General features: G+C 35.3%; 5 protein-coding genes across 6 annotated transcripts in view; 2 read left to right on the forward strand and 3 right to left on the reverse strand.

Annotated features, from left to right (window-relative positions):
• Positions 1-6,423: 6,423 nt before the first annotated feature.
• Positions 6,424-18,303, reverse strand: LOC144433798 (CCR4-NOT transcription complex subunit 9). Of its 2 annotated transcripts, XM_078122162.1 has the most exons (10): positions 18,054-18,303; positions 17,503-17,658; positions 13,009-13,142; positions 12,381-12,501; positions 11,757-11,844; positions 10,751-10,857; positions 10,044-10,139; positions 9,444-9,542; positions 8,535-8,626; positions 6,424-7,991 (listed from the first exon to the last, which is right to left on the reverse strand). In XM_078122162.1, the coding sequence occupies exons 2-10, from the start codon at positions 17,524-17,526 to the stop codon at positions 7,823-7,825; spliced, it is 930 nt and encodes a 309-aa protein (XP_077978288.1). In that variant the 5' UTR covers positions 17,527-17,658; positions 18,054-18,303; the 3' UTR covers positions 6,424-7,822. The 2 variants fall into 2 exon arrangements, with proteins under 2 accessions (XP_077978288.1, XP_077978289.1); XM_078122163.1 differs by lacking the exon at positions 18,054-18,303 and having other exon boundaries at positions 17,503-17,707.
• Positions 17,835-41,613, forward strand: LOC144433796 (autophagy-related protein 9A-like). The gene is made up of 23 exons (XM_078122156.1): positions 17,835-17,970; positions 19,226-19,420; positions 20,965-21,073; positions 23,453-23,605; positions 25,528-25,663; positions 26,862-26,964; positions 27,825-27,924; positions 28,361-28,410; positions 28,968-29,052; positions 29,858-29,998; positions 30,667-30,729; positions 31,012-31,086; positions 31,558-31,667; positions 32,298-32,338; positions 32,541-32,675; positions 33,260-33,439; positions 33,894-33,977; positions 34,541-34,607; positions 35,295-35,389; positions 35,705-35,913; positions 37,225-37,366; positions 37,870-38,159; positions 39,125-41,613. The coding sequence occupies exons 2-23, from the start codon at positions 19,306-19,308 to the stop codon at positions 39,141-39,143; spliced, it is 2,502 nt and encodes an 833-aa protein (XP_077978282.1). The 5' UTR covers positions 17,835-17,970; positions 19,226-19,305; the 3' UTR covers positions 39,144-41,613.
• Positions 41,614-43,754: 2,141 nt separating this feature from the next.
• LOC144434442 (uncharacterized) lies at positions 43,755-47,508 on the reverse strand. The gene is made up of 2 exons (XM_078122890.1): positions 47,207-47,508; positions 43,755-45,898 (listed from the first exon to the last, which is right to left on the reverse strand). Exons 1-2 carry the CDS (start codon positions 47,506-47,508, stop codon positions 44,101-44,103), a joined length of 2,100 nt encoding a protein of 699 aa, XP_077979016.1. The 3' UTR covers positions 43,755-44,100.
• Positions 47,509-57,866: 10,358 nt separating this feature from the next.
• Positions 57,867-59,534, forward strand: LOC144434443 (medium-chain acyl-CoA ligase ACSF2, mitochondrial-like). Its single transcript, XM_078122891.1, has one exon. It carries the CDS (start codon positions 57,867-57,869, stop codon positions 59,532-59,534), a length of 1,668 nt encoding a protein of 555 aa, XP_077979017.1.
• Positions 59,535-69,068: 9,534 nt separating this feature from the next.
• Positions 69,069-72,089, reverse strand: part of LOC144433624 (proteasome activator complex subunit 3-like) — a 6,603-nt gene continuing 3,582 nt past the window's right edge. The window contains exons 6-8 of the mRNA XM_078121961.1: positions 71,885-72,066; positions 71,386-71,595; positions 69,069-70,855 (exon numbers count right to left, since the gene is read on the reverse strand). Of these exons, the coding sequence (XP_077978087.1) occupies positions 70,775-70,855; positions 71,386-71,595; positions 71,885-72,066 (473 nt within the window). The 3' untranslated portion in view covers positions 69,069-70,774. The remainder of the gene's footprint in view (positions 70,856-71,385; positions 71,596-71,884; positions 72,067-72,089) is intronic.

Raw genomic sequence — 72,089 nt, forward strand, 5'->3', positions numbered from 1 at the left:
CCACATTTGCACTTGTATATCTGTGGGTTCTGTCATAGAACCTAATGTCATGTTTATGCTAGACTGTCGACAGTCATTTGTGCCTTCTTTGCTACATTTCATGTAAAACAAAGCCGTCGCCTCGCTCCTTAGCACTGAATTCTAATAAGTACTGATAGGAACTGCGAGTGCCAAAGGCTCGTGCCTCTGACACTCACTGTTCAATCAGTACGCAGTTATAGTATTGCTCCGGATCGGAGTGAGGTGACAACTTTAGTTTTAGATAAAATATAGCAAAAAAGGCATGAACGACTGTCGACAGTCTATGTTTATGCTAACGCAATTCATTGTGAATGACTGAATGTATGTAATAGTGTATGTGTGAATGTTTGTGTCATGTATGTATCACCAAGTATGTATGTGTGCATGCATGAATGTGCGTTTATATTTATGTTCCATAAATATTAAAACGTCATACTTACTTGTATTATTTCCACAGAGTGAAGCAAGAGAAACAGATCCAAGTGTGCCTGCTATGTTTCCAGACATCAGAACAGCTTTGTTACTTCACCAGTCTCCAAACCAAAGTAGCAAGTCAAGTGAGCACAAAGACAAAGACACTCTGACACATCCTCATTCCCCATCTAAATTACACTCAAAACACTTAGAACAACCTCTTGTAAGACACAACTCGGAAATAGATATGTCAGCACCATCCAAAGATGATGAAATCATACCTCATTATAAAGGATGGCAGAAACAAAGTGTTGGCCAACCTCCACCAGACTGGGAGAAAAAACATGCAAAGAGTCAAATTAAGAATAACATACCACCGAGTCGACGTGCTGACCCTGTACATGAAGCACTATTAGCAGGACATAAAAACTCACTTCAGAATACATCAAATGCAATGAGCCAGACACTGTCTAAGATGTCAGGTTCCACTCCTCAAACATATTTACACAGCAGATCAGCCAGCATGCCAGATTCTGCAGTAGAGGCAGTCGCCGCAGCAAGCACTCACACTCCAACAGACCCTCTGTATAGGAAGTTCATGCCAAATCATTTCCGTGAGAGACGAGTTTCTCCATCTGAAGGGGACATTTCAAATGCCAAAATAGATGGATTTGGTTCATTTGAAGATGAACTTGATATTGAAGCTGAGGCAAAGAAAAGAGACAAGTTGAAGAGGAAATCTGATTCTAGTCTCTACAGTCAGGATGATTACGAACTTAGAAATCTTGTCAGGTAAATTATGTTTGCATATTCTTGTGTAACTTTGAAGGGCTAAAGTTTCTTTTTCAGATGGCAATGAAAATGTACCTTAAGAACAGACAAGATCTGACATGTTTGTCAGAACTTGTCCAAAGGTAGTGATCATGACATAATACATATTTGTTAACAAAATAATACACTTCACCCAAATATGTGCATTGGATGACCAATCAACTACTGAACTTAAACTGTTGGGAGGAACTGTGCAGGAACCTTCCAAATTGTAAATATATTTCATGGTTGACTTGATTAACTCTTCAAATAATGAGTATTCCTCATGTTTTTTTGTCTTTGTATTTTGCAGGGGCAGTCTGCATGAGTATCCATTGTATAGTTCAGCCGATAGTCTACATGACATTCTGGCAAGACATACTAAACAAAGAGACTCTTCCAAATTTTAATTGAGCCATGTTAAACACAGAGACACTTCCAAGTTTTATAATCGTTCTGTATTAAACAGAGAGACACTTCAAGTTTGATAATAGTTCTGTGTTAAACAGAGACACTTCCAAGTTTTATAATAGTTCTGTTTTAAAGAGAGAGACACTTCCAAGTTTTATAATCGTTCTGTGTTTACAGAGAGACTCTTCCAACTTATATAATCATTCTTTGTGAAACAGTTATACTTCCAATATTCAAGATTCACTTGTTCCATATTACATAGAGAGACGAGTCTAAGTTTTGAATTCCATGTTAAACAGAGAGATTCAGTTATTCAATATTACCACAGTAAGACACGTCAAAGTTCTTATTTGTTTTGTGTCAAATAGTGAGACACTTTCAAGCAGTTATGAATGTTCAACAAAGACCCGTCCAAATTTTTGTTATCCAATGTTGCAGACTTCAAGTTCGTCATTCATTATTTCATAGTGTTAATATTTCCATATGTGGAATAGAGTTAATCTACATACATGATATTTACAATATTGTTACAAGTTAGCTTTGCTTATTACTCAGTCATCAAAGTAATGATAGAAATGTACAATTTACATTCAGATACTGTCTCTACACATTTGATACAGTACAACATGCTATAAATGCAATTACAATCACAAAAGGCCAAGATACACAAGGACTCTGGTGAGTAATTCATAAATCACATGTCTAGGCTAGCAACTACAACTGAGTATGTATATGGGGGCAGTTTGAGAAACAACTTGTGATGAATTGCAGAAAATCCAACATGTCAGAATGCACCTGGTGATGTCACAAGGTGCTGCGATTATGTGTGTACACAGAGCAATACGGCGTATTCCGGTTATCGAACTTCCGGTTGTTTCGCAGGAAAGTATCGCGAGAGGGCGCACCATATCTGACAAAGTGAGGGCCAGAATTTTCGTCATGGCATCTAATAGTATGGCGATGTATGAAGCTGTCAACAAAATGGGCGTAAAAGAACTCCGTGCATTCATAAAAGAGTGGAAAATTACTACTTCTAAATCTACTAGATATCGCCAGAAATGCAGTCAACCTTGGTCTTGAAACACTAGAAAATGATAATTTTCTGAGAGAACGGAAGAGGAGACGAATAGTGGATGTCGGGCATCAAAAGATAGAACTAATCGACAGCGGAAACATTGAAAGTTGGACGGAGGACCTTCGAAATATACCCGATGTAGACATGATAAACATATTTCTTTACCTTACTGGTGTCTGTTGCTTGACAAAAGAACGATTAGAAAATTACAAATCTGACAACAGCTTCCAATCTGATTAAAATCCGATGTAGATGTTGGCTGATCGTTCATTGCTATTTTACCTTCGTTATTTTGCCTGAATTGACCTTCTTCGCACATGTTTACATTTTTTAGCTTGCCTGATCGCCTCCTCTACGATCAGGCTAAAAAATGTAAACATGTACCAAGAAAAATAATATCAGGCAAAATAACGAAGGTAAAATAGCAATGAACGATTAGCCGACATCTACATCGGATTTTAATCAGATTGAACAGCTTCCAGCTACAGTCATTGCAATATTGAGAGTTCGGTCGACAATTACCAAGCCACATGTTTATATTGTAACTGATGTCGCCGCATACTTAGGCCTTTCTTGTTTATTAGAACAGTGGTGTAGCACCACGGGTGAAATCATAAAACTTTGTCCGGAAAAAAACATTTCATGTACTGGTTATAAGTTGGCATAAACATATTTGTATTGATATACTCATCTTTACTATCACACTTTGGTTAGCTTGCTATTCTTCATTCAGGACCATCAGTGTATAAAAAACCCCATTGAAGTCGGCAACGAATCATAAATATTGTTATTGTGATTGATGTACCACACCGCCCACCCCTTCAATGAATCGGCCTTCCATGTAACGTTTACGTGGTTCACTCATCATACCATGTCTAGTTTATACCGATCTGATTAAAATCCGATGTAGATGTCGGCTGATCGTTCATTGCTATTTTACCTTCGTTATTTTGCCTGAATTGACCTTCGTGGTACATGTTTACGTTTTTGTCCTGATCGGTAGAGGAGGCGATCAAACATGTACCACGAAGGTCAATTCAGGCACAATAACGAAAGTAAAATAGCAATGAACGATTAGCCGACATCTACATCGGATTTTAATCAGATTGGTTTTATACAAGCTGCAATAACTGTAGCGTATATTGTGATTTTGAGGGTTCTTTCCTCTGTTTTTGTACCTTTTTCCGTTCCGATGTTTGACTGGAAGCAATCGCTACACTTTCTCCAACGGTAACGCAAATGGACGAGGTCACACTGAAAACGTGAGTGAGATGTCAGTGTACTACCCGTTTCAAAATGTTGCTACTTTTGGGTTTTCCTCACGGTCGAATTGCAGAGCCAAACTTACGCGAAATATTAGGAGAACAAGAGGTTAATTTGCTATTTCGTTATTTGATGGGCGATAATGCAATATTATAGCGTAAAGTTACGGGGAATGACAGAAAATCTTTAGTCAGTGGTTACGATGCCTATAGACTCTATGCTTTGCAACAATGCTCTACAATTCTGGCCCTCACTTCCGGTTCTAAAACAGCGCCCCTAGTGGTCAAACAATCATATCTTTTATCTTTTCGGGGCTTCTTCGATAACCGGAATACGGCGTATTAGTTGTATGCGATGAATTGCTAAGTGAGTTACTCACCAAATTGCCTCATGTATCTTGACCTTTTAATAGATGCAGAAAAGTGTTATCATAGATGATAGACAGTCTAGAATGTAACAAGGTATGATAAAGCCAAAGAATGATGTGAGAGGGCGCCCTCAGTGTACAGTTAGGGTCATCAATATAGTATATGTGACTGCCATTGTTTGTTTATCTTCTGTTTATCCATTTTCTCCAAAAAACAAATGGGTGGTGATTTCTTTTGTATTTATGTTGTATATTTTGTAATTTTACAAAAATCATAAATTGTCACACACAAAAAGAAATCAAAATTTACCACCAAAGAAAGAAAATACATTTTTGAGTTACATTGATAAGTAGTAAATAAATGTATGGCATTTCTCGCAGTATCTGTTACAAATATAAATTAAATCAAATTAAACCTTTGGTTCTGTTCAGTTTATACTTGGAATAATAGCAAATACAGGTTGATGTTTTAGTTTAGCATGTTTATAGTATTGTCACTGTTTCTTTTTCTGTGTCTGCATTCTTTTTTTTTCATCCTGATGATAATTCTGCTTTCCAGTTGTTTGTTTATTTTCAAGATAGTTGCTTTAACAGCATACCAAACATACTACCTGATAGTAAAGATATGATTTTAATGATGTATAACTTACAAGGTACTCAGAGAACAACCAAAGAATAATTTAAAATTGAGTTGAGAGGATAGCCTATAAACATAAACATTACACGTCGTTCTTGCAAACCAGAGCTGATATATCTTCTGTGACAAAATATTATTACACTGCAAAACATTGATGGGTCTTGGATGGTGCCACAACAGAGGCTGTGGTTTATGACAGTGATTACAAGTAAGAAACTGACAATCGTTGTCAATACTAGGTCTTAAAGCAAGGCTGTATGGATGAGAATGGTATTGTTAATCAGTCATAACATTTAATTTTTACTCCTGAAACATTTGTGACAGACAAATACTACCAAGTCGTATGAACTCAATTTACTAAATTTCTTTATAGGGTCACTTGGTTTTTTGTCTTCCACATATTTTTAATGACTTACATAGACACACTGATAGCACAAAAACAGGTAATACCATGCTTTCAACACATCATCAACATCAACAACATAATATCAGATGAGACAAGTTCAAAATGGGAAACATGATATTTCAATATTAGTGTCTGTAGATGTGAATCATCACATCATTCAGTTGTTGTGGAAGATGGAAAAAGTGTGTGGTGTCATTGACTTTCTGAACCAGTTACTTTTGTTGTAATCCTAGTGAATTATAAATTCCACTGCCACTCTCCTCACAACCACAATTAGTGTGCAACCATCATGTATGTGTGTCACTCAAAACCAGAAAATGGTGCCATTCTCACCCATACATACCTCTACATGTAGAGGGAGAAGACAGGTGACAAAGGGTAATTCCTGCTACTTTCTTGTTTGGGTATGATATTGTATTTTTTTTATGTATTAATAATGAGATGTATTAATCCTTAAGATTTACTATAATTCAGCAATTGCATGACAAATGTCCGAGACATTTAACTTATATGTACATGTATTGCCTATACTAAATTGTTTGATATGTACCTGAATGTAAATATCCAAAGATATTAATTGATGTTAAATCTTTCAATTTGAAATTAATTGAAATGTTGATGTTTTCATGACATTATCATTGTTGTAATAAAATATGAAGTATTCATAACTGATGCTGTGCATTTTATTTGTCTGTGATTGTGCAAACTGACTGAAAAACTACATTTGGGTGACATGTTGTAAAAAAGACAAAAGTTAACGATAACATTGACGTTGGTGGCGCACTTCGATAGCAAGCATATAGTGTGCGCCAAGAACTGTTAGTGTTGAATGCTTCTGATATACTTGTATTTTCTAGACATAATAATGATAATAACGTTCTTAGTGATGAATATTAAATGATATACAGATACACTTGAGTGTTGAAGGGTACTGATTTTAAATTGTTTTCTAAACATACTGCAGACAATAATGCTGGTAAAAAAAATATTGCTTTTATTGTTCAAAAAGCAAAAAGTCAACAAAATGCTCAGTGACCTGATTCAAGTTCTTTGTGTTTACATTACTTCTTTTGAATTGAATGATATGCCATCAATATGAATTCAAAGAAAAACTTTGAAAATACTTTGGGCAGTGTAGTGGCAATAAAAAAGTGATTTTGACAACTTACATTTCAATTCTCTGTTTACATTTTATGTACATGAAATGTACATCCTGTATCTGAAAAAGGTACACATCTTCATTATTGAAAAGTTCAATACATATAAAAGAAATGTATGGTATAACAAGCAGTCACATGAAAACTACTACATAGTGTAACTTGAGTTTAAACTATACTTTTGACAAGTAAAGTTGCTGCAGTGGGTCGGAGTGTGACAAACGTGATCAAAATACAGGTTTACATTATGTCACATAATGAATGTTCATGCCAGTTAGAAATTACCATGTACAAATGTGAAACACTTGTTCAGTTATTTGGATGAAAATGAAGGGTATGGAAATGTAGATGAAAGTGAAGTGAAGTCATGCAATATTCTCAAAAAAATCTGAAAATTACTTTTCATCAAATTCTGAAACTTGGTTCACTTTCTTATGATTTGAACAAATGTATTGCACTTAAATATCTAACTATCTTGTCTACAGGAAAAAAGTTTTTTAACTTCAGCCTTTTATACAATCATGGCCTTGTATCTAAAATATACTGACATAGTGTGCACTGTATTTCTGTCATCACCTTATTTCTGAGTAAGTAAATCAAATCTTTGAATCTGCAGTTTTATCACACACACACAATATCATTCAAGACTTTACAAGGTTTAAAATTACTCTCAAAATATAACCCCATGTATGTTCTTTTTTTGTTCAATATTTCTTGAACCTCTTCCCAAACATATTGGAAAGACACACAATGTTAAGTACATACATTTGTAATACTCCCCAACCATAGTCGCCAGTGCTTTCGCCAAGAAACGAGAGGGTGAACTGAGTTGAAAATAAGAAATCAAGGCCATGCCATGTGTAGCGAAGAGTCACATACCCTTTTAAACTGTCTAGAATATACAAATTTAAAACCAAAGTATAGAAAGAGGGCAGAGTGACAATGTTTTCACTAGTTGGGTATACAGACAACAAAAAATACTACTGTTTGGTACAGCAAGTTAGATTACCTTGAGTTTGAGACACGTCATATTGGCACATTCACATTACACTCCAGGCAAACTGTATCAATGTTTTTGACGTAACAACTCTCCAATCATCTCTTTTATGAAAATAGAGTATTTCAGTGAAGATTTACACTCGGTGTAGATGCAATAAGCTTCATTTTGTCCGAGTTCCATAAATTAAATTCTTGATTCTTTCACTTGCACTGAATCCCAGCTCTTCACCTGCTGATTGTCATCCCCTGGGTTCTGTCATTGTCACTGAGTCGGGAGGGGGATACCCCCAGGGGTTGTGGTAGCAGTGTCTGTAAGGTTTTTAATCAGCTGGGCTAGCCAACGTTTAGTGGAGTTATCATCTTTCAACACAGCTGCAAATGTTGTGTCCTTGAGCTGATCAGGAAGACATTGGCGCAGTGCTTCTCTTGCTCTACAATGGAAAAATTCAAATGAAGAACTTTATCATTGAGAAGTGAATCAAGGCAAATATGGAAATAAATTCTACAACAATTTTATTTATTTGTTTATTTATTTATCTATTTATTTATTCTACAAAAATGTTTTCTATTTGATTATGGATAGGAAATAAATAATTATCTGTTTGGTGAAATTAGAACTTAGTCTTACATTGTCTTCCATAACAATGCCAAGCCTTCAATTACTTTCATCCTCCTCCATACTGTACACAGTGCAATGTCTCTTTACAAAACAATTTCTCCCATACCTTTGACAATGAAATGCACTTTGCATAATCTGTTTGGGTAATACCTTACCAGCTGAAGTGTAAGGTCATTTATCAGCTGAGGTGTTAACAAAATTATGGTCGAAGTTCCTTTTAAATCACAAAGTTATTCCTTGTTTCCTGTTCACTTGTAACCTTACACATTGTCACAAGACAACATACATGACAACTTGGACAATCAATACCAGGAGTAGACATAACTTTACCAATGTTAATAGTTGACAATCTTACCTGGGATTATCTGAGAGTCTCAAATAACACCTGACTACATGCTTCAGTAGTCTGGCTGAAGGTTCTTTGGCTAACTGTAATACCATTTTACCCTGTAATGGTGGTAAGAAATAAGGAAAGTTACAATATACTGTATTTATTTCTGGTTGTAAAACCAGCAAATTGACAGTTTAACAAAGCCTGTCAACATGCACGGGTGAAACATTTCTTATAAGTAAATAGAACCCTTGGTCATGATACAAGAACTAATTATCGATATTTCCTTTCACTTTCAAGCCAGAAAGATAGATGGGCACATGGAGATGTAGTATTTCTACAGTCATTGGTACTTACCAGAATCATGGCTACACTATGTCTAATGTAGTATGTGTATGTGTCAACAGAGCTATCACCATTGGTACTTACCAAAATCATGGCTACACTATGTCTAATGTAGTATGTGTATGTGTCAACAGAGCTATCACCATTGGTACTTACCAAAATCATGGCTACACTATGTCTAATGTAGTATGTGTATGTGTCAACAGAGCTATCACCATTAGTACTTACCAGAATCATGGCTACACTATGTCTAATGTAGTATGTGTATGTGTCAACAGAGCTATCACCATTAGTACTTACCAGAATCATGGCTACACTATGTCTAATGTAGTATGTGTATGTGTCAACAGAGCTATCACCATTGGTACTTACCAAAATCATGGCTACACTATGTCTAATGTAGTATGTGTATGTGTCAACAGAACTATCACCATTGGTACTTACCAGAATCATGGCTACACTATGTCTAATGTAGTATGTGTATGTGTCAACAGAACTATCACCATTGGTACTTACCAAAATCATGGCTACACTATGTCTAATGTAGTATGTGTATGTGTCAACAGAACTATCACCATTGGTACTTACCAGAATCATGGCTACATGTGAAAATCTTTCATATGTTTGACATATGTAAGACAAACCAGTCTCATCAAGCAATATCTTTTGTAAAATAAAAGTTGCAACCTGGAGAGGAACATGAAAAAAAGAGAAAATTCTGTTAGCACAAGATCATTTCAATACTTCTGTACTAAAATTTGTGAACTATCTCATAAACTTGACATGTAAACAAGCAACCATTAGATGGCTGTTCAATGTACATCAGTTCAACCTCACAGGGAGTTATTGGCAACTACAATTACAATGATACATTTTGTATTTGTGTCTTTAGCACAAATTTGGAATACATGTGCTGGGTTAGCTGATAATCATAAACACTAACAAGTTGACAGTGTCAAGGAATTTTAATGGCAATGTTACATGTAACACAGCACTAGGCTTTGATCAAACAAGTCTGATATTCTAAGACTCACTTTCGCTTGATCCACTCATGAAAAATCAGCTGAAAAACACCATAAACACTTATGCAAAAACCTCCGAGTACCCACAATGGCACTCATGCAGCATGGGGTTTTGTTATTGTTATCTGAATCTGCAATGTTCAATGACATTACTGGTTGTACTTACAGTTTTAGAGAGTTCACTACCACTCTCCATAATTCTTAAACAAAGTGGAATGATTTCAGTGGTGAGTAAGAAAGTAATAACATCCTGTTCATCTGTCTGTAGGGTGTGGAAAAATCAAACATCATGCAACGTCAACATCTATTCAAACAATGAAAGCAAAACTGAAGGTTTTGTCCACACCAGTCGACTTTTTCTACAGTCCAATGTTCTGGTATGGTCACATGATTCCAGTGATGAATCATGTGACAAAGAATGGAATCTTACAAGTGTAAATTAATATCAATATCATGCAATATAGCAAACACCACACTTTAAACCATAAATTTTCATTGGTGAATGATTTGACACATGTATGGGGTATGTTGCTTTCTTGCTATTTGTTGAAAACATTGTATCAATAATTCTATCAATACTGTACATGTCAGTCTGAGAAGCTAAAGTAAGCATTCAATAGCAAAGTACCCATATAGAATTAATATAGAATTACAGATTGTATTAAATTATGAATATTGTGCTACTTGTTGGTACAAATGTAGCATGGCATCACACAGATATCACTAATACTATAGCAGTACACAATGCTCAACTCAAATTCTCGCTTTACAGTTCTACACTTACAAAACTTACATTAACAAGTGCTCCAATTACACCTAAAGTGGTTAGCCTTAGATACTCAAACTTTACAGTTCTACACTTACAAAACTTACCTTGACAAGTGCTCCAATTACACCTAAACTAGTTAGCCTTAGATACTCAAATGGTCTGGTTTTACTGACGGTATGAAGGAATGGATATAGGAACAGTGGGATGTGGGCTGAAAATTGACAAAATTTGTATATTAATCTTTGTAAATTATGATATAGATATAGTAATATGTATGATAGGCCATATTCCAACTACTGGGCAAATAAAAGAATGTACAGTTTGTTAAATGGGAAGCGTTGTTCAAAAATTGAATACTAACTCAGTCAATGTTCACACTGATATCTTTCAAAAGAAGAAAAGAATGTTTTGCTGAAATACTTTATTACAGACCTTGTCAGATGAACAAAGTATACCATCAGTGTATGTCCTACAGTGTACATAAAATGTACAAATGTATGTCACCTTGTCTTCTTATTATCGGTAAACAAGTAATACTGATACTTTGTTTATTACACACCACTAGTCTTGTGACTTAGAAAATAAATAGTATAGTTCCGATTTCAGAAAATGTTGTTGGAAAATGGTCCCGTGGGTATTTTGGGGTAAAAGCTGTCAAAGTATGAGTTGTACCAGTACAAGTTTATTAACGGAGAACATGGCCACCACTCAGCAAATACAGTCATTTTATAAACTTTGGGTACTTGAGTCATTTCATGATTTCACATCACATAAATTTCAAAAGATTGCCAAGAAATATCAAATTGAAACTCATGTTTGCATTCATTATGCATATCTGCTAACTCCAATGTGACAGTACTACACTACTGCTAGGACAATGAAAACAGTTTCAATTTGGCGTTCCTTGGCGATCAGTAGCATGAAATTTATGTGATGTTACATCATGAAATAACTCTCCAGAACCCAAAGTTTATGAAAATGCTTCCATTTCCTGGAGTGGCTTTCCCCTTCAAGTATGTCTTTGTCAGAGTAACCTTTTTAACAGTTTCTCCTGTAAGTATTGGTACTTTCCCCATTCAATGAAACCCCTACTGAATGTACAAGTTTTACCTTGAAGGAAGGCAGATCTGGTTTCTGGATGTGATGCAACACACTGAAGTAAAGCTAAAGCATTGCAGACCCTGTTTGATTGGTGTGCCTGCAAGGGAAAAAACAAACTTGCAATGCATTACAGATACCCTGGGACAAACTGTTCTATTAAACAAAGCTAAAAGTTGAAAACATCAATGATATTTTTGAGTCATTACTGCTAGAAATGCATGGGCTTGTTGCTATGACCATGCAGAGACCAGCAATTAGTAGACAATATCTACCTGAGTTCCCAAAGTATTTTACTAGGGTTTCCAACACAACCAAAATTATGGTACAGGAAATTTGAAATCTATGCAAGTTTTACTAATTTACCCCTCTCTGGTATCAGGTTCTGAAATCCAGCAATTTCGATACCAATACATGTACATGTATATATCTTGGGTCAGAATCTATTCATTTTCCATCCTTTTATATCACTTGGGATACATATTTGTTTTTTTAATGAATGAGCATACTACAATCATACACAATTGTGAAGAACACTACTGAATGTTACTTTCTATCCTACAGCTTCTTGTTAAATACTCAAACACCAAAATAACAAACAGCATATGAAATATTTAATCTTTTTGGAATACTTACTGTTAGATGTGGTGGGTTGATATAAGGGTAAATATTGACTATCTCTTGAAGTAATGCAGCTACTGTACCAAATGAATGCCATAACATAGGTGCCAAGTCTGGAACCACTTCTCTCTTTTTACTACAAAAATTGAAATGGTAGATTATGAAAATAAAGCATGTCATGATGACATTTGAAGAATATCACTACTCAGATTGGAAACCATTACCATGAGCTACTTGTGCACAAGTTTGATCATGTAGATCCCTGTACCATGGGTGTCAGATCGTCATTGTACAAAATGTCGTCTAATGTAATTTTATGTGTTTCCATTGATCTTGTATTGTAACTAGTTTTTGCCCATTGTCTTTGATGTCTATGTATGTTTGTTTTGGTGTCCACATTTATAGGTGTTTGTCACCTGTGTGGACTGCCTGACTAATGTCAAAGTTAAATAAATAAATAAATTAATTAATTAATAAAGACTATTCTATCTGTGAGTCTACACAAAAAGTATGGCAACATGATCATACATGGCAGTGTTTCATACATGCCCCATCTGTTCATGACAATATCACAACAAACACAACCAAAAAAACATTGTGTAATATAAATTGTATAATAATATCAAGTTAGTAAATATATTACCTGAGTTCCAGTAATGCATTTTCTCTAGTTTCAGGATTAGTAAGTTCTACAATCCATTGGTAAATTTTTTCTCTGTCAACCTGAGCCATGGCAGCTGTCACTGAAGGAGTTGGTAATGTACTACCACCTAATCTCTGTCAAGATAAAATGTATGAAATAGTACAATGTATTATTATTATTGGCACAGTGGTACAATGTATTATTGGTACTGTAGTACAATGTACTATTATTAGCACTGTTGTATGTGAAATTGACAGAATTACATCAATAGGCATAGACAAAGTTACATTGAAGATATACATGATATTGATAAGTATGACTGTTTTCAGTCAGAGATCTAGAAGGTCAGTCTACACCTTGTGAGTGAGAACAAATACTGTGACTTTTCTAAACAGCACTAATTTTCTTCTGGAAAAATGTGTCACTTTGTCAGATTACTTCTTCCCCAAACCCCAACAGCAATTTTGTCAATAATTGCCAATTTCATTTTTTGAACAGCACAACTCAACAAAGACACTTTTTGCTGAAGAAACACATCTTCCTACTCCTAACATTGTTTGCTTTCAAATAAATATATAAGTTATTGAGGCCTCTTTATTGAAATATTGGTACATGTACATGTGTATGTGTAATTTAAACCTCTTGTTTTGATAGACATATACATGAATTTATCATACAAATCACTGCAGGTTTGTATTTGGATAAGGACCCAACATCTCGATATTTACTTGAATGACTGCATTGCAAAGTTGAGGCCATTTGGATATCTAACTGAGTCATTTTCCAAATACATCCGACCATGATCCGACGCTGTACTTATGTCAGAATTGAAGACAAACTTGTCAAAACTACAGTGTCATAAGAGAACAATAGCCAATATAGTCCATCTGCAGCATGGGCTCTCAACCAATTTAATGCAATAATTTATTGCGGCACGTCAAATGTTGGTTTTCACCTATTCCTGTTTATTACAATGTAATGACTCTCAAGAAAACTGAAAACACAGTGAGTTTTAATCATTTTGACCCATAACAACAAATATTCTCTCTTTTTTACTGTCTTTCGGTAACTATCTGGCTCCTGCAACTTGTTTAAGCACTGACTAAAATAATAAGCACTTTCTTAATACCATCTCTCTTTGACTAATAAAGGGTGAATTCTGGTCAATGCGATTGTAAGTCAGTAACCGTTACTTTATAGACTTTTTAGACAAGTTTTGTTCAGAAAATCTTACTTCTTTTCTATTCTGTTATAGGAAAGTTTACATTTTTATATTATGAATGCCCTGAAGTAAAACTGTAGTGCATGTACTACTTTTTGCCCACAGCCTCAAAATCTGCAAAGTTTTAGCTGGCCTACACTCAGTCAGATAGTTAGCCTGCAGTCAGCACAGTAGGGAGTCATACAAAGCAAACAAAGATAAGCAGTCGTTTGGTTTTGAATGCCTCATTTGCATACAAGTCAGTGTTTTTTTCAAACTCTAATAACATTTCACGGTGAATTTACAGAAACGTAATTTTTTCAGGAGATTGTCAAGGACATTCAGAGGGTTCCATTGATGTATTTTTTGTGTGATATTACTATAAAGTAACTGGGTTCTTGTCGATTCAAAAAATCCTGTATGGTTACACCACCATGATCTCCAAACAATGTATTACTTTTTAGTGTTTCCATGTACTCCACTATTTCAAACTACCCATATAGTTAGAGGAACACTTCAACTACATTACCTATGAATGTCAATCCATTTAAGTTTGCGTGAGGGCCAAGTCCAACCTTTTTAGGTAGCAGTGCAGAGAGGTCACACTGTATCAATGAGTTTTCAGTGGTGGTGGGTGTTACGTAACAGCCACATTGGGGTCATCTCTGGTCATTTACTAAGGATTCTATTCTACTGCACACTTTTCTTACAGCGGATACTACATCTACAGTCAATATCATTTGTCCATGGTCGAGTTGTAGTTTCCCTTTTTTATATTATACAATTTCAACAGTTTTATCAACAATCTGTATAGGAATCAGGAGGCGTAAATGAGAAACTCACACTTAGTCAGTGTTGTGCATGTTTTTCTTCAATCCTTTACACAGTAATATATCATGGGACAAATGTTTGCGCATACTTCCACTTCACATAGTATAGCTGTATTTTGTTCTGTTTGACATAATATTTAACTTAAAAGGGGACTACTAAAGTGACCATAATAGGTGAGAATGGGGTTTGTAACAAGGATTTTGAAAGTATCAAAAAGTGTGTAATGGTACAATGATTAATAGTTGTTTCTCCATCTTTTAATTTCATGTCATTTATTGAGTTACAATCTTGAACTTGGTATGTTTTTACACGGTATTTTGACTTTTTCCAAACATTTCATTCCAAGCTGAGCTAAAGTAAAAAGACATGCAACTCCAAAGCAGAATGCATACACAAGTATATCACATAAGGAAATACACATGTTTTACTTATAAACACTTGTTTATTTTTTAAATATATATTTTTAAAATCAATATTTACATATTATATAATCTCTAACTGCTCTTCATCACTATCTATGTTCATTTCTTCCAACACATTCTTTGGCCAATCCAATGAGAATGGGGTTTGTAACAAGGATTTTGAAAGTATCAAAATCTGAGAAAATGTCTGACTGAGTATATATTTCCTTGTGGCCAATCTTGAAAACTTTAATAATCTTACGATTTGCTTTACCCATCTTCGTGATTGGTACAATAGTACCATTGAAATAGAAAAACTTGCCATGTTTCACTATAAAAAAAACATAAACATATTACAAGTTACACACAAGGTTGAAATTTTGTTTTGAGAAATAATACAATTAAACTGCAACCACTTGTAATTGTATCAGAACAATGGCAAATAGCAAACCCATATTAATAATCATATAACTTCTACCTTCTTTAATGCATTTTTTGTTGTTTGTAATGTTAAACTTTGTATGGTTTTGTTTTATTTGGATTTTGTTATGTATGTGATCGAGTGTATCACCCCAAAAAAGTTTTAAAATAAATGAAATAATCACAATTAAATAATAATATATAATAATGATGATGATGATGATAATAGACCTCAGCATTTCAGTCATTAATACACAATACAATAGCTCCCTTATTCTAATATACACAAGTACATTTAAACCCACTTTCACTTGAATTTCTCACTTACACTTACGTATAATCGCAACCTATAAAGTATTAGTTAGGTTTACATGTACAGCCTGGAATGTCAAAGTTACACGACATGAACAGCAACTGTTGGATATCCAATGTACATGCTTCTCTTTTTCTAAAACAAAACTACAATAGTTACAAATGTCCTAATACGAACAGCAAGAAAGAAATGTTTGAACATTGACCACTGCATTGAGTTTTCAAATAATTATGTACATTGGAGCTAATACATCCATGGTACAACGTAACACTGGATTTTACCGTGTGCTTTCGAGTCATGCCAGGCTTTGAAAACCAGAACATCATTCGTTTCGTACTGATACAAAAATTCCACACCGATCACAGTTATTGTTACTCCACTTATAAATGCAATCTCACTTTTACCCGTCACTTACCAGTTTCACGGGAAGAGCTGTGTAATTTTCGGTTGACCCGTCCGTCTGCCTTTCAAGATCGCTCGGACTGACTGGTTCCCGCAATAATAACGCATGGCCATGGCAACCTCGTTCATGTAGTATTTTAAATAAAGCTTATAATTACAACCGTAACGCATTTGATTACACAAATATATATTAAGTAGACTATTTTTGTAAAAGTGTTCATCAAAGAGTATTTCTTTGGTACGATTTCTTTCACTAACCCTTTAACCTCGACAACAGATATAAACTTGTAATTTCCACAGTTGGAACGAGTCAGCGTATGACGTCATAAAATAACAAGGTTGACCTAGTTAACGCGTCCGCTTCTTGTGCTAGGCTTGTGACGGAGGGTCGATTTCGCCGTCGATTTTCTCCGTTGTTTCGAGCCCCTACTACAGGAGACTTTACAGTTCTGTTTTTGAAGACATGTAAAAATGGAATTTGAACTTTTTTATCGTATTTTTTGTGCGTGAACCATAGGTCCTTCATCCGAACTCGTGATAGCAGAATCACATTTTCTAAAGACTGTTACGGTAAAACTTCGTAAAAAATTCGACACATGAAGACGGTACTATTGTAAATATATTGTGAAAGTTTCGAGCTGGTATCTCTCTTAGAAATATCGAAAATGCTCTTTTGAAATCTTTGAGTTTAGCGTGAGTGAGCGTTCACTGTGGCGGTTAATTTCAAATTAATTCGTTTGATCTTGCCGGCCATTTCCGCAGGCTAGCGATCCGACTGCACTGGGCTAATTTGAAAGCCATAATTATGCAGTCCCATTTTGCTTGGCAAAATTGCCAAAACTGTAATTTGCAGATGTAGAAAACAACCTCTTTGTATCATCACTTCACCATTCAAAGTATATAACAGTAACGTATTTTATACTTACCGACTGAGTAGCCAAAGTGTGCATTTCCAGGGAGCTAGAACGTCAGATAATTTCCACTTATCCGCAGACGATGGAAGCTGTGACTGACAGAAGTCTTCTCACGATTTCAATATGGCCACTGTTAGCTAGCTTCCGTTTTGTGTTTCTTTACTCCAACTACAGTATATGAGACCGTGATAATGTAAATAGTTTTTAGAGAATTCTCGAGGAAGGATGATTCGGGATTGTTTTTTATCTAACTAATTTAGATAGTGATTCATTCCGTATCATGTAATATTACCTAATTGTTACTCTTATATTACACTGACTCATTCTATGACTTTCTTGACAAGGATATTCAGCAACGCATGCGCAAGATCTTTGTTGTCATTTTGCGTTTGTTCATCGGTGAATTCATACGGAGATTTTGGGATATTTTTGTGACCTTCAAGATGGACTTAAACCAAAACTTCAATCCATAGAGAAGTGGTAAGATAACACCTTGTTTCCTTAACCTCCATGAGTATATAATATTCTGTGTATGAAGACAAATAACCCTAAATATCACGTACGTCAGAGTTATTTTGGTCAACTCGTCTAGTCGACTTTCGACCGTCCACGGCCACCGGGGATCGAGGTTCGAACGTACGTAGTGTTATGTGCCCCTTTTCCGTCTTGTACCTAACAATACGACTCCAATCGACCATCCCAGTAGAATTTTACAGAATTATCTCATGTGAGTGGTTCACGAAGTAAGAGAAATCCTACCCAACTACCTTATCTTTACTGTAGTATTTGTAAAAACTCTGCTGACTGAAAAGGCTGTTCATGTTACCCAGTAAAATGAGATGACATCATTGTAAATGATGCATTGTTGGCCTACATCATTGCCTCACAAACATCTTCCGGTGTTCTTACTACGTCAGGGTTCTCGGATTTCTGAGAATTTCCATGAACCGTGAAAATGAAGAAAGAAATATAAAAGCTAGCGATGCCAATGTGAAAATGTTATTTGTATAGTTTTTGTTTATATTAGCTTGAATATTCCGAAAATGGTTCGACCGGGGTTAAACTTATAAGTTATATATCATATGTACATAATACAATTGCACATTTTATAAATCAACAAAAACACGTTATTATCTATTTGTGTAACAGAGATATGTGTGATCATGGAGGAGGTATACCTCCATGGTGTGATGTAAATGAATAGTCACGGTTTTAACATTGCGCTTTATTGTAATCCTCAAAATATGTCCAGTTTGTTGCTCTCTGATGAAATAGTGAATATGCTAGTATTTTGCAATGCTTGTTATTTTATCAACAATCATATCTTGAAATCATATTGTTAAAGCGAACTACTGTGTTACGTATACCGTTTTAACAAAAGACTTCTTTCATAAGGGGGTTTCACTTTATAATACAAATTCTATTTACTACATTTCATTTACAATTACAGTATACATTGTAGTGTTCCATTTATTGTCAAACCATAGACCCTACATGTGTAGGGTGCCCAGTCTATGGTTAAACTGCAATCCAGAGTGGGTTTTGATTTTTTCCCAGTATTTATATACCAGCAAGTAATGAATGTAACTGGCAAATGTTATGTGTTTGTTTTTGCAGGTTAATTGTGTATATCCATATGCAAATTAGAATAATTTACATATGAAACAAAAGTGTAAAGCTAGTGCAAAAGATAGGTCATGAATGTTATTGTTTGCTTCCTCTCCTTACCCTTCAGAGTTAATATAGGAAAAAGGTTTTTACAGCTGCAGTTGCAGTGAAGTTGATTTGGCCTTGTGCCACAGTGAGGTGAAGATCATGGCTGCCTTGGAGACGAGTTACAGGCGTATATCAGATTCATATTGTGATGAGGAATCTGAGATGCCACCAGATGAAAGAGATGTCATGGTGCATGTCCCTGATAATACCAAAGGTAAGGCAAGAGAAAGATAATTAATTTATACACAAAAGTAGAATATAATGATAATATATACTTTATTAATCCAAATTAAATTTTGAAATTTGAAATTCAAATAGTGTTGTCACATGTGCAACACTCAATTCCCTTGTGTTAAAGCATAATGAAACCAGAGTACCCAGGGAAAACCAGATTGTATTGTTTGGTAGGGTCAAACTGAGCATCACCCTTCTTACATACATGTCTCTGGAAAATGTTTAATCAAACAAAACCCAGCCAAATCTTTGCAGGTCTGAAACCCAGACCATGGTGGTAAGAGGCATACAAGCTAACCTCTTAGCCACCGACAACAATATCAGTACTATCAATATTATTGGTGACTGAGGGAGGGGAATTACTAATTACTAGGTGAAATGATGCTATTAGATTATGATGTGCAAAGAGAAAATAATTGCTTTCAATATTTTCTGTTCCTTTAAAGAAATCATAGGGTCAAACCACTACTCTAATTAACAAAGGCCTTAAGAACTCTGATATACCCAGAGATTGTGAGACCTAGATGCATTGGTTTGAATGATTGTTGTTATAGATTTATCAAATCACAAACACAGTCTGTGTAGCATGTAGTTATTGCAATGATCAGATGATCAATGGCATGAATGATTGAAGAATGTGAAAACCACAGCACACCACAACGTGACAATACCATATCATATTCATAGTTAAACTAATATTAGAATGACCTCAGTAAAGGTCAAATAATAACTCTCAAGGTACATTTGTACTTGCTAAATGAATACCAAAGTTAGTTTTTGTTTGTGTGTCTGATTTGATATCATATATCAATACTTGTACTTGTCAAATCAACAATTGAGGAGATAACAACTAAGAAGTGTGTCCTTTCTTATAAGATCTATCTAAAATGGGCTTATACACCGTTGACATATACATTCAGTTGTATTTATTGATAACCCAAGCAATAATGACATTGATAATTGAGTACCCTAGCAAATAGTTCCATCTGAGTGCAAAACTGAACAGTGTTGGATTAAATGTTATCCCAGCATAATTTAGTTCATGTTAGATTCATTCTCATAACTGTACATATACATAGATTCATGTTTGTATGTATCATCATGGATGTAATACATCCATGGTATCATGTTATGATGTATACATGTACCATATGTATCATGTACAAACATAAGATATGTATTTAACTATTACTTTGCATTTTGACAAATTAAGTTCTTAGGTTATTGCAGGTTGTCTTACATGTAATAGTTACTAATACGTCAAGTGATCAGAAACACTCCTTAATTTCTGTTAATTAAATTGAAAATAAATCATAAGAACTTTTGAAAACTAATATCTGCTGTGTACCATGTGGATTTGCCCAGATGTAATGTCTTGCATCAAATCAAATTTGACCTGATCTTACTACTAGTTTGTTGCTAATAATGTTTGATTCGTATTGTTTCAATTACTTTCATATTTCACAATTTTTTATATGTATGAAACTAAACAATTTGTGTTATTGTTATTTTGTTGCCATTCAGCTCGCTGGAACCACATTGAAAATCTTGATGAGTTTTTCACAAGAGTGTATCACTACCATCAAAAACATGGCTTCTCTTGTATGATGATGACAGAAATATTTGAACTCATGTAAGTTGTCTATATATTTTTTTAAAAACTCTTGTTTTGATCTTTTCTGTACTTGCGGTCTAATCATTATTTTTTTCTGTCAATTTACATGTTTGTCTAAATATATAATCATGTTTTTTGTCACAGTCATTCAATGTGACCACTGTTTACAAATTGACTAAGTCACACACACTAGGCCTACTGGGTATAATTCAAGTAATTGAAACAGTATACTTGTACACTTAGTATTGATTTACAAACATGAAAGTTGTACCTGAAATTTTCAACTGCGCACTTCATTCTTTGTCAACAGATTAATTTCATACTATGGTTGACCAACACAGATGAATTGTCATTGAAGATACTTAGCTACATTTGATATGAATTGTCATTGAAGATACTTAGCTACATACATGTATGATAAGAATTGTCATGTGCAACTGTGGCACACAATAGAATTGTTTTTAATACTTAAATGTTATTGATTTTATTTACTTTGTGATGAACATGTAGAACTGTGTGTGTGTGTGTGTGTGTGTGTGTGTGTGTGTGTGTGTGTGTATGTATGTATGTATGTATGTGTGTGTGTGTGTGTGTGTGTGTGTGTGTGTGTGTGTGTGTGTGTATGTATGTATGTATGTATATGAGTGGAAAATGAAAGTATGTCTGTCTCAGTTTGTGTACTTAACCAACAAACTGCACAAAGAAAATCTGCTGAGTTGGCATTTCAAAGTAAAAGTTTGCAAATGCACAAATACTCTATAATAATTAAATAAATCTAGTACTCAGACTGCATTAATGTGAATTCATCAAAGCTATATGAAAAAGGATGAAAGCATGTTATAATTATATATGTAAACAGTCCCATATATTGAATTATGGTGCAGGCAATCCAGTCGACTTTTTGTCCTTGTGTGTACAATAAAAGTACCACAAAGTAATATGCAAATTTCCAATTGAGGTCAGTAGTGAAGTGTTTCACTAATGTAGTCCAAGAATTTGCAAGTGTTTTAAATTAATTTACTACATTTTACTGTAGAAGATTCCTTTAACAACATTTGACTGTCTATAGTTATAACTTACATGCTTCATAGGAAGCAAGAATTTTGTTATGATAATCCATAACATTTTACATGTAAACAAATACAACATTATCACATGCTTCCTGCAACAGCTTGGCACAAATTTCATATTTGTCCTGTATGACCAATAATAACACATGTCACTGGGCAGTATGTATTATCCTGAGATGAAACCATCATATGACAACAAAGTATAATCATGTGAACATCATGTGACCCTAACTGCTGCTACACCTTTTAAATCCGATTTCAGAGTGTTGACATCTACTGCATATGAGTTTAATAGTCTGTGTGCAGAATTTTGCAGTGTAGGCTTTTCTACATGTCAGTAAACTGTTGAGAGGACAACATTTTTGTGTTCATCAGATTTGTGTACGTTAAGGTTCAATGAAGCAACTCAAAAAGTCAATTTCTTTCCAACGAGACGAGTTGAAAGATCAGTATGAGGCATAAGATATCCAATTATACATGCATTACATCAGAACCAAATCTCTATAGAATTCCATAATGATGAATATGTGATATGAGAAAACCTTTTGAACTACACTACATTTAAGAATTTTTAACCACAATGATATACATACTTCATCAACAGAAAATCTAGCTTTGTTTATGACATAAAACAAATATTAAATTACCCTTGTGTATGATATTTAAATTGCAGACCATTCTGTATGCATATCATTATTAGAAGTTGAGGCCATGCAGAGAGATATATAAAAATCCTTCCTCAACGTACATATTTAGTATATATAAATGTGTTGGCAGTATATCACCGGTATAATTAGTATTACAATTCTTTGAGAAATAATGACATGATATTTCAAACCATAGTCTTTGTTTCCTTTTCACATAGCGATCTCATAGTAATAATACACAGCCCAAAGACAAGTCACCTCTTGAAGTGTGCATGTACATGTACATTGTAGATTTTTTATGCTAATGAATCAAGGAGATTACGATTGTGTTCGATATCCATAAATTGTGTCTGACAGCTTCCCACTCAACATACAAGCCATAGCATACAATGATGCAAATAAATTTTGTCTTAAACAGAAACTGATTGCAGACACTGGCTGTGTTGTATCATGAAGATTACATGTATTTTGTAACTGTAAGCTGGCCTGTCACAGGCCTACTTCATGTACTTATAAACTTGTCAAACCTTCTGACCCCAATAAACTAGTGCTAGTCATAATCTACACAACCATATATGGGACCTCTTTATGTATGATTCATAGTCTAGTTTCCTTCTCTTACAACATTCCTCAATTCTAAAAAAAAACTAAAGTTCTACATCTTTTGTGTTCTCTTTCAGTCAATTTATATTCATTGCATTGTTTTCAACTTTCCTTCTACAATGTGTGGACTACATGGTATTATTTGGTGAAAAGCAGGTCAACACCACTTCACCTACAGGTAAAGTCACCCTAGGTGATGCTATCATACCCCTGGATCAATGTGCCAGCAGGTAAGCACAATATTTCTACCTCTCATTGTAAATGAAATGAAATCTGCATCTCATTGTCCATCTTGATGTATTATTGTATTCCTTTGTTTTATTGGCTGATATTATTAAGTATTTAGAATGCCATGTACTCTATGCAGTATGTCCATATCAGGATATTATAATTACATTGTATTTAGAATGCCATGTCCTGCATGGTATTGTCCATATCGTATTATTTAGTATTTAGAATGCCATGTCCTGCATGGTATTGTCCATATCATATTATTTAGTATTTAGAATGCCATGTCCTGCATGGTGTATGTCCATATCATATTATTAAGTATTTAGAATGCCATGTACTGTATGCAGTATGTCCATATCAGGATATTATTAAGTACATTGTATTTAGAATGCCATGTCCTGCATGGTGTATGTCCATATCATATTATTAAGTATTTAGAATGCCATGTACTGTATGCAGTATGTCCATATCAGGATATTATTAAGTACATTGTATTTAGAATGCCATGTCCTGCATGGTGTATGTCCATATCATATTATTAAGTATTTAGAATGCCATGTACTGTATGCAGTATGTCCATATCAGGATATTATTAAGTACATTGTATTTAGAATGCCATGTCCTGCATGGTGTATGTCCATATCATATTATTAAGTATTTAGAATGCCATGTACTGTATGCAGTATGTCCATATCAGGATATTATTCAGTACATTGTATTTAGAATGCCATGTCCTGCATGGTGTATGTCCATATCGTAATATTAAGTATTTAGAATGCCATGTACTGTATGCTGTATGTCCATATCATATTATTAAGTATTTAGAATGCCATGTACTGTATGCAGTATGTCCATATCATATTATTATTAAGTATTTAGAATGCCATGTACTGTATGCAGTATGTCCATATCATATTATTATTAAGTATTTAGAATGCCATGTACTGTATGCAGTATGTCCATATCAGGATATTATTAAGTACATTGTATTTAGAATGCCATGTCCTGCATGGTGTATGTCCATATCATATTATTAAGTATTTAGAATGCCATGTACTGTATGCAGTATGTCCATATCATATTATTAAGTATTTAGAATGCCATGTACTGTATGCAGTATGTCCATATCATATTATTATTAAGTATTTAGAATGCCATGTACTGTATGCAGTATGTCCATATCATATTATTATTAAGTATTTAGAATGCCATGTACTGTATGCTGTATGTCCATATCATATATTATAAGTATTTAGAATGCCATGTCCTGCATGGTGTATGTCCATATCATATTATTAAGTATTTAGAATGCCATGTACTGTATGCAGTATGTCCATATCAGGATATTATTAAGTACATTGTATTTATAATGCCATGTCCTGCATGGTGTATGTCCATATCGTAATATTAAGTATTTAGAATGCCATGTACTGTATGTTGTATGTCCATATCAGGATATTATTAAGTATTTAGAATGCCATGTACTGTATGTTGTATGTCCATATCATATATTATTAAGTGTTTAGAATGCTTTGTACTGTATGTTGTATGTCCATATCATATTATTAAGTGTTTAGAATGCCATGTACTGTATGTTGTATGTCCATATCATTATTGTATGTGGTATGTCCATATCATGATCCCGATAACTTTATGGGGAATAAAAAATTCTTGATTTCCTTGAAAATAGGACAGTGAACTCACAACTTTCTTTTTATTGTTTCAAAAATACCAGAAATAAGTTTAAGTTTCATATCATATGGCAAAGTTTTGAACTTTCCTTTTCATATAAATTGATCTCAGAGGCACATTGTCACCATTTCATTATTAAGTGGTTTTGTGATTGACATGATCTTGTCACATGAAGTTCAAATTGAGCAATATATATTTTGAATACAATTGTTTTTTATCATCTTTTCAGTTTGGACCCAGTCATCATCATCTGTTTACTGATTGCTGGATTCTTCTGGTTGCTAAGACTCATCAAAGTAGCCTATCATTTCTTTCAATTCTGGGAAATCAGATGTTTCTACATCAATGCTCTCAAAGTAACAGCAGTAAGTACATTTTTGTATATCTATAAATATCATACTTATATACAACTGACATGTAATTTGATATTCAGATCCATTTAAGAATCACAGCAGGATGAGATATATTAAAGTGGGATGAAAATAACACAAAGTGTAAATTAAACTGTGTACATTCTAATTTCAATTTTAGACCTGTCAAACATAGGTTTGTAGGTTAATACTGTTAAATGAATGTTATATTTGATTATGTGGTATGAGGCCACTTAGAAAAAATGCCAGGATAATTGAGTAGATTCTATATGTATGTTTGGATATGCTGAACTCATACTATTAGCTGATCCTAATACTTTATGATGACTTGTCAGTGGTGTAAGTATCTTGGTCGCTTAGTCATCATCAAGGGATGGGCGATGGAGTGGGGGTGGGGGTGGGTGAATGGTCAGCAAGGTAACATGGTCTTGCAATAATCTGAAATGTCAAATTTCTCAATCTTTTAGAACTGTGTATAATCACAAATCTTGTGTCAGTTTGTATTTGATGAACCAAAAACATGTTAGCATATACAGAAAAAAAAACCCTTACAAATTGTCTACACTTCAGCAGTACAAGAGATAACACGAACAGTTATAGAATTATGTGGATATTCTCAACAAGCACCCACACCTCTCCCCCAATATTAGTATTATTGCTATCAGTAATATCACTCTGATTTACAGACAACCACACCTCTCCCCCAATATTAGTATTATTGCTATCAATGATATCACTCTGATTTACAGACACCCACACCTCTCCCCCAATATCAGTATTATTGCTATCAATGATATCACTCAGATTTACAGACAACCACACCTCTCCCCCAATATTAGTATTATTGCTATCAATGATATCACTCTGATTTACAGACACCCACACCTCTCCCCCAATATCAGTATTATTGCTATCAATGATATCACTCAGATTTACAGACAACCACACCTCTCCCCCAATATTAGCATTATTGCTATCAGTGATATCACTCAGATTTACAGACACCCACACCTCCCCCCCCCAATATTAGTATTATTGCTATCAGTGATATCACTCTGATTTACAGACACCCACACCTCTCCCCCAATATCAGTATTATTGCTATCAGTGATATCACTTAGATTTACAGACACCCACACCTCTCCCCCAATATCAGTATTATTGCTATCAATGATATCACTCTGATTTACAGGAGGAATTACCTAACACCACTTGGCACGAGGTTCTTACAAAAGTGCAAGCAGTACAGAAAGAACAACAAATGTGTATACATAAACCTGAACTAACAGAACTAGGTGAGTTGTAAGAGTGTAACATACATGTACATAAACCTGAACTAACAGAACTAGGAAATAAGTAAATCAAGTAATAACAAAATTAAAAATTAAGTGTCTGTGTGGCATTCACTAGAAATAGCTTCACATCGCATTCGACTAGACATGTGTGTTAGTTTGAATTTGTAATGACTGGGACTCCTGCAGTGTTGCATTTTAATTCTTCTGTGGTAATTTTATTTTAAATTGCTGAAATTTCCTACTTGTTTTGCACATATGCAAACTTTGAGGAAATATCGGATTCAAATATTGCAATCCATATTTATTTTCCAACAATTTATAGTGTTAGGGATAAGATAAATAGTTCAATATGGGATAAGAAACTAAATTCTTTTAGTATGGGGGGGGGGGGGGGGGTTGAACCCTTTAGTTCTCATCCGGCAAAATTGTACTTTTAATGGAATCTTTGTAGGTACAAATATTTCTAACAAATGTCATCAAATCAAGAAATAGAAGAATTTTCACTCTTAGACTAATAAATGCATGGCACTAAAATACATTTACTGATTTGAAATCGATTTTGCACTTTGAAAAAAAAAATCAGTTTGGCCAATAAGTTAGAAAGGGGGTGGAAGGTGGGGGTCTGAAGCCTATCTAAAAGAATTTAGTGTTTTATCCTACATACAATAAGCTATGAATTGTTCTCATATTGAAAAGATAAATCAGTCTTTTTCATGCTTATACTGTATGACAACTGACAATTATACTCATGTACTTATTCTTCAGCTAGTTGTTTTTACAACGGGACAGTTTAGTACACAATGAAATTCTAATGTTTTTATTTCATTTCCTGCACTGCATTCATACATTCTTTGTTCTAGATATTTACCATAGGATATTAAGATTCAAGAATTACATGGTTGCCATGGTAAACAAGTCACTGATACCAGTCAATCTGTTCCTTCCTTTCCATGGAGATGTGTAAGTCTTACTATCCATATCATTTTTGAGACTTTCATGTCAAAACGTAGACATGTCTTGTTGAGATAGCTTATTTGTGACAGTATTTTAGTGTAAAGCACCAGTGAGCGCTAGACACTATATAACTCTCATTCTAATTGTAATTTCTATGTATTGATGGGAAATATCCCCATCTTACTACAAAGTCACTAAGTTACCATGGTTGACCAGTTAGTGCAATGTGTGAAGCTGCAGTAACTTACAAGTTAATACATGAAGGAAATGCAAAGTTGTTAGATTTTTGTCAAGCAAGATGTCAAAATTTACCATAGTTATTATAAAGAAGCACAGCGTGGTCAGTAGCTTTAAAGTTATTAATTTACCAGTAATAACAATTTGACAAAATTCTCATTGTTCAGTATCTAATCCATGTTGTAATTATCGTCATTTTTTTCAGAGTATTCCTCACAAATGGCTACAAGTACAATCTGGAGATGATTCTGTTCTGTAAGTTGTTTAATCACCATAAATTATTATCATTCACAATATTTCCTTCACTGATTACTGTCAGCACTAAGCGAATCCAAGATATCAAATATTTTGATGAAAATAACAAATGGAAATCAGAAATTGGAATCCCGAAAATGTACCACAGATGTTTTTTGTAAAAATAGTAGGTCAAAGTAAATACCAGTACCAAATTAATGAACTTACAAGAAGTCTATGATCAGGACCAAATTAATGAACTTACAAGAAGTCTATGATCAGTACCAAATTAATGAACTTACAAGAAGTCTATGTCTATGATCAGTGACAATCTGAACTTACAAGAAGTCTATGATCAGTGACAATCTCTTTCATATTCTTAATCAAGACAAGTGACATTCTCACAACAAGAGCTGAACTGTTGTTGTCTTGGACCGTTAAGAATTTCTCTCTGCTTTTAGCCATGGTAAGGTCAAGTTTAACAAGTGAATTTATTTACTTTGACTTTCAGCCTTTATAAAGCAATAAAAGATATGTTTCCAGTGGTTATTGACACCATTGCTGTTTTGTCATTTTAGGGGGACCTTGGTCACCATTTGAGAACAAGTGGCATTTAATAGAGGACTATAAGAAGCAGTCCAAGAGACAGGAATTAGCAAGAAAGTGAGTCTTATCTTTCCTATCTTAAATCCCAGATGTGGCCTACTGGAGAACGTACTTTAAATCCCAGATGTGGCCTACTGTAGAATATATTTTAAATCCTAGATGTGGCCTACTGTAGAATATATTTTAAATCCTAGATGTGGCCTACTGGAGAACATAATACATATTTCCCATGGGATAGTCTGTGTACAAAACAGATGTATCACAAATTGCTACATTTATGTATACAGTATACTGCTACATCAACATCACCTTGTGTTTACAACTGTGTATTGATTTGTTTCCCTGGCACTGAAGTTAAAGTTTCCTACTTCACCTGTTTGTAGTGTAATATGTGCTACAGCTTCCTCATTTGACAATGGATAATTAGATGCTATTCCCCAATATTTTTCTTCATTCAGCCAAGGAAAATATGAGTGACCTAAGAGGCCTTTGTCACTACAAGCCACTAGACAAGTAGTGACAACCCTTAGTCACAAGTGTTTTCCGGTTGAATGAAGTAATGGCAATTTTGAATGTTTTTTACTCATTTCGAACACAGCAGAACCAGTGACATAGATGCGTGTTGTCATGACATAGAATGACCAGAGTATATATTCCATATTTTTTGTTCAACTTGGCTCATGCTTGGTATAATAGCTGCCATATCCACAGTTGTTCCACCAGTGTAATAGTAACTGACATGACCAACTCTTTATAAGTTCTATCTCAAATCACAGCCTGCCTCTGATTTCAAAATGTTTTTGTGATCCCATTCTCAGGTGATTTTGATTATCATGCTTGTCTATTTTATTTTCTATTTCAGATTATCACGTACAATATTATGGGTTGGTATAGCTAACTTTGTACTTTGCCCATTCATCCTGTTATGGCAGATACTCTACTCATTTTTCAGCTATGCTGATCTCATCAAAAGACAACCAGGTGTACTAGGTACACGCAGATGGTAAGGAATCTGTAAACAGTGTTTTGTGTTGGGTAGTTATCATGGCTTCTAAATTGTAAACCCAGTAACTTAATGTTTGTGCGTCACAAGGTGTGACATTTATTGCAATTGTCATGCCACCACAGTTTATCTGTATTAGTAAGTATTAGTAATAGTAAAAGTAATAGTATTTTTATTTGCCACAAACTCAAAATCATATCAACATAACAAGAGAGAAAGTAAAAAAGACAGTGGAATAAATATTATACATAAACTGATGGATGAATACAGAGTTTATGGCTGGACCACAAAAATAGTTTGAAACAAACTAGTCAAGTTTGTGGCCCATACTACAATTGATTAAACAAAATAATCAAAGCAAAAACAAAAACAAATTTGAAATTAAAGTTTCACAAGTACTAAATAATTGCTCAGTAGCAAAATAAAGCTGAAAACATTATAATTAATAGCATGACAAGATTAATTTTGTCAATCTTAAAGACAGAAGCAAGCTAAAGCTAGTGGGACATTGATCATGATATGATACCAGTCACAGAAAAATGGTTCGGCTATGAGAAAACCCATGCGACGTTTTAGTAGGCTTACAGTGTACATTTTGATGGAATTCCTGTGTTTGCACTTTTTGGGTTACAGGGATACAATTATATAACTGCATTTTCTACTTTCAGGTCCAACTATGGTAAACTTTACCTGCGCCATTTTAATGAACTTGATCATGAATTTCAAGCCAGGTAAGCAGATTTAGTTCATCAAATGATTTATTAGTGTAAATTGGGGTTAGGGGATGGGGAGGTGGTATAACATGTGATGTGTGTGTGTGTGTGTGTGTGTGTGTGTGTGTGTGTCTGTCTGTCTGTCTGTCTGTAGCTGTGCATGTTTATAATGCTATGGGAAGAGAATTTGGCATTTCAAATTTAAAAAACATTACTAACTTTTGCAGAGTTTCATTACTGTCACTGCTCATTTTGTAGTCTTTTTGGTATTTCCTACATGTATATTATCTTTATTTATAGACTTGCAAGAGGTTATAAACCAGCTACCAAATACATGAATATATTTGTATCTGAAATGTTAGCCATATTTTCACAGTAAGTACCAGTACTATCCTTTTTCACTGTTGGCAATTATGATCAATGCTTAGCTACACGTTAACATGTAACAATGGCAAAGAAAGATATTTATTGGATAAAAATCATAAATTTCTCACAAAAAATTAAGAAAAGAAATTTATTACATTTCAATAATGTTGTTCTTGAAAAATATATTGTTCTAGAAAAAATGCCAATTCAACTTTGCGAGTTCTAATTGTTTTGCTATCGATTGAACCCAGGTAACACTGGGAATCATGGTTAAAATGTGTTGGGACTTATGCAATTTTCATACCCTACAAGGTACTGATATCATGCATGCTTGAGTCATTAATATACTTCCCAGGACACTCACATTCAGAGTAAGTTCAAAATTTGACTGCAGGTCATGAGTGTACATCAGTAAGACTGAAATACTACACACCTACACTGTAATTGTATTGCCACTGTTGTGTGTTTTTTACTCATCAGAAACATAGCCTTCTTTGCCGCCTCCATTTTAGCTGTATTACTAGTACTTACAGTGTATGATGAAGACGTACTCACTGTGGAACATGTACTCACATTGATAACGCTGTTAGGTGAGTGTGTAAAGAATTACAGTCTATTATTCCCCTATTCCCCTCCATTGGAACTATACAATAAAGTGAAAGTGAAACTAACTCAGCAAATAATATTCTAAGTCTCACATGGAATAGTTTTCTGAATGTAGTATAGAGTCTGAGTACAGAGGAGTTTCAAGGTCATATGTACCAATAACATTTTTTACACAATATTACAACATGCATGTTATGGTATTGTTTTTCACTCCAAGATTTGTGGTATGTGTACATTGTATATATATTGTATTTGTACCTATTATTCATATGCATGTATGTGTATGAATGAGAAATTAATGTTAACTCAGAACCTATGTGGATACGTGGTGAAAACTAATCCATTTTAAAGAGGTGAACTTTGAAATCATGATGACACCATTGCATCTGTTAAAACAGGAGAATTTAGAATAATTAGAATTAACTATATAACACTTTCCTGTATGTTATGTTAATTTAGAGCAAATCATTTATTGTCATGGCATCTCATTGATAACTCTAAAAAAAAAAGTCTTTACATTAGTTGCACCTTTCAGTAAATCTACAGTCATGTGTTAAGTCTTCAGGAGTGACATGTTTTATTTTAACTCTAGTTATGTTGTTTGCTACCAACAGGTTTAGTTGTGACCTGCTGTCGACTATTCATTCCTGATGAGGTATGTGAATAATGTCAATGATAAAAATTGTTAACAGTTATTGTCTATAATCAGTCTAAAGAGCAGTAATGTCAAATAGAATGTGTGGTACATAGAATGTATTTGTGACACTTAACAGCATTAGTGAAAGATAAAGTGAATTTATTGACATAATATTCAAGCCCACATATTAAATATTCACTTGTTCTTCATTGTGTTTCAGTATCTTGTATGGTGTCCAGAGACTCTCATGCAGAGTATCCTGGCTCAAATCCATTACATCCCGGATAACTGGAAGGGTACTGCCCATGTATGGAAAACTAGAGATGAATTCTCCAGACTGTTCCAGTACAAGGCTGTAAGTATTTGGACATAGCCCTCAATGGGCACAACTGAGATGGGGCTATAGAGTCCCATCCATCCATCTGTCTATCTGTCAGTTCATCCATGTCCAGCCATACCTTTATCAGGCACTACCTGATTCCTTTCAAACCTTGCGTAAAGGTGACATACTGTAGGAGCCACAAATGTATGACTTACTTTTGCAAGCAACTATGTAAAATTTGACTAAATGTTGGCTATATATTTTGTGCAATAACTCGGGAATTCATTGATTGACTGAAATGTGCTGAAATGAAATTTTCTTAATCATGAACACCATAAATCATAAATGGCAATAAAGATAAGAAATTGTAGAACAAATGCACAATCATATAATTGGCTAATGTAGGATTGGTTGTACTTCATTACTTTGTAATAAAGGCAGAATTTCAAACTACATTGTAGTTCACACCTAAGTGTGTTCTCTCAAGGGAACCTGATTCCAATTTATACTTTGAAATCATTTTGTCTTGTCTTCCTTAGTGGATTACTTAGAAGTATATCTAAGACCTAGATACAAATTTGTGTATTTTAAATCATTGTATGATATTTGTATTTCAGGTACATTACTTAGAAGAACTACTAAGTCCACTGTTAACTCCATACATGCTGTGTTTTAAGCTACGCCACAAAGCTCTAGATATTGTAGACTTTTATCATAATTTCACTGTGGATGTGGTCGGAGTAGGAGATGTGTGTTCATTTGCACAAATGAATGTTAGGAAACATGGTAACCCACAGGTAAGTGATTCATGGACTCCAACAATAAACGATTGCCTTCTCAAGTGAATATACAGTGAAATAGTTGATATCCTAACAATGTTTTCTCTCAGTAAACTTGACCAACTGAAAACAGCTATTATCAGAACCTGGGGATTTTGAATTGACATGTATACTATTAGCATTATAGCATATGTACATGATATGCTTTGTATTTCGTAGGGGATCATTCTATTGCATCAAGCATAGTAATTGTTGTAAATAACTCTACCAGTTATTAATTCCAAGTCTGAGTCACCCATTTAAATGCCATAGTTCCATTCCCAGGTTCTCACATTAGTGTTATCGTATCAGTAGGGCCATAAGGATTACATAGGATTGTTTATTTGTTCCAAACCAACCTTTTTTTTTATAAATTTCTAAATTGTAATCCTAATCTGAAATGTACCTTTAACTTTAAATTCTTTTCTTACAGTGGATGTCTGATGGCAAGTCTGAAGCCACCCAGTACCAACAAGCTGAGGATGGGAAATGTGAACTGTCACTCATGCACTTTACAGTAAGGATTTCATTGATTTTATTGCCTCTTTCTACCAGGGGGTACTGCTTTGTTCACAAAGAAAACTACAAGTTTGGATTAAAACAAGGACACATAGAACGGCAACAATTATCTGACCAATTTTCACATTAAAGGGTATAGTGCTCAAAATAGGGTAAAACATTCAACATTATCACTCTTCCCAATTTTCCATAAATCATACTTGAGCAACTGTAGTTATATTATTCCCAGTCAAAAGATACTTGTAGGTTTTTCCTGCAAACAAGGTAGATGCTATATTCTTCATCAGACCCATTATAAAATTGTTAAAAAACATTTTACAAAGCTAAGCTGTCTGTTCCTTTGAATATACTTCCTTGAACTGAGTTGATATCAACATCTTTATAGTACAGTAACCTTCTCTAGTCTTACAATTGGCTTTCATACAATTACCAGTAGACATTTTTTGCCTTCATTAAACTAAAGAAAAATACAAGTGATTTAAGAGGCCTTGTCACTTTGAGTTGAAGGCATGAAGTGACAAAACCCTTAAAGTTACTGATTTTGTTGTCAATTTGTTACAGATGACCAACCCTAAGTGGAAACCACCAAATGACAGTAATATGTATATAAGTGCCCTCAAAAACCAAGGTAATATGAAACTCGGATTTTGTATGACATTTAAAAACAGATACGACTTGCATGAATTTTAACAAGTAGACTTGTACAAACATAACAATTGTTTCAAATTTACCGTTCAAAGGTGACTACATGTATATATTTGATTCTTGGAAACCATGAATAATGTATGTCCCAAATTTAAGATGTTTACATTATTCATGGACCCCAAGAATCAAATATATAGTCACCACTGAATAGTAAATTTGAAACAATTGTTACGTTTGTACAAGTCTACTACAGACCTTGATCATCATGCAATAATGTAAACTTGCAATTTAATTTGACTAATTTATCACCATTAATAGTACACATGTATGTAACACTGTCAAATTTGTGACTATCACCATTGATAGTACACATGTATGTAACACTGTCAAATTTGTGACTATCACCATTGATAGTACACATGTATGTAACACTGTCAATTTGTGACTATCACCATTCATAGTACACATGTATGTAACACTGTCAAATTTGTGACCATCACCATTGATAGTACACATGTATGTAACACTGTCAAATTTATGACTATCACCATTGATAGTACACATGTATGTAACACTATGTCAACTTTGTGACTACAGGATGAAATTATTTCATGTGAATGAAGGATTTGAGTGCAAACTCATACATCTTATGTTATTTTATTTTGATCAGCTCAAAGAGATGTGGCCTTGCTTGGCAGAGTAGAAGCTGAAAACACAGCATTAGCAACCTCACTGTATTCAATACAGTCTGTGGAGACGGGAGCAGTAAGTTAGCAATTTTAATGTTGAGTTATTGATGAACATAGATTACATTTAATTTAATTCAAAATTAGTTCTCAAATTCCTCAAAAAGACTTGCATAATTGTTGAACTCATTGAGAATGCCATCAACTTTTACCAAGAAACACTGAGAAATGATGATTGTTTTTCAAAGGAGGTTGTAGTGTTCAATTATCATTGCCATCACTTCTGGTCCAAAAAGCTGCTCCTGAACAGCACTCCTAGTGGCCAAACTTTACAATTTTTGTCTTTTTGATAAGCATATTGAACATTATCTGTATGTATTTATCATATCCACAGTTTAACAGCCTTCTTGGAAGCATAGCTTTACAGCATAGATTAGGAACACCCATCTCAGTGCCAGGCTCGGGCCCCACCTCCTTCAATACAATGACCCCAAATGTACCAGCAGGAAGTGCTGTTGCAGGACCTTCCACTGGCCCAGTCAGGGGTGGTCTGTCTAAAACAGAGGGACCATTCAAGGCTAGTGCAAATGGACTACTAGGAAGGTGAGTGGCTACTTCAGTCATAAATGATAGTGCTCTCATATACTTTGAGAAATGGGGACAGTTAACTATATGAAATATGTAAGGAATGACTGTAAAAGAACTTGAATGTTTAATGTAGCTTGCTGTAACTTGGCTAAAAAAAGAAAATGGTTATAAATAAGCAAGGGTTTACACTTTGACAAATATGGTATAGTATGACTGGTTTGTAAAGAAAGTCAAAGGCAAACATATGACCAAAACATTTTTCAGTGACCTGTAACTTTATTCCCTGATTTTAAGTTTGAACAAAGTAACAACAAAATGTTAATATTTGCAAGGCATGTTCTATGTTAACAACCATCTGGTGTTATAGCATAATGCAAATATATGTACCCTAACCCCTAGATGTGTGATGTGTAGATGATAAAGTACAGTTATCTTTCTGATTGTGGATCAGTGTCTTCAGTTTGAAGCCTACTTACATGTTGTAGAAACACTACAGGGCCCATTGACCAAGTACAGAATAGTAGAAACACTACAGGGCCCATTGACTAAGTACAGAATAGTAGAAACACTACAGGGCCCATTGACCAAGTACAGAATAGTAGAAACACTACAGGGCCCATTGACTAAGTACAGAATAGTAGAAACACTACAGGGCCCATTGACCAAGTACAGAATAGTAGAAACACTACAGGGCCCATTGACCAAGTACAGAATAGTAGAAACACTACAGGGCCCATTGACCAAGTACAGAATAGTAGAAACACTACAGGGCCCATTGACTAAGTACAGAATAGTAGAAACACTACAGGGCCCATTGACCAAGTACAGAATAGTAGAAACACTACAGGGCCCATTGACCAAGTACAGAATAGTAGAAACACTACAGGGCCCATTGACCAAGTACAGAATAGTAGAAACACTACAGGGCCCATTGACCAAGTACAGAATAGTAGAAACACTACAGGGCCCATTGACCAAGTACAGAATAGTAGAAACACTACAGGGCCCATTGACCAAGTACAGAATAGTAGAAACACTACAGGGCCCATTGACCAAGTACAGAATAGTAGAAAGACTACAGGGCCCATTTACCAAGTACAGAATATTTACTCATACTTCTTTGTCTTGACTTTAGCTTTCACAGTTCAGGGTTAACAGTATACAAATAGCAAACACACTAACCCCATTAAATACTGACCATTTACTTGTACTTTCCATACCTTACCTTACAGCATTCACAGTTCAGGGTTAACTATGAGTATATAAATAGCAAACACACTAACCCCATTAAATACTGACCATTTACTTTCGTACCTTACCTTACAGCATTCACAGTTCAGGGTTAACTATGAGTATACAAGGTTCAGGAGCATTACAAAGCAGTATACATGGTATGACTGACTCTGCTGCTAATATTGCAGACTTTGCTGTGGCTGATATGAACTTTAGTGCTGTCTACATGCATCAAGTAAGTTGACTTCAAATTACCATCTTTATATGGAAGTTTGATGGGTATATTAAAGAATATCAAAATTTGATGTATACAGAAATGTGGCTTTTTCTTGAAGGGAAAAAAGAATAGGTCGCATTTTTTCTTTATGTTGGTTTTCTTTTTGACTGTGTATGTGTTTGTATACTTCCTGCTGTTTGAAAATAAATGAATACATGAAAAATAACGAATATATGATGAAAAAATGTTTCATTGCAATGAAAGGGGGGGGGGGGGGTTCTTTTGTATTGAAGCACATTTTAGTAGATATATAAAAAGATAGGCTTACTTGCTTTCATTTGTGCAGAATCCTACATGTATGTAGTGATCAGCATTGACGATACCAATTTTGTGTGTGTTAGGGAGTCTTAAAATCTCTGAGACTGTAACCTTATGACAACTCCCTAGATTGGGTATAAATGACTGAATGACTATATGATTGGACCACCAACAAACAAACGTCTTGATCTGTTTTCCTACAGCTGCATGATAAAAGAACCAATCTGAGCAAGGAAATGTCACCATGGCAATCACAGGATGATGAAGCCAGGAGACTATGGCATAGTTGTGAGCAGGAGAGTCCAGAAGTAAAACAGACAATAGGTGGAATTACATCGTTACAGTCTCCACCAAGGAAACAGTCTTACAGTGCCAAGGATGGAGATGAGTCAACAGAGGAAGAAGTAAACCAAGCAGATATCGATGGTGATGATGATGATGACGATGATAGACCACCTACTGAACACGTACTAGTAGACTTTGGTGATTCAAGGTGAAAACTGTACACATATTAATAGACTTTGGTGATTCAAGGTGAAAACTGTACACATATTAATAGACTTTGGTGATTCAAGGTGAAAACTGTACACATATTGATAGACTTTGGTGATTCAAGGTGAAAACTGTACACATATTAATAGACTTTGGTGATTCAAGGTGAAAACTGTACACATATTAATAGACTTTGGTGATTCAAGGTGAAAACTGTACACATATTGATAGACTTTGGTGATTCAAGGTGAAAACTGTACACATACTAATAGACTTTGGTGATTCAAGGTGAAAACTGTACACATATTGATAGACTTTGGTGATTCAAGGTGAAAACTGTACACATATTAATAGACTTTGGTGATTCAAGGTGAAAACTGTACACATATTAATAGACTTTGGTGATTCAAGGTGAAAACTGTACACATATTGATAGACTTTGGTGATTCAAGGTGAAAACTGTACACATATTGATAGACTTTGGTGATTCAACTTCTCACAGGTGAAAACTGTACACATATTGATAGACTTTGGTGATTCAAGGTGAAAACTGTACACATATTGATAGACTTTGGTCAAAGGCAGTCTTGATTTTGAATCTCTCATTATAAAAATTATCTAAATTGTAGTTTTTCTTTGGAATTTTTTCCTTCAACTACCTAGGCGTGGGCCATAGCTTGGGTCATAGCATGGGTCATAACATGGATCATAGCTTGGGTCATAGCTTGGGTCATAACATGGGTCAAAGTGTGGGTCATACTATAGCGCTATGTAGTTTGACAGTCGCAGATTTGATATATTGAGTGTTGACATCTTAAATATCATATGCCAATCTGGTTCTATGTTATTCCTGTTTTTTCCCAACTTGTAGCTTTTTTGTGTACATGTACAACAAATACCCCCTGGTAGAAAGAGGATTAAAACTAATTACCTCAAGTTAAACCTGTTTTTCTGTTTCTCTCCTAGACCAAATCCCAGAGTATAATACACCCTGACATAAAGGAAGACCACCAAGCACAAATGTATGAAATGTACATCGTTATTATCCAGCAGCATTCTATGTAGTAAATCTATACTTCGCAAAATTCAGAATTTCTATATGCTGCAATTTTGTCATCCTCTGCTTTCTCATCTGTTTGTGTGTATTTGTACATCGGTGTGTGTGTGTTTGTTTGTTTGTTGAGTGCTGTACAAGATCATGGTAATAAAATTGGACAGTGATGACAGTAACTGAAATACATGTAGTAGAATTTATTTGCTTTTACTAGTGCTTGTCTGTTGTAGCTTTTGAGATATTTCGAGATATGTATGCTTACTTTGCAAGGATAGATGCACCCTACAAAGACTTCCTTTGATTTAGAGACATGTCTAAACTGTTCAATATCCATGCATATAGATATGTGGCTGAAGATTAAGTCATTTGCATTACATTTAGACACCAGAACAAGCTTATAGTGCAATTTGCATTATTAAATATTAAGTATCTATTTACACAAGTTACAAATGCATTTAGAAGGCACACTACATAAAGAGAGGTTTTAAATGAACACAAAGTGCCTAGTTAAGGATCTCAAAAACTGCTCTGTTCCCCTTATATTCTGGTATAACATAGCAATTTTACACTGTAGAATCATAATCCTGCTATGTGATTCAATATGAAATATTTTAAATATTGTACATGTATATATAATTTATTAATTTTTGTGAGTTAATATGAATTTATAACTTTTTAACAATACATGATAAAAATGTTTGCTTACAAAGTTTATTTCCATGAGGGTCTGTCTTTTTAAGTTTTTAGGTTTTTGTTTGGTTACTTTAATGAATTCAGTTTTAAAAAAGTTTTTTGGTTCTGTTGATTTACATTTGCATAGTACTGATATACTAAGCCTATTTTTGATGACCTGCTGATAAAGTTGTTAGTTAAGTTTGTGTGTTACATGTATCATTGATTCAAATTTTCAAGATGTGGAAGTAAAATTTACAATTTGGTATAGTTTGTTGATAAAGGAATTTATCATAAAAATCATGCATGTCCCACTGAAATATTTTTTGGTCATATTCATTCATCAAATTATATTTAATTGAATGTAATCAGAGAAATTATAGTATTATTTGATGGTAGTGGTGCACAGGAAGTCAAATTTTGTCATTTTAGAGAAAGATTTCCTAGAGAAGAGGTATACTTGTTGACTTCGGCAGTCACCATTTACTAACATTCTCAACATTTTCGGAACTCTTTGAAAAATGAAACCAAATTATTTATAGGGAAAGTATGTACAATACATGTTGTTTATTGAAGCCTACACCTTCCACCAGGAGTTGAAGTAACACCCATTCAAGAATAAACAATGTAGTGTAGCAAAGACAAACCTGTCAGAACCAAAAACATTTGTTGAATATTAGCACCATGACTCAGTATCAGTTGTATGCAGATCAATGTATATAGTGTCCATTATTTAGATGCACCAACCATATTTGATATATGTATTTTAAAGTTCTCAATACAAGGGCATCGCTGTACTATTTTTATTGCAAAGTTGATTTGTAGCATAACTGAACTGAGGTTCAGTGTGTTATACCCATGGTTAAATGTGTGTGTGTGTGTGTGTGTGTGTGAAATTACATGTAGTTCGACGTTCCATGAAGTCAAGACAATTGTTCTAATCCTCTGGACTTTCATTTCTATGAATATTCATGAGTGCCCTCATTTATGGAACGATTAAATGAGATGCATGGTTAACCACTAGGGGGCGCTTGAGGAGATAGCACAGATGACGGATCATATTTTATGTGTTCGAATCCTCAGTGAGTAGCATGCATACTGTATGTGCATTGAACATGCATACTGACTATTATATTGTATGTTATAGGTTATGTGTGTGCACACAATTAGTATTTAAATAAAACATATTTCAAGCTTTTAGACAAAATATAATCTGAATACAGACTAGGTATGATGATCCCATCAGTAAGATGCAAATTAGGGATAAAATGTGTCTTTTTGATAAAAAATCTATCATTCCAAAAACTACTGAGCAAATTGGGCTGAATTTGGTGGGAGCATTCTTAGGGGCGTTTAGATAAAGAATTAGCCTATCTGTAGCCTTGAGAACAGCTATCCTAACTGACGTTGAATTTTTGAATTTGCACTCTGTTATATAGACAATTTTAGCACTGCAATAGCAACTTTTTTGTAGTCCGTAGAACACCAAGAGGAACTTGTCTTGTAGCATGCTGGGTTCTTTCATTCCTTCCTGGAAACACCAAACTGATTGATTCATCTCATTATCTCTACCCTAATATATGTCTATTATAAATATATATATATTTCAAGCTTCCTCTCCATATCCTGATATTTATTGTGGATTTGATACATATCCATGTGTATAATTTGGTTTTTTGTTCATGATAATGTATGCAAGATATGTAAGAATAAAGTTTTCTTATACATGGTGCAATACACGTTTCCTCTCCTCTTTTTAGCGAGACCCCCCCCCCCCCATGACATAATGCTAATATAACACAAGTGAAGGGAAGGCAAATGAATAAACATTCCAAAAATGTATGCACATATGCCTAGCAACAAGACCGCACCCATAGCAACAGTTAAATGATGGTGTACATTGCAGATATATCACTATGGATGGATAGGTATGTACATCTTCAAAAAATGTATGCAAATATCTCTAGCATGTCTATAATGCCATTCACACTTTTATTATGAAGACTTTGACCTTGACCTTCAGGGTCACTTAATAATCAGTTAATTTCTTGCATATCACATACACATTTATTCAAGTGCCTTAACCCCTATATTATCTTAGAACACCTCGCCATTTGACAGTAGTCTTCACTTTAACCTTTACATTGGGGGGGGGGGGGGGGGGGGGGGGGTTGTGTCTTATATGAAGAGAGCCATATTTGCCCACTTCCATAATTATACTTTATACAGGCCTCGCCTAAGCCACTTTAATTTCTGTATATTTTAGACAGGCCTCATCTAAGCTATTTTGCCCACTTTCATAACTGTATATTGTGGCCTCATCTAAGCCATTTTGCCCACTTTCATAACTGTATATTGTGGCCTCATCTAAGCCATTTTGCCCACTTTCACAACTGTATATTGTGACCTCATCTAAGCCATTTTTGCCCATTTTCATAACTGTATATTTTAGACAGGCCTCATCTAAGCCATTTTGCCCACTTTCATAACTGTATATTGTAGCCTCATCTAAGCCATTTTGCCCACTTTCATAACTATATATTGTGGCCTCATCTAAGCCATTTTGCCCACTTTCATAACTATATATTGTGGCCTCATCTAAGCCATACTTGCAGTATATTTTAGACAGGTCGTAGGTTGGAAAGTTGATGTAAATCAGTTTTCTGGGTCCATGAAGGATTGATAAATGCAGCTAAGATAATTACCAGCCTTGCCTGTGTTCACCATTGATAATTTTAATAATTACTAAATGCTGTAAGTGTTTCATTTGTGGAAATCAAGCCAAAGAATGCATTTGTACAAATGAAGCACTGATTGTGAAATAGCTGACAATACTATAATACAATAAAAATAGACAATTCGTCAAATTGAATGTTTTTGTTCGCATTGGGGTATGAGTGTAAATTTAAGCCAAACACAGATCACAGTATTTCATGGGGGGGGGGGGGGGTATTTAAGGCATTATGAACAATGGATTTATGATGATCAACCATAACCTTTGACCTGTCAAATTTATTTTCGTACAAACTCTTTGATATTTATGATACACTTGGCATGATGTACATAGGCTTATTTCTTCAAATTATTACTGACTAATACTGTATAGAATGTGCTATTGACAAACTAAGATAAATACAAACAACACAGAAAAACATACCTTTACCTACAGTAAAATGCAAACAACAATGTTGAACAAAAGTACAATGATGTTGAAAACTCAGTAAAAAAGTTCATAAAAACAGACCAGACTTCTTTGACTTCATACATTCTCTAGTTAAGTATTTTGATGAGAGAGTACATAACTGAGTCAAATATGGATAATGGTTTATTATACCCACAACCTGACAGTGGCATTTCAAAATACTGAGGTAACATGTGGCAAGGGGCATTGATAACGTTTGAAGTTTACTTATGCGTTCTGGAGACTCATTTTATGATTTTACATCACCTATAATTATCTGCAATTTCAGAAAAGCATAAAGTTGATCTAGTGCCTTCATAGGCTATCTTTGCTATGGGCTACTGCATGATGGGAGTCAGCAGAAATAATGTATTCAAGTTGAACACTGAATATTCATGAGTTCTGAGTACCTAAACCCATCTGTGTAAAACATCTCTAGACTGTGAATGCAATAACAGCAACATAATTGATGCAGTGATTGACAGATTAAATCAATGTGACCAAGGTCACTGAATAACTGCTGCGAAGAGACGTGTTTCACTCTATAACAAGACTTTATTTGCACTCAACATGTAGACAATAGAAGACAAGAAAACCTACAATGAGTACACAAAAAAGAAATGCATACGAAAGTTTACACAACTTAAAGCAGATACATAAGGCGAACAATAATTCATTAAATAGGACTAATAAAAGTAACACAAGTATAATGAATTATAACTTGTCTAGTACATGAACTCTTACCCTGCACGTTGGCTGAACCTAGAGAGACATTGATTGAGTGACACTACCTACGGCAAGGCGCCCGTTCTGGAAGTGTCACGAATTGGGTGTGGCTCGCCTTATAAAGCTCATTTGAATGTTAAACAATCCAAACTGTGCTTACACCTGTCAAACACAGCAAGTGACCAATCGAGAGAAAGAGAGAGAAATCTTAGCTCACATCAACATCTTGTGATAATTGTTGGGGTTTGTGTAGGTGTTTGCCTGTCCATAGTTGATGTGCCACTGTTTTAATTCTGCTGTAAGATATGGTTATTCCTTTGCATGCATTCGTACAATGTGTTTTTTCAAATTGCCACTGTCATTGAAACGCCTGCCACATTCTTCACACATGAATGGTTTTTCATTTCTATGAAATATGAGATGTCTTTCAAAATGACCATTCTGACGAAAGCCTTTACCACAAACTTCACAGATGAATGGAAACTTATTTGTGTGGCTCATCATATGTTGTTCGAGATTATAAGTCTTGTAGAAACCTTTACCACATTCTCTACAGGTATATGGTCTCTCATCTGTGTGTAACCATTTATGACGTGTTAGGGAACCCTTGTCTTTGAATTCTGTACCACATTCTTTGCATACAAATTGTCTTACATTTGTATGAACTGTGAAGTGTTTTGTTAGACTACTCAGATTTGGAAATCCTTTATCACATACTTTACATTTAAAGGATCTTGCTACTGTGTGGCATTTCATGTGTGATTTCAGTTTATAATCATTACAGAAACCTTTACCACACTCCTTACAGATATGTGTCTTTTCACTTACTATGTGAATATACATATGTTTTTTCATATTGCCTTTCAAATTAAACTCTTTACCACACTCTTTACATGCAAATTTTCTGTCATTTCTATGAATTGCCATGTGTTTGGCAAGATGCTCTTTTTTGAGAAAATCTTTACCACAAAATTTACACAATGATTTTTCACTATGGTGGCGCCTCAAGTGTGCATTCAGAGCATCTGTACTGCTATAACTTTTACCACAGTTCTTACATATGTGTGACTTTTTTTCACTTGTGTGGATTTTCATGTGTTTATTCAGTTTGCCTTTAGAAGTAAAACATTTGCTACATACTTCACATGAAAATAGCTGCTCTCTTGTGTGGATTCTCATGTGAACTTTAAGTCTTTCCGGAGAAAAAAAAACTTTACTGCATTCTTGACAAGGATATGATCTTTTTTCCTTTGTATGAATCTTTGCATGTCTAGTTAAAATTGCCATGCGCTTAAACCTTTTACCACACTCTTTACATACAAATTTCTTTTTACCATCTTTCCTTTCAGGACTGTTACTAACACTCTTCTCTTTCTCTGAAGAAGACACATAACGACCAGAGTGTTCATCATTTGTTTGCTTACTCTTTGATTCAGTAACTTCTGAGTTCATGATAAAATCTTCATTTACAGGTTGATTTATTTTATGCCTTTCAATGTCAGACAGTTCACAGGAGACACTATCTGTTATGTCAGGTACATCTTCATCACTGCCACCATCCTCTTGACAATGAACTTGCTGATATTCAATATAGTCCTGCTTTCCATCATTGGTAGGTGGAGTACTCAGAATGTTATTTTCTTGAACATTTGTGTTGGGTAGAAAATTCAAGCAGCTAACATTTGTTAATTCTGTTAACTTGTACTTGTCATATTTTGAGTGGTTTGTTAATTGTGTATTGTTTTCATCTTTGTCCGCAATCTCATCCTTTTCTTCTTTCTTTGTGATGGATTCAAAAGCTTGTGTTAAGCTTACAAAAGTATATTCAGTAGAGTTTGGCAACTGGTTATTTGCTTGTTGGTTGGTCTTGTCATTTTTGTCAGGGTCATCAGAGGTGTAGCCTGGCAAATTGTTTTGTTTTGTTATAGCATCTGTACATGTCTTTTCATCAAGGCCATCTTCATTTATCTTGCTTTCATTATGACAATATAGTGAAAATGTAGAACTGTTTCCTGTACCAAGTTCTTGGTTATGATCAGCAAAGTTGATAATTTGGTGTTCATGTTCATCTACATCTTGGGGCTGTATGGTTGGTGAGTTAGTGTACCTGTGAGTTAAGTCATCATAACTAAATGTAAGAGATACTTTATATTTGGATGATATCATAATTCATCCATGTATCTATACACAGTGACAGACAGTGTTTTCTCAAAGATATTCATTAAACAGGACACCAGTTACTGTATGCAAACATATCAAAACTTTTATGTCTATTAATTTTTAATGGTTTCTGAAATGATAGGCTATGGGATATATTCTGTGAAAACATGTCTGCATGTCACAAAGATATGCCTATTACAAGTATTGGCCCATGATTCAATACCTTGTTCTTGCATGACTAGTGCTATCTCATGATACATTGATAGTATGGTCTGGGATTTCTTACATTAGCACTACACTGCACATATTTTCACCATGGTACGGATATAAAGTGTACAGGTATATTACAGACAAGTTAGAAGTACTACAGGTCCAACAGTGAAGGACATGACTAATAGCAGTGTTGCAGCCAGCCTTTTGAAAGAGTGGGACATCGTGTCCCAAGACTTTCATTTCTCTGGGTCATCAAAACATTTTTTGGGGACATTATATTAAAAAAAAAGCAAAAAAGGCATTGTAACACAACTGTACAGTTTTACAAATATTTACCCACATGCTGATCCATGCTAGATATTTGCTGAATGATTATGCAGTTGCCTATCCAACCCTGTTGTTATCTATGCAATATACGCAATCATTTGGCTGTTGCTATAGGCGTGGTCATGTTGCTAAACATATTTGCATACAATATAAAGTGTGTCATCTATGTCCGGTCACTTCCGAAATTGTGGGTCAGGTCCAAAAAATGTGTCAAATGACCCAAAAAAACCTCTGGCTGCAACACTGTAATAGCTCTAACCATGGTACTTCTTAACTGACCATAGTAAACCATAGGGTGCTCAGGCGTAATTAGTTATGTTACGAAAACAAACAAACAATAAATACATCGACAACTGTAATTACAAATCATATCCACAACAAGAATTACTATAGTATATTATATTATTTAAATGTAATAATGGTATGAACCATTGTGACCATTTCGCATACAGTAATTCATGTTGTTGATAATGATTTGTAAAATACTCTGTTGTTGATGCATGTCAGTATTTTTTGTTAGTTTGTCTGTTTGATTTGTATGTATTTATGTTTTGTTTGTTTTTCGGTAAATATAGCTATGCCTGAGCGCCCGACGAGTAAACATCATGTCCCGCCTCATGAATACACGTTACCGAGACTATATGGATGTATACTATATCTCTCCCCCCCCCCCCAATACAATCATGACAAGACACACAGAAAGCCCAGTACTTACTCTATTTTGATAGGAAGGGGTCGTTCCAAGTCAGCAGTTACTTCTTCTGAGGCAGTGCTGACAACACTGTTGTTGTCATTATTGTTGCAACTTTGCTGCGACTGCACATCGCTTTGAAAACATTCCCCACAATATTTCCTGTGTATTTCAAGTAAATGAGTTGTGAAATCGGAATTTGATGTTTTGGCATAATACAAATCTCTCAACTCCTCCAAATTATCATTATAATCAGCAATGTCTATGTGAAAATCCCGTCCTTCCTTAGTCGCGGAAGCAACAAGGTTAGCGACGACAGTGGCCATGTTGGATCACCTATCGACACCGTGCATTGTGGGATAAATTTCACATCGCCTCTCCAATCTGATTAAAATCCGACGTAGATGTCGGCTAATCGGTCATTGCTATTTCACCTTCGTTATTTTGCCTGAATTGACCTTCTTGGTACATGTTTACATTTTTTAGTCCGATCGCCTCCTGAGGCGATCAGGCTAAAAAATGTAAACATGTACAAAAAATGTAGTTACCAAGAAGGTCAATTCAGGCAAAATAACGAAGGTAAAATAGCAATGAACGATTAGCCGACATCTACATCGGATTTTAATCAGATTGATCGCCTCCCCAGACACACGTTATCATTTTGGACCTTTCATGTTTATATATATTTAGATATAGCTTACACAAGTTACATGTAAAAAATATATATATATATATATAGATATATATATATATATATATATATATATATATATATATATATATATATATATATATATATATATATATATATATATATATATGAATTATTAAACAATATAATCTTTCATTAAAGTTAACAATGCTTGTCGTGACAAAGCCTGCGATATGTACAAATATACACAACCGTACATTTTTGCACAGACAAGTATAGTTATCTGTGATTTTTGTTACCTTTACCCTGCCAGTCAGTGACTGTTGCCATGGCATAGCCTAGGGTTCAGCGAGCATGTAATTGATTAATCGATCGATCGCTTTATTGATTTTTTTTGGTTGAATGATTGACCGATTGAATGATCATTTTCTGTGGTGCAATATAACTTATTTTGTGTGTAATATTGATCAATTCACTCATTGAGTTTTGTGGTGTCGGATATAAAACTTTGTTTCTTCTTTCCCTTGCTAATTTTGTCTCTTTCAGTTGTATGTAATTCTCTCTTTATTGACTAAATAAAAAGATAACTTGTTGTCCATTCTTCACCTCTTATCTAAATTAAAACAGCCTATTTTTATAATTAGCATGGATCAGTTACAGCGAAAACTTTGCTTTATGTATTCGGTGTTGATGAAAAAAATGAAACAGAGCGGACAAAAACAGAAATAAGCAATGACGTGTTATAATTCATGATCATTTAGTAATACAAGTAATGTTAAACGTTAAGTGTTTACTTTAATTTTAATGTCAACAGACATGTCACAGATTTCATACAAAATTGAAAATTTCACAAAATCACTCGACTGAAGTTATCATGAATGAAATGATTTTCTTTCTTCAAATACATATGGGGCCTATATTTAATACTGTTCTATGAAGACGATTCATAATTTACAGAATAATCTCTCATTTCATTGGCTTATCCACAGCTCAAAAATCAAGAAATATCTATGATGAATTGATGCAGATGTGACCGTACTTCGGTGAAATTCGTCACATAAATTATGGCTTTTCTTCATAGTCTTTACTTTTCCATTAGAGACGAGATGCAATTTTTCGAGGGGTACAATTTCCGCGCTGTCAATGACTGGGCGTTTCAAAGCAATTTCAGCGCTCTCAATGATAGAGTTCAGAGCAATTTCAGCACTCTCAATTACTGGGCGTTTCAAAGCCTGGCAAATTTCAGCGCTCTCAATGACAGAGTTCAAAGCAATTTCAGCGCTCTCAATGACAGATTCAAAGCAATTTCAGCGCTCTCAATGACAGAGTTCAAAGCAATTTCAGCGCTCTTAATGATAGAGTTTCAAAGCAATTTCCCCGCTCTGAATGACAGCGTTTCAAAGTAATTTCCGCGATGTCAGACATTTCCGCAACAGAAACGAACATATTTGAAACTCTATCATTGAGAGCGCTGAAATTGCTTTGAACTCTGTCATTGAGAGTGCTGAAATTGCTTTGAACTCTGTCATTGAGAGCGCTGAAATTGCTTTGAAATGCCCAGTCATTGAGAGCGCGGAAATTGTACCCCTCGTCCACTGTACAATGTATGCATAAGCTTACTGTTTTGCCAAATGTATTTTAATAGGGCTTATGGTATATAACCATTTGAATAGTAATTTACCGTAATACTTTTCTTTTCTATCTTTAAAAGAATTGCTTTCAAAGAATTGCTGTGTAAATGATTGAAAGAAAAAAAACTCTCTACAAGTTAAATCACCACTGATGGCGTTGGGTGGGGGTTATGCTTTCACCCATTTACCTGTTATGTTTTGTGTAGTCTCATGGAGTCATGATGGTCGAGTGGTTTAGAATGATCATGTGGAAATCCTGGTTGCAGATTCGAGCCTCCTAATGGCCATGGCTGAAGTCCTTGAGCATGATTTGAACCGTACCACATCAGTCAATTCAGTTGTATAATTGGGTACCAGGTAGGATAGAGGCTGCAATGTGAATGTTTTAATCCTATGTAATTACATAGGCAATTTTTCTCTAAAACCATAGCTGCACAGCCCTACTATAACCAATGGGCAAGTGCCCTCCCTGAGTTAATTAATGACCTGTGCCACTCTCCATACAGTAAATCTCATCAATATACTATGATACATACCATTTCACAGGGTATTTTATTCATCAAACATGTTCGTAGTACAGTATAGTGTAGTGTACAGGCTATCCATGGCTTTCAATTCTTCTACATGTCTAGAGGACTTAGAAGTCATGAACCAAGAGTAAATAAGTAAACCCCCAACAGTAGAATGAGGCAAACAGTGTATTAAGTTAGCATCCTGATATGACAAATGTACCATATATAGACACTGTGTAACTGCCTACAATAAAGATTAACTTCCTATTGGACAGACTTACATGATTACCACAAGCAGGATGTTAATTGCTGTGTGGGTGGTTTTGATTCAATTTGAAATTTCATTTCAGCTTCCATTCCTCTAAATCAAAGCCATGGATATCCTCTAGACCAAATACTGTGTCTCAATCACCTCAAATTAAAAAAAAAAAAATTATGTAAAATATCTACAATTCTAAGACAATTCTTATCATAAACTTTGCAATGAAAGTCTTATTGTTGATCATAGATCATTGTCTGTATAAGTAGTAACTTCATTTTGAATAACAATATTGTCAGGCTTTGTGTGAATACGCATATGTTTTTTCATATTACTGATTTCATTAAACTCCTTACCACACACTTTACACATATATGGCTTCTCATTGGTGTGGATTCGAATGTGTCTTATCAAATTGCTCCTTTGGTTAAACCCTCTAGCACAATATCCACACACAAATGACTTTTCATTTGTATGGATATTCACATGCTTTTGTAGACAGTCTTGGCGATGGAAGCCTTTACCACACTCATTGCATTTGAATGGACACTCACTTGTATGGATTTTCATGTGTTTCTCCAAACCGTCACTTTGATCAAAACTTTTACCACATTCCGTACATACAAATGGTTTTTTATGTGTGTGGACATACATGTGTATTTTCAGATCCCCTTTTCCAATAAAACTTTTTTGACATACTTCACATGTATAGCGTCTGTCATTTGAGTGAATTCGTAGATGTGCCCTCAAACCACTACTCTGACGAAAGCCTTTTCCACACACATCACATAAGAATGGTCTTTCATCGGTGTGGATTCTCATGTGCTTTTTCAGATCGCTATGGTCAAGGAAACGTTTATCACATACTTTGCATTCAAATGGCCTGTCATTTAAGTGAGACCTAATGTGTCTCTTCAGATTACCACTGAAGTCAAAACCTTTACCACACTCTTTACAGACATACAGCTTCTTATTTGTGTGGATCCTTTGATGTTTTTTCAGATTGTCTCTTTCATTAAAACATTTACCGCATTCCTCACACACAAATGACCTTTCATTTTTATGATTTTTCATGTGTTGATTCAGACCCCTTCTTTGCTTAAAACTTTTGCCACACTCTTTACATATAAATTTCTTTTCACCGACTCTTCTTTCAGGACTGATAGTAGCATTGGTTTCTTTCTCTGATGACACAGAACAATCCGAGTGTTCGTCATCTCTCTGGTTATTCTTTGATTCAGTAACTTCTGATGTCACGATAAAATCTTCAGATTGAGGTTGATTTGTCTTATATATTCCAATGGGAGTTGGTTCAAAGGAGACACTATCTGTTGTGTCAAGTGCATGTTCACCACTGTCATTGTTCTCTATGCATTGTACAACAGACACATCTTGCTTTCCGTCCTTGGTTGCTGCAGTAGATTGTATGTCTTTGATAGAAACCCTTAAATTACTAGGGAAATCTGTGCTTTCTGATAACCTGTTCACATCACATGTTTTATCTTTGGTACTGCAATTGACTTGTTGCACTTTTTCATTTCCATACATTACCACCACCTTTCCATTTTTTGCAGAGACAGCATCTCTAGCTTGAAGCAGTAAATTTGAAGTAACAAACTGTGGACTAGTTTCATTCTTTTGAATTTGTTCACTGTTGTTTTTAATCATCACTGGATCCACTATACTTCCACTTGATAAAACATTTTCAGTTGTATTATCATGTACAACATTGCCACCAATTCCTACTCCAGTTATTACAGTGTCACTACACTCACACATTGAAGATGTCGATGTACTACATGTATGGGAACAATCACCTGGATGGCTTGGATTTTTCTGCTTTGTTAGCACCTTCTCCAAATGCTGTGCATTTTCGGTTTCTGACTCTGTGTGTCTGTTGGTAAAATAACATTTGTAAACATCACATGTACAAACCATGCAACAGATGTCATTCACATGTAAAACTGGTACTAACTTGTTACTTAGCATTATAGGATTTTCACATTAATTGTTAATTGTTATTAATTGTTGGATTAATATTTACTAGACTGTGAGTGGAGGTATAAATGGTAATGATACTGCATAGGAACTAGACTGAGAGTGGAGGTATAAATGATAAAGATACTGTATAGGAACTAGACTGTGAGTGGAGGTGCAAATGGTAATGATACTGTATAGGAACTAAACTAGGATGGTTCATGAATGTGATATGACAAGAGCAAGCATGGAAAGGATCTCTGTCTGCTTTTGCACTCAAAGCTAAGGGAAACAATATTAGAACAACAAGATGCATATAAACAATAAAAACATGATATCTGCTTCCACTACTCTGTAATCCTTGACTTTCCTAGTCTATCTGCTAGACCTCGGATGTTCTTCCGATAGAATACGACACACGACCGAACATCGCTATCAAGGATGGAACATCCAAGCTCTAGCAAATGTCATCTCTGTTCAGGCAAGCCCTAACTGCGAACTTCGTTCGCTTATAGTATCGAAAAAAAGCCTGAACGTCTAGCAGCAAGACTATGACTTTCCTAACTTTTTAACTATTGGATTATTGAAGTTGACTTATTTGAACTTCCAGAGCCGACAGGCAACGGCTGCACCAACATACTGAAGTGAACTGATAAGGATAAGTAGTAATTGAGGGGAAACAGAATCAAGAATGACCACTGGGGTAAATGAAAATACAGTTGGACAGGAAATAGGTTAATTGGACCCCTCGTCAATTGGACCCCTAACCATGAGGCAAGGAAATTTATCAATTGCAACCGGTGAATTTCATTGCTTCATTGATGAAAGTTTGGTCTCATTTAATTTTATTTACTTATTTTTGTATGCTTTACCATGCTCGCTAAAGCATGATGTTACGCAATAAAGAAAGATTTAATGCACACCGCGAATCTGTAGTTCGTTTAACACACATGGATGCATGGTTTGCAAGACTCCAGCGCAAGACTGCTCCTGTGCTACACTTTACTCTTGTTATGTTAATGTTATGGTGGATACCTTTCCCACACCCAAAATGCAAACAGACTACACTCGTATTTGTGATATATATTTCTTAATAATAATGTTTCTGGATTGTGTCGAATATCCCTGAACAACTTACATTGGTTACGGCGAGGGTTCATTTGGTTAGGGGTCCAATTGACTAGGGTCCAATTGACGAGGGGTCCAATTGACTAGAAAGCGTTCAAGTATATCATGGAAGTAGAACCCAGGGTTCTACTTCCATGAGTATATAGACATGCACAAACGGCTGGTGGAGGGTCTATGCATGGAGGTATAAGCCTGAGCTCCCTGTTGTGAAATGTGTATGTTCTCGTGTACAAGAAACGTAAGAGCAGTGTGTGAGATAATAACTGTACTTCTTACTGTGTAGGGGTACTAGCGACCTGTTTCACAGCAGTGTATGCAGTGTTGTTATGGCGCTGTGGGCATAGCTCACAACCATTCGCATTCGGAATACAGTCCTTGCAATATGTTCGGTGAATTTTCAGTAAATGAGCAGCGAAATCACGATTAGATATGCCGGATTGACACAAGGCTTTGGCCTCGTTCCAATCATCACCATACGTAATAGCAAGCAGAATTGCTCTGGCCTCGTCATCTTCGGCAGATACAGTCAGATTGATGGTCGCCATATTTGATGAGAGTGTTTGGTCGCAATGCATTATGGTACATCGACAACCCAAGTGCGCACCGTGTATAGTCTAGCCACAGGGAGGGAGCTCTATGGGCTCAGGCTCAGTTAGTTTGTTTACAAATACAAACAAACAAGTAAACAACAAGTAAGTAAGTAAGTAAGTAAGTAAGTAAGTAAGTAAGTAAGTAAGTAAGTAAGTAAGTAAGTAAGTAAGTAAGTAAGTAAGTAAGTAAGTAAGTAAGTAAGTAAGTAAGTAAGTAAGTAAGTAAGTAAGTAAGTAAGTAAGTAAGTAAGTAAACAAACAAATTGGCAGTATCAATTAGTGTATGTTTGGCAGTATCAATTAGTGTATGTTTGGCAGTATCAATAAGTGTATGTTTGGCAGTATCAATTACTGTATCTTTGGCAGTATCAATAAGTGTATGTTTTCCTATATGCAGAATAGTCACAATTGCACATGTGGAATTTATGCGAAATGACGTTCAGCAGTCGAAACAAACCAAAATCTCCTCCCCAAAACGAACGAATTTCGCTTCCTGAGCTTAGGTGATTCTGAGCTAGACGCAACCCTTAAGTTAGAAAGGGCGAAAATATTTGTCAACTACCAGTTTCAACAAACACTCCACTTTTAACTTTATATATATATATATATATATATATATATATATATATATATATATATATATATATATATATATATATATATATATATATATATATATATATATATATATATACATACATATAATTTCATTCTTCTTTCGCCAAGTAGAGTGCTCGATCACCTTGGAGAGCTATCATACATAAAAATGAAAGAAGACGAGTCTGATATTACATAGTGGAATTACACTACGGACCGTTTCACCCGAAGGATCGTCAGGTGTAATAGTGTGGTTTAATAGTATTCGTTAGCTATACATCCTGCATTATGTACATAACTAGTGTGTGTTCACTGATGGCTGTGTGTACACAAAAAGATTGACAACAAAGGTTACGTATTATTAAGTAAGAACTTGTTAGCGTGCCGGCATTTACTGATTAATTCAGTTCTGCTGTTCAAGTTCGTTGATTTGTCGGCAGTTATAATAAAATATTTTTCCCAGAGGCATAGTTGACATCGTTTGGTAACGTTAGAGTATGAGGAAGCCTGCTTGAGAACTGACCAGTGTACGTCGTAATTAATGTTGCTGTCTTTTAGGTGCCAAATGTATTTACTGAGTGCAGTGTCTTTCTTCTTGTGATCAAGTTTAAATGAAGACTTGTGGTTGTTAAACCTGCTTTTGAATTAATCAGTAAATGCCGGCACGCTAACAAGTTCTTACTTAATAATACGTAACCTTTGTTGTCAATCTTTTTGTGTACACACAGCCATCAGTGAACACACACTAGTTATGTACATAATGCAGGATGTATAGCTAACGAATACTATTAAACCACACTATTACACCTGACGATCCTTCGGGTGAAACGGTCCGTAGTGTAATTCCACTATGTAATATCAGACTCGTCTTCTTTCATTTTTATATATATATATATATATATATATATATATATATATATATATATATATATATATATATATATATATATATATATATATATATATATATATATATATATATATATATATATATATACAAGGAGACAATTATCCTGGCTCATGGCTAGATAATTTAAACACCAGATGTAAACTGAAGGTCTTCCGCAAGGGCAAAGTTTTGAGATTGTCGTTCCTACAGACAATTGTTGGAATACAACAGAACATATGTAATAACTTATTTTTTCTCATTGATTGCTATTTGCTCATTGCTGTTAGTGATCTCCTGGCCAACCACAACATGTACTGTGGCATTTGTTGAGAATGTAAAAAACATATAAGCGCATCGTCGTACCACTTTAGACAACATTTCCTGACGAGAAACTATTTTTTTCCTTTTTAGTGGCCTACAAAAATATGCCAATAATTTATTAAAACTAAAAACTACATCAATAATATTTTCAGGACAAGTGCGCTTTGGTATCGCAAATGCATGTATCAAATTATATTGAATTTGAAGTGTGCATTCTTGAGATATAGCCTAATTACCGAAAACCATTAATTATGTAAATTTCTCGTTCATATTCTTGGGATGTTTACCGAAACCTAATCAGTTCTTGTCACTACCCTACAGAACACATGCAATAAATTTCGTTTGAATTGAGCCAGTCGTGGTTTAGAAAATGGTGATAAAGTCGCACCACTTTAGACGACATTTCCTGACGAGAAACTATTTATTTCTTTTTTGTGGCCAATCGAAAATATGCCAAAAACTTATTAAAACTAAAAGTTACATTAGTAATATTTTCAGGACAGGTGCGCGTTGGTATCGCAAATGTGTGTACCAAGTTATAATGAATTTGAAGCGTGCATTCTTGAGATATAGCCTAATTACCGAAAATCATTAATTACCTAAATTGCTCATTAATATTCACGGGATTTTTACCAAAACTTAATAAAGTCTTGCCATTACCCTACGTAATACGTCTTCAAAATTTCGTTTGAATTGAGCAAGCCGTTATGGAGAAAACGATGACACAGACAGAACAGACAGACACACAGACTTCCACCCATAAATATATCTCTTCCTTACGGAAGAAAAAATGAAAGAAGAATATGGAATTTCAAACATCAACAATTTAATACCACAAAGGAACACTTTTTGAACATTGTGGATTTGTCTTTAATCATAATTATCAAAAACTCGTTTTATTCTTAATTCTGGTGTGCCTTTTGCCTGTTTCCGTCCGTCCGTCCGTCCGTCCGTCTATCTGTCTGTCTGTCTGTCTGTCTGTTTGTTTGTTTGTCTGGGATAGGGGTTCTTGACAGAATGACATGACTGACAGCAGTTGAGAGATTTATTGCCGGTCTACTAAAAACTATAAAGTTACACGAAGTTCTTCAGTTTATATACACGAGTGAAGGATCGAGTTTTGGCGAGGAAGGTTTCAGTTACCATGGCGTTCGTCTGATTGGATACTAATCTAAAGATATGATTGGCTGCTAACTCTAGAAATCTGGTTAGTTGCATACGACTTTACTCAATTCTGAGGACTGTACTTACTGTCTGTTTGTGTGTCTCTTTCTCTGTCTATTGTCCGTCTCCGTCTCTGTCTCTCTCTCTGTCTCTCTCTGTCTCTGTCTCTGTCTCTGTCTCTGTCTCTGTCTCTCTCTGTCTCTCTCTCTGTCTCTCTGTCTCTCTCTCTCTCTCTGTCTCTCTCTCTCTCTCTCTCTCTCTCTCTCTCTCTCTCTCCCCCCCCCCCCCAAAGAATACAATATAATGATTTCATGTGTAACTGTCAATTTATGTTGAGTCATTTCATGTATGATTTGCTACCAGGATACTTGAACTTTACACTTCGACATCTTTCTTGAGTTCACCTATCGACAGACATCTTTTGATCATGTTGAAAGGTTTACTTAGTACATTTGTACGATCGTGTGTGAGCTCTCGATGGTTTGTTAGCACATGCTAGGATACCTAACACATCACGTGAGACGGAAACAAGCGGGAGACCTTCGGAACTGGACAGAGGACAGTGCCGTTGATAACTGGTGTCATTTCATATATTTCCTCGACCAATAATTAGCATTTTAAAGGTCACTAACATAAAATATAGCGGTAGATTTAATGCTCAAGCTGGCGGACACTCAAGAAGGGGAGTTGTCAAAAACACGTAAGTTCTCCCCTCCACTGTCTGTGCTATAATGAACTCCCGTAATCTGCATTGGTCTGTTCACTCACCTAGTCCTGCTTGCAGACGGTGCATGGATCTACGTTACTGACATGTGAGAACGAAGGGACGACTTACTCCGTATGCCAGCAGGACTATTATAGTTAAAACTTGTAATCATGTTGTACTTATACTTATTCTTCAACATTTACTTACGTAGTTGTATTGCACTTTCTCTGCAGAATCAAGACCCATCAAATTAGGAAAATGGCTAACCAGTTGTCTGTTTCACTCACAAATAAACTTTCCAAAAGCTACTACCATACACCTGGTCCGCGGCCATATCTTGGGAAGACTATCTGTGAGATGTTCGATGTTACAAGTAGCAAACATCCAGATAAACACGCAATTGTAGAGTACTCACCGATTGGAGATGTCAAACGAATCACTTTTGCGGAGTTGAAATGTCAAGTTGATGGACTCGTTACAGGTCTGATTCAACTTGGCTTGAACAAAGGTGAACGACTGGGTATTCTTATTGGTAAACGGTACGAGTACATATTGGCTTGTTTGGCTGCAACGAACAGTGGCATGATAGGTGCTCGGCTACATACCAATCTGAGAGGTGAGCCACTGGCAACTCAAATAAATCTGGTAGCATGCGCCGTTCTGATAGTTGACAACGAAAGATTTGAAGCTATCAGAGAACTTGTTCCAGAGGTTTCTACTCCACCATATTCACTGCCACGACTACCTAGTGTGAGGTTTATAATAAACATTGATTTATCAGAGTCGATTGGGACATGCCTTGCACTATCAGAAGTCCTGATTGAAAAGGAATCCTCTCAAATACTTAAACATCGTCAAAGTTGCATTCAGTTAGACGATCCCTGTATGATTTTATTTACATCTGGTAGTACTGGGATACCAAAAGGTCCAGTTCATTCCAATCGTTCCATCCTTGAATTTTGTCATGCGTCTACTGACCCACCAGGAAAGAATATTTGCAATACACCAATGTACGTGAGTACGTGGGATGTGCACTTCTTTGGTCCAATGGTCTTGACTGGTGATACTTTTGTTATACCCTGCACAGACTATATACCAAAAGTTCTTGAGATAATGGAAAAGGAACGTTGTACAAAAGTGTTCCTGTATCCGCAAATGGTGAGTGATATGATAGATTTACTAGAGGACGAACGACGCGACTTTTCTGCCATGAAATTAGCACTGGCCGGTGGCAATGTCATACCTTCTGCAGTGCTACAGAAACTTTTATATCTTTTCTCACCCCATGTAGAGAATGGATATGGCATGTCAGAAACCTTCCGGATTGCTTGTCATGGACCAAGCGACTCGATCGATGACAAAATGGAAACTGCCGGGCGACCAATGTTTCATGCGGAGGTAAAAATAGTGGATAACAGCTCGACAATTGTTCCGATCAACACTGCTGGTGAAATATGTGTCCGAAGTCCATATCTTTTCATGTACTACTGGGCAAATGAAGAAACTACGAGGTCCAAAAAGACCGCATCAGGTTGGTTTCACACTGGAGATGCGGGCGTTATGGATGAGAATGGCCGCATCCGAGTTGTGGGAAGACAAGACGATCTCTTCGTTAAAGGAGGTGCATGGAACGTATATCCCGTGGAAATAGAGCGACACTACGTCAACTGTCCTAAAGTGAAGCTAACACAAGTAGTTCCAGTTGCAGACGACAGAATGGTGAATGAGATATGTCTATGCCTTGTTCTTCATTCTGGTGCAAAATGCACAAAAGAAGAAATCTTGAAAGTTTTAGCCGGAAAAATAGCAGATTCGTACATACCAAAGTATGTTCTATTCTTCGACTCGTTTCCTACATCCGAGAATGGAAAAATTATCCGCCAGGAAGTGAAAAGAATGGCAGCTGAAAAATTGGGCATTAAATGACTCGTCATTATTAAGCCTTGGTTGACAAGACATACATGTAATTTTGCATATTATTAGACAAAGTTTTATAATATCAGATCCCCAACAAGTTTACCTGTCAAGTTGACTTCCACCACTCTTCGGTAAACATTATCCAATAGTCAATAATTGCGCAGTGCCCTTGATTTTTATTTTTCAAAATTGTTCCCAGTTATATGATTGTATGATACTGTAATGACGTCATCTGCGTTTGGGGAAAGGGGGATTGTATCGCTCCCACAACGGCTGATCTGTCAGTCTATATGTACTTGAGATGCATAAGTATCCAGGTATGACTTCAGTAAATATGTTTTGGTCATTTGCTGTACATCACTATGATTGGACGACAAGTTCGAAACATATTATTAATACTCATGAGTTCTATTTCCATATTTGGCGATCGGGGCTAGTGTACATGATATGATGGCAATGTTGATGTATGACTTTGTAGTTCCACTTCCGTTTTCTCACAATGGTATTTATAGTATATCAAAATAACTGAAGTGAAAACCTGGAGACATTTAGCTGAACGAGAAATGACTATAAAATAGGTCAAAGATCTGATAACAAGTTTCAAACTTAAACTATCGTGCAACTATCAGCTACGCAGCTGTGAAATAAATATTTGTATTCAAATCTCGCGAGCAAAATAGCAAAAAATCCTTGCTTAATAACCACAAGATACTTTTTATCCAGACACTTATTTAGACAGGTACTGCCGAAACCTAAAGACAGTAACTCCTGCTTAATATGAAATAACCAATTCACCTCGTTACCATTTTGTACTCCATCGTACATACATTCATAACAACAATTGACATTCACAAAGCTTTACGGTGGAATTAAATGGTCTATGTCACAAATTGTACACTACTGGCGTAAATTCAAAACTTTGGAGGATCTTACAAAATGTCAAATTGCCATAGACACGTACGGATATCCTATATTTCAGGGTGTACTACAGCCTCAGGGGATTACTCTTTCAACAAATCTTATCCTAATTTATTCATACGTTGTGGGCGCTGTCTAGTCTCCCTTTCCCAAAAGGGCAGATTAGACAGGCTAAGCCCAGACATTTTTACTTTCCAATCACTTGACTTGACTTGATGTGACAATTTAGAATATTGTAGTTCAAACTCATGTAGTTGGAAACAAGTACAAAATAACCAGTAAAAATCAATATATGCTAAATTAACTCATTCGACTCATGACTTAACTCTTCATTCGACTCAACTCAACTAGACTCGACTTACGTGAACTTACTTACCTGGCCTTGACCTTGACCTACCTTTACTTGAATTTACTTGCGCTTGCCTTACCTTTAGTTGACTCTTGACTTGACCTGACCTGACAATTTAGAGGGTGGGCAAGGAGTATTTTCGTACTTCATATTATCGGGTCATTTCATTTTTCGTTATTTGTAAAAACGTTGCAATATAGTCCGTAAAATAGTAATTCAGTGGTAGGCGTACTGCGTAATGAACTGTTTATTTTGATACAAATGTATTGACAATCTATAACATCGACATATTGCAGTCTAACTCGGGGTATTCAACTTAATGTATCTATAAACTTGTTTTACTCACGGTTGCTGAACTGTTCAGTGACGACGATGAATACTGCAACAAAAATGTTCATTTGGCAAGTGCCAGGTCCGAGTATTTTCAGTCAAAGTTTAAAGTTAATATTGTCCAAGAGTAGTGCACACAGTTCACTCTAGTTCAAATTCATTTACAAGTTCAAAACTGGCAAATATAGTCCAGGAATTAAAACTTTTTTTCACTTCAATTCCTGTCCCGATAAAATGTCCGTTCTTAGAGTACCTGGCCCTGGCAGACTTGTGTTACATTTCATACTTCAATTCCAGTCCGGATAAAATGTCCGTTCTAAGAGTACCTGGCCCTGGCAGACTTGGAAACCTTAACCACCTGTTAGTGTACGCTGTGCCCAAATCCAATCTGTTTATATGTATTATATGTACAGAACGCGTTTTCTTTTTTGCTGTTCAATGCTCTGTCGTTTGTTTTTTTGTGAGCGCTCGTTACATACGAGAGCTCACGAAAAAACAAACGACAGTAAACGTAACAACAAAAAAGAAACGCCCTCTGCACACCTCGTCGGATTTTAATTAATCAGACTAATTGGCCCAATCCATCACGACACAGCATGCAAAGTGGAGTTCCAACACCTGTTACCAGTTTGGCTTCAGATAATGAGTATGCGCACTGACAGTGAATATGAATCTGATTGGCAGAAACACAGGAGTGAATGTGATTGGAAGAAACGAGTTAAATGAAAAGAAAGAAACTTCAGACTAAACATATATGGCGAGTTCAGGATAAAAATGTTTTGCAATCCGTCAGCTAAAATGTCCACATCGCTGTGCTGTAACTGTGCTAGGTCTTGTCTACTACGAAAGTGCATACTGGACATGTTTACCTCAAAATCCAGCCAAATATCATTGATCATGTTAATTCTCTAATTTGTATTTATAACGTAAACAACTCAGCCACCTGGTCATGATACTATACTAGTAACTTGATAATTCACTGCCAACTATACCTAATTTACATACAAATTAAACCCTCACTAAAAAATTTACATACAACGTACAAGTACAAATGTTTTGTCTTCGGGTCAATCCTAGGTCAAAGACGTACGTCGAAAATGAATTTCTATCCTGTCCCTAAACCCCATTACTGGGTTCCGTTTTGAAGTCGGCGTACTCTTCAGAACAATTTCAGAACTTAACAAGACTAGGGTACTCCTGAATCATTCAATTCAGAAGATGTAGCGAATTAGTTCAATTAAATTAGTGTGTGAACTAATATGATAGACTTTTCATCAGTCCTTTTCAGGCTTCGGGTGTGGACTGATGTTGACACCAAGCCTGTCTCTCTTACAAACTTACTTTGAAAATAATCGTTACATCCTTATCAACGCCATAGCCTTTACTGAAGCAGGTGCCGGTATATGTTTGTATTTCCTCCCCTGATGAAGTATGAAGTATACATCTCACGTGTACGGTCGTCTACCTGTCTTTTTGATTCTCGCTTCTATAAATTGCCAACTGGTTGTCGTAGCCGCTCTGTCACCACCAACCAAGAACAATACTTGTAAATCAGTGACCTTTCCAGAACTCTTAAGGAAAACGAAAATTTGGTGTTTTGAAGACCGATGGTTCTTTCATACAGTGGTCGTATCGTATTGTGTTGGACTCACTCACAACATTTTGATTTTGCACCTCCCAAATATTCTAAAAACGAAAGAAATTGACGAAGAGGACAATGAGTTGATCATGGTCGGATGTGGTCTATCCATGATGTTTGGTTTAATAGCTGAGCCATGGACTATTTTCACTACGTAAAAAGTACAAGAACGACCGGAATAAACGCCTCAACCACGTAAAGTTTATTGTGGCAACGCTAGTAGCAACAATCATCTCTCTTTTGAGCAGTCCACTTACGTCTTCATCCCGAACTATTTGTCTTCGCTTCTTTAATTGGTCTTTTGAGTGGTGTGCATCTACCATCACTGGTTGTTTTAACCAATCATCGATATCGGCGTCTGTTTCACCATACCATGGCAACGCCTTTGGGTTTTACACTGCTGTTGTTTGGTCTTGGCGCACTGATTGGTTTAATATTGGGAGGTATGGAATACGATTATAAATTGTTCAAAGCCTAAACAGTTTAGCTGCAAATTGAAATTAGTTGATCTATTTCTTTTATCTTATTAAAATTCAACTGGCCTCAAATGTCGATGTGGCGTAATATTCGTTATTTTCATAGGAAAATTGTGATTGTGGTTAAAATGTATGTTTACTGCAACGGTGTCTGTAAGATTTGTCTGTTATCTATTCTGGGTACAGTTATGAAATTTGCAAAACCTGGCTTGGAAGAGACCTGCTGTGCACTGGGTCGACGCATCATGAGAGGTAAAAAAAAAAGTAAGCGCTCCACACCACAAGATTATTCTTGAACAATTTTAACTTTGTAATTTTTTTTCAAACATTTTCAGATTTGATCATGATGTAGGATGTTGTACATTATTGTGAGACTTAGCAGCAGTCTACTATTTAAGGCAAATCATATACTTATTAATCAAAATGATACGAGCCTAAGAGGACGATTTCTTTCTTTCACTTTCTGGCGTTAAGGGTAGGGGGTGGATATGTGTAAGCCTGCTCACCGTAATTTTAAAAAAAAAATATTCTTACTAGTACTCTGGTCATTCTAAGCCTTTCGGGGCTCAATGCACTAGTCAGGTTTTGATTCTGTACATGTATTATCGTGTGACATTAAAAAAAAAAACTTACGAAGATGAATGTTTCACAAAGATTGAATATGATAAGAAGTAAATATGATACAAGTAAATATTATATTTATACATTATCGGATAAATTTGGATAATCTTATACTCTGACACAATCAGTATAAATTTGCCACAGGGACATGTACAATTATTGCTTGATATGAATAGAGTGTTATTTTCCACGGCAAATAAGGAAAATATCACACGAATCCTGCTTCTACAAATGTCACAATGTTATAATACTTTAACAATAATAAAAACAATAATCAAAACAAAAATCTAAGAAATATCACTCACGAGTAATAGTCAGTTACTGTGCGGTGAACTTTAACCTTTGTTTTAATTTCTTCTTTTCCGCGATAGATGGCGAGCTTCCACCGGTGGTATTTCTTTCATGAGCCACATAAGCATTAGCCTGTCGCTGATGTTTATCTTGGGTGAATGTGCACAAAAGGAAAATGGCAGACTTGAATACTCGTGGACAATTTTCACCGTCGTCCACAAGTGGATATCTTTTGGGTCGAATTCTGTTTGAGAAGGTAACTACCCTGATGCTAATGTTTACTGTGTTGTGGTAGCAATGGGGGGAACTCAGAATCCCTTGTAAGTTGTGTCTGTAAAGTTGTGTGACATAGTCATGTTTACATTTCTACAAAGCGTTGTGTGGGTCATGGAGGTAAGAGATCAAATCAAGAACTCCATTTTCGCTCTCTAACCGCGCTGTTTCGACTGTCTCTGTGTGCATCTGTTTGAGATTTGCTATCCCAGCACTGACAGTATTGTATACGAGTAGTGGAAGTGTAATTATAGTTGTACTGATTATTAAGTCGTCCAAACTTTAAAATTCATCAATGAATCAGTGCAGTGCACAGCTCGTCAGTATAATTACTCCAAGGTTACATAATACCCCCGCTCATCTTCAGTCTTGGTCTGTAACTCCATGGTCCGCAAGTGAGACGTGACGTCAGATAAGATTACAACGATAGACACACTCGCATGTCGTCTCATAAATCGGAGGTGTATGAATGTAAGGTGTAAGAATGATAAACCCAGCGTTAGTCCTGCTTGGGTAACAAGGATCCTTATTGTATTACTTACAGGTAACGTTTCGGCTGTTCACTATCTGCTGACCTCACTGTTAGGTGACACGAGAATGAAATATTACTGTTTTACCGACCTGATGAATGTATTAATTTAGCCTTCAGTGATGGAGTTTCTGTAACTCTCTGTAAATGTAATTACACCTTAAATATAATAATTATAATAATAACTTTATTACACAACTGTATCTTCAGTGGATATAGTATGGTAATATAGAGTGTCAGGCAAGCACCCTATTCTAAGTATCAATCCACACATCCTGTCATTCACGAATTAAAAAAAAAACCCACAATGCTACAGGTCCATACCAGGGGTTTGTACAGTACTTTGAGCTCATTGCATTATGAGAAAGTGCCAATTTATGGAAACATATTATTATCTCTCTCAGTGTAATAATTATCAAGACCCATGTTCCTTTGTATACCACTTACTGAAAGCTTACCAGCATGTAGTTCTCCTGTATCTATTTTCACATGTACTTGAAGGGCTATAGTCTTATGATACAATTTGCTTAGGACTGCATGTAACCATGGTAGATATAGAAATGTATTTTCTATTATACAGATTGTACAATTTGAAGTTCAAAAAAAAATTGTTATGTTCATTATATGGAAATCCAAATATGTTCACCCATTTAAACTAAAAAATGTTGTCATAAATAACAAGTGTCTTTCTGTTTTGTATTGCAGTGTGAAAAGTTAATTGAGGGGTTGGGTTGCAGTGCATTTGTCATCATATCTGAAGATGGAGTATCATCTAAGTACATGGGAAGTGAAGATTTTGTGAGAACCTTCCAAACTGAGGGACTTAAAGTCAAACCACAGGATATTCTTGTAAGAGATGTTACTATGAGGGGGAGTTACAGAGTTACTGGGGGTACTATTAAAGCTGAATGTGAACCAGAGGATGGGTATGTACAGGTATCGGTAGCATCTGACAACAGTGGTCCCCTTGACTATAGTGCTGGCATTATTGATCCAGAGACCAAAAAGAGTGAAAGCAGAATCACCATGGAAACCTCACAGTATGATGAAGACTGGGGTCATGTTGCTATGGAAACTGATACAAATGATGTAGAGGAAGACAAAGAGAGATCTGATGGTACTATGTCAACAATTACAGCAGAATTTGACTTTGGTGAATCAGGAGATTCTTGTCTTTCTGATTGTGATGATACAGATGAAACAGTTTGTGATTCTGCAGTGGGAAATTCTTCTGTAACTGAAACTGAAGAGCTAACCCAGAGTAATGAGGCTGGGAATGTAGGGATAACTAAACCACAAAGTAGTGAAAGTGAATGTCTAGAATCATCATCAGCAAACAAAAACAAAAATGAACACCCACAAAATAAATCGGAAAAGAAAAGCCAGGAAAGGAAGACAAAAATAAAAATCAAGCTACAAACATTAACGAATAAAACTCCTGGTTCAATATTCACAAAATCATCCACGAGTAAACCTCCAGGTTCAGAGTTCATCAAATCATCAGATTTAAAGGTCATTGAACCATCAGGTGCAAAGGTCATCAATCCTCCAAAGTCAAGGAGAAAACAAAGTTATGTAAAAATGATAAAATTAACTGAAGATGATGATTTAGAAGCACACAAGGAGCGGATACGAAAAGCTTATGAAGCACAGAATAGTGATAGAGCCTATGTGTGTGAGAAATGTGGTGATGCACACAAAGAAGCTCATCATTTAGAAGTTCATCAACTGCAGGGCAAGTGTCGAGAAAAGAAGTGTCGATTCTGTGGAGTGGTATTGCTACGTAAAGACTGGATAGAGCACCAAGCAAATGAGCATGCTGCTCAGATGAAGATAGCCCAATGTCAAGTGTGTGGGGTTGAGTATGCCAGTAGGGACACTCTAGACACAAAGCATATGGTCATTCATGGCTTAGGAAGCACTTTAAAAGATTTCAAATGTGAGATCTGCAGTAAGCGATTCCTTAGAAGTAGCACTATGACCCGTCACATGAAGGTTTTCCATTTAGATAAAAAGCACCAGTGTGCTGTTTGTGATAAAAAATTTTCAAACACATATTACTTGGACAAACATGTCTTAAATTGTCACAAGAAAGAAAAGATTGAATGCAATATTTGTGGAAAGTATATCTATGGTAAAACGGCTTACAAAGGACATGTTCAAAATTTTCATATGAAGAGACCTTTTTCATGTGAACACTGTGGTAAAAAGTTTGTACAGAAACATCTTTTAGAATTGCATGTCGTCACTAGACATAGTTCTGAACCTAATCTGTACCCATGTAAGGAGTGTGGAAAGACTTTTTTTTCAAATTATGCTGTCAAAAAACACATTTATCGTACTCACAGTAATGACAAGGCGCAGTGTGAGATATGTGGCAAAGAATTCAACAGTGCACACAAGTTAAAACAACACTTAGTGCTACATTCCTCTATTAAACCTTATTCGTGTGAAGTTTGTTCTAAAGCGTTTGCTACTAAAGATTATTTAAAAAAGCATATGGTGACACATTCAACAGAGAAGCCGTATCAATGTGAAATTTGTGGGTACCAATGTAAGCTACGAGGTAATATGCCCAAACACATGAAAGTTCATTACATGTCAAAGGGTAAAGTTCAAGACTCATGACCTATTCAACATAAAAATCATAGCAATGTAAAATTTGCCAGTACCAATGTAAACCAAACACATGAAAGGTCATTCCACGTTGAACTGTTATGACCCATGACTTATTCAAAGTAAAAGCCATATCAATGTAAAATTTATGGGTACCTATGTAAACTACGAAGTAATATGCCCAAACACTTGAAAGTTCATTATATGTCAACGGTCAAAACTTCATGACCCATGACTGATTGAACATAGACGCAATGGAAACAAGAATTAGTGGATACAATAAAGACAACTTGTGCAAGTCAATAGGATTTCTTGATTTTGTTTTCAATAAAGTATTGTACATCTTAGTAGTATTTGCATTTTGTCATGAGTGGCATGAATGTGAACCCAGCCGAGGGTTAATGACTGTCGAGACATTAAACTAGTGATGGAAAATAATAAAATCAAGATGGTTCCAGTAATAAGAATGTTTAAAGCATATTAAAAAGTCCATTTTTTGGAAATCTGCGAGGGGGACAGGAGCTATTGGTACAAAATATTCATTTACTTTACATGAACTGATCACGTTATATTCTTGTATCTTCTAAGGAAGGTCAAAAGTCACCAGTGTTTTGGCCAGGAGTTAATCTTAATAGACTTACCATTGCAAATGTTGAACTTGAACTCGAGGCAAGTTTCATTTGTGAGGTACATGTAATGTGTTCAACTATGTATTATCTTGGTTTCAAGACAATATTTAGGTACTCATGATGTTCTTCTGCACACATTGGACTGCTTCTTGTACAGCCATTGGCATTGGCATACAGAAAAAAATTACCCACAACATTCTGTATGAAGGCAACAATTCAAACTCACTCTCTATAGATCACAACATTCGGTATGAAGGCAACAATTCAAACTCATTCTGTATAGATCATAACATTCTGTATGAAGGCAACAATTCAAACTCACTCTGTATAGATCACAACATTCTGTATGAAGGCAACAATTCAAACTCACTCTGTACAGATCACAACATTCTGTATGAAGGCAACAATTCAAACTCACTCTGTACAGATCACAACATTCTGTATGAAGGCAACAATTCAAACTCACTCTGTATAGATCACAACATTCTGTATGAAGGCAACAATTCAAACTCACTCTGTATAGATCACAACATTCTGTATGAAGGCAACAATTCAAACTCACTCTGTATAGATCACAACATTCTGTATGAAGGCAACAATTCAAACTCACTGTATAGATCACAACATTCTGTATGAAGGCAACAATTCAAACTCACTCTGTATAGATCACAACATTCTGTATGAAGGCAACAATTCAAACTCACTCTGTGTAGATCACAACATTCTGTATGAAGGCAACAATTCAAACTCACTCTGTATAGATCACAACATTCTGTATGAAGGCAACAATTCAAACTCACTCTGTATAGATCACAAAATCATACTTTGCTAACAAAAGTATGGGTAAATATTAGAATGTTTATTTGAGCATCAGTAAAAAGTTTCTGTGACAATACATGGTAAATTGTCCTTACAGTATGCAGGCAAAAGTTGGCAAGACTTCTTTTTTTGACTGCAATTTAAATAACCAACTGAAGACACAAACACACTTTAAATATATCCAAATATATTCAATCTTGTGAGTAATTTTCACCTAAGTTTTCACATCACTCCAAATTTAACAACATAAGAGGTAGGTAAGATGTACATGATTTATTCAATCTCAGTCTTAGACTAGCTATTAGTTTTAGAAATACAGTTCTCTAAAGCTGTTGATGTATCAAACAGTTTTGCTAGCCTGAAAGATCAGTTGTTGCAGGCACTCCACTTTGCACTTTTGTAATTCTTGTCAGAGTGACAAAAATGTGGAGCACCCGCAATGACGAATCAGTCGGTCAAGCTACAAGTGAAGTGGGCCAATGTAAAGGTGTCTTACTTCCAAAAATATAGTGCTACACAAGTGAAATGTTTGCACTAGTTCATATACAAACTCAGCTTTACATGGAAAATTTGGTTACTTGAAATGAATCAGAATATAATGATAAAGTATTTGTACCATATACGACACTTGAAATGAAAATAACATGATGGAGAACTGTTTGCACTAGTCTAGATACAAATAACGGTTTTATTGGAAAAGTTAGAAGTCGCTTGAAATTAAACAATAGAAAGTGAAGTTTTTGTACTAAGCCAGACACAAACGTAGATTGATGTAAAAATCTGGAGGGCAGTTGAAATTAAACATAACACGATTGATAATAAACTTTACACTTGTCAAGATAAAACAAGTGTAATTGGAAAATCAGGTCACTTGAAATTAAACAATAGAAAGTGAAGTTTTTGTACTAAGCCAGACACAAACATAGATTGATGTAAAAATCTGGAGGGCAGTTGAAATTAAACATAACATGATTGATAATAAACTTTACACTTGTCAAGATAAAACAAGTGTAATTGGAAAATCAAGTCACTTGAAATTAAACAAATTACAAGAACTTTTTGTATCAGTCAAGATACAAACAGGGATATTTTGGAAATGAAAGAGATCTCTTATATAAAGATGAAACTGCTACTTTCATGCACCAAAAAGAAGTCAATCAGTGTTTGAAGTGATTTATTACAAACACACATGTATGATGAATTACACTGTAAAGACAAAATGTGACGTGCCACATTATCAGCTAATGATTTGAGAAATCTGATAGGGTTGAACATGACATATCTTAGTCTGAAGTAAAGCCTTTAAAAACTATTCAACTGGTAATTTTGTGAAGTACAATTGAGGGTAATACTAGTCTATTAAGTCGAGTGCTGGACTCTGAAAATACTGACAAGTATGTTCTGTTTTCAGTTGGTCCTTTAGGAAACTTATTCACTGTATCCATGGCTGCCTACTTTGACGTATCACACTGTAAATCTATGCTAAAAAGCATATCAATGTCTGTAGTAGTATTCTTAAATATCCAAAAACTGTCTCTTACATCTTTGCTTTCATGTACCCTGCTGTTGAAAATACAAAACATTCATTTTCATTCATTTATCCTCATATTGAGAATCTTTTACTTTTACAGTTTTTTGTTTTTTTTCAGTAGATGAGTACAAATATGGTTACAAACAAGAACAGGACAACATGATATTGATATTCTTCTGGTGGATCTTCCAGTCAAACTGGGAACAAATGTTGATCAAACTAAGGATGCTAGTACATGGTGTCTGTGTTGGACCCTCTAGGTTTCTTAATCTTCTCTAAGTTCTTGGTGATCAGGTCATACAAAGAAGACTGGAATAAATAGAAGAGAGTGCTATTATGATTTAGGTGGAATGTGACATGATACAGTTTTAAATGACATGCCTGGCCAGCTTGCATTGTATACTATCCTTCTCGACAGAACCAAGCGTGAGGACACCTCAAAAATGTATATTGAATATTTTCTATGTTCAGTATCATGTCTAGAATTCAAACAGTGGAATCTTTTTGCTCTCAAATTGTATAAACAAAACACATGCATTTTCAGATTGTAGAATGTAACAGCTCTCACAACAACCAAAGAAACCTTTTTGTCTTTTCTCTATCACACACACAAATGTGCACATGCATACACATACACATAAACATAAGACATCTTTGTACACACTTGCACTTGAACACATGCATACACACACAATACACATATACAATAAACATGCAAGTACGTATAACACAATTATGCAAATAAACACAACACACACACACACAAACGTTTGAAAACCCAATGCACATACAATACATACACTTTCACACATACAATACATAAACATACTGGTACTTACATAATGATTTCTGAGCTCCAATAGAACCAATCGTAGACTGATAAATTCTTTTTCATCGAGTTCCTTGACTGTTTGTCTGTAGTCATCTACATGTGGGTACTTGGCTACTTTGGATACTATTTTACCTCTTGTTATAAAGTATCTTGAGATCTGATCAAGATAAGAGGCTGCTTCACTCTCAACTTGTCTGATTTCACTCAGAGTATCTTCCTACATAGGATGAAAAAAGCACATGTCATGGTTAATGTAGTACAGTATCATAGGTATGGTTTCAGTAGACATCCTGTAGGTGTCCTAAGTATGATTTCAGTAGACATCCTGTAGGTGTCCTAAGTTAGTATGGTTTCAGTCCTATGTATCTTACCAAAGATATACGAGTTTGGTGTATTTCTCATGCCAATGTAAATGGTGCTAATGATAACAAAGTAACATGATAAATTTATATTTTTAGCACATACATGTATTCTATGGTAACCATACCATTGGACTGTATCCTTACCTGTACAGAAACTCCAAAATTGTTCCCATCTTCAATTTTAGGTATTGATAACTGAACCCACATCTTAATAAGATTACATTTGTCTATGAGTGTACATATGCTGGGTTTTAGTGTCTCCACCATGGATAAAATATAGGTATTACATGGAACTGTACCATTGGGTAGGCATAACACTTTGGAACCTGCAGAAACAAGTAAATGCTTA

The sequence above is a fragment of the Glandiceps talaboti genome, chromosome 4 (assembly GCF_964340395.1).
Source record: "Glandiceps talaboti chromosome 4, keGlaTala1.1, whole genome shotgun sequence".
Taxonomy (NCBI): domain Eukaryota; kingdom Metazoa; phylum Hemichordata; class Enteropneusta; family Spengelidae; genus Glandiceps; species Glandiceps talaboti.

Excerpts from the sequence above, each read along its gene's own strand:
- LOC144433798 (XM_078122162.1), bottom strand. The coding sequence starts at position 17,526 with ATGCACACTTTGGCTACTCAGTCG. Across the intron at positions 12,502-13,008 it reads AATGCATTACTGGAACTCAG|TAAAAAGAGAGAAGTGGTTC; the intron begins GTAATATATTTA and ends CAATTTTTGTAG. Across the intron at positions 7,992-8,534 it reads AGACTCTCAGATAATCCCAG|AGCAAGAGAAGCACTGCGCC; the intron begins GTAAGATTGTCA and ends TTTCCATTGTAG.
- LOC144433796 (XM_078122156.1), top strand. The coding sequence starts at position 19,306 with ATGGCTGCCTTGGAGACGAGTTACAGGCGTATATCAGATTCATATTGT. Across the intron at positions 26,965-27,824 it reads ACCTGAACTAACAGAACTAG|ATATTTACCATAGGATATTA; the intron begins GTGAGTTGTAAG and ends TCTTTGTTCTAG. Across the intron at positions 35,390-35,704 it reads AGTCTGTGGAGACGGGAGCA|TTTAACAGCCTTCTTGGAAG; the intron begins GTAAGTTAGCAA and ends TCATATCCACAG.
- LOC144434442 (XM_078122890.1), bottom strand. The coding sequence starts at position 47,508 with ATGGCCACTGTCGTCGCTAACCTTGTTGCTTCCGCGACTAAGGAAGGA. Across the intron at positions 45,899-47,206 it reads CCCCTTCCTATCAAAATAGA|GTACACTAACTCACCAACCA; the intron begins GTAAGTACTGGG and ends CTTAACTCACAG.
- LOC144434443 (XM_078122891.1), top strand. The coding sequence starts at position 57,867 with ATGGCTAACCAGTTGTCTGTTTCACTCACAAATAAACTTTCCAAAAGC.